This window comes from Castanea sativa, chromosome 10 (genome assembly GCF_040712315.1).
Source record: "Castanea sativa cultivar Marrone di Chiusa Pesio chromosome 10, ASM4071231v1".
NCBI lineage: Eukaryota > Viridiplantae > Streptophyta > Magnoliopsida > Fagales > Fagaceae > Castanea > Castanea sativa.
In genome coordinates, this window is record NC_134022.1 from 16,745,410 (window position 1) to 16,817,498 (window position 72,089).

General features: G+C 33.4%; 2 protein-coding genes, 1 long non-coding RNA gene and 1 pseudogene across 3 annotated transcripts; 3 read left to right on the plus strand and 1 right to left on the minus strand.

The window, feature by feature from the left end:
- Positions 1-19,342: 19,342 nt before the first annotated feature.
- On the plus strand, positions 19,343-20,773 carry LOC142613670 (transcription factor MYB78-like). The gene is made up of 3 exons (XM_075786117.1): positions 19,343-19,641; positions 19,901-20,030; positions 20,201-20,773. Exons 1-3 carry the CDS (start codon positions 19,479-19,481, stop codon positions 20,739-20,741), a joined length of 834 nt encoding a protein of 277 aa, XP_075642232.1. The 5' UTR covers positions 19,343-19,478; the 3' UTR covers positions 20,742-20,773.
- A 7,362-nt stretch (positions 20,774-28,135) lies between these two features.
- LOC142612115 (protein FAR1-RELATED SEQUENCE 5-like) lies at positions 28,136-32,514 on the plus strand (annotated as a pseudogene).
- Positions 32,515-33,634: 1,120 nt separating this feature from the next.
- Positions 33,635-35,605, minus strand: LOC142614280 (uncharacterized). Its single transcript, XR_012840393.1, has 2 exons — positions 35,327-35,605; positions 33,635-33,895 (listed from the first exon to the last, which is right to left on the minus strand). It is a non-coding gene; the product is annotated as an uncharacterized LOC142614280 (long non-coding RNA).
- A 13,332-nt stretch (positions 35,606-48,937) lies between these two features.
- Positions 48,938-52,611, plus strand: LOC142612547 (putative pectinesterase 53). The gene is made up of 5 exons (XM_075784630.1): positions 48,938-49,305; positions 49,507-49,696; positions 50,730-50,933; positions 51,904-52,139; positions 52,309-52,611. The coding sequence occupies exons 1-5, from the start codon at positions 48,938-48,940 to the stop codon at positions 52,460-52,462; spliced, it is 1,152 nt and encodes a 383-aa protein (XP_075640745.1). The 3' UTR covers positions 52,463-52,611.
- Positions 52,612-72,089: the final 19,478 nt, after the last annotated feature.

Sequence of the window (72,089 nt, forward strand, 5' to 3'; positions counted from 1 at the left end):
ACCACTTGTCCATCAAATTCCCGACTGAGCACGGAGTGGGCCAAGTACAAGGAGATCAATTGGCCGCCAGAGAGTGCTACTTAGCCATACTAGCGATGGATAAGCATATATAGGCAATAAGTATAGACGAGAGAAGGATCGCAGCAGAACCCACTGAGGTGTTAGAAGACGTCCCTTTGGACAATAACCATCCTAAGAAGTTCACTAGAATTAGAGCGAGCATGGAAGAAGAGGCAAAGCAAGCTTTGGTCCAGTTTTTGAAGAAAAGCCTCGATGTATTTGCATGGAGTCATGAAGACATGCCTGGTATTGATCCAAGTATTATTACTCACAGCCTGAACGTGTGTCCCTATTCCAAACCAGTGCGTTAGAAGAAGAGGGTTTTTGCTCCTGAGTGAGACAATGCCATCAAGGAAGAAGTCTAGAAGTTGGTTACCGCGGAGTTCATCCGAGAAGTTTATTATCCAGATTGGTTGGCGAACGTAGTTATGGTGAAGAAAGCTAACAGCAAGTGGCGAATGTGCGTGGACTTTACTGACTTAAACAAAACTTGCCCCAAGGATAGTTACCCATTACCACGCATTGACCAGCTGGTGGACTCAACGGCAGGTCACAGGGTGCTGAGCTTCATGGACGCCTTCTTAGGATATAACCAGATAAAGATGGACGAAGCAGATCAAGAAAGGACCCCATTCATTACAAGCCAAGGGTTGTATTGCTACAAAGTAATGCCCTTCGGTTTGAAGAACATAGGGGCGACTTACCAAAGACTAGTTAACCACATGTTCCGTCCTCAAATCGGGCGAAATGTGGAGGTTTATGTAGATGATATGCTGGTAAAGAGCCTGGACGAGGGTAATCATCTGGACGAACTTCAAGAGACTTTTAATACACTTTGGCGATATAACATGAAATTAAATCCAAGCAAGTGTGCTTTCGGAGTTTCGTTGGGGAAGTTTTTAGGGTTCATGGTTTCGCACAGAGGAATTGAAGCAAATCCAGACAAAATCTAGGCGATATTGAATATGGAACCACCGAAAAATATCAAGGAAGTCCAATCTCTTACCGGACGAGTTGCCGCCCTTAACAGGTTTCTGTCGAAAGCTACTGACAAGTGTTTGCCATTCTTTAAAGTCCTCAGGAAGGCATTTGAGTGGACAGACGAGTGTCAAAAGGCCTTCCAAGACTTGAAGACATATCTCATGACAGCGCCGTTGCTGAGTCCGTTTGTACCTGGAGAAGAGCTGTATTTGTACTTGGCGGTGTCCCCACACGCAGTAAGCTCAGTGTTGGTCAGAGGAGAAGGGAGAATCCAGAAACTAGTTTGTTACACAAACCGTGTGATGAGAGGAGCAGAAGGACGATACCCGATGATGGAGAAGCTAGCTTTTGCCTTGATTATGGCTTCCAGGAAGCTGAGGCATTATTTCCAAGCTCACATTATCAATGTCCTAACAGATCATCCCATAAAGAAGGCAATGAACAAGTTGGAAGCCGCTGGACGATTAATACAGTGGGCTGTGGAACTTAGCGAGTTTGACATCAGATACCTTCCAAGGAGCGTGATAAAGGCGCAGGCATTAGCAGATTTCATTGCAGAGTTCACCCCCAGCGAGGATGAGCTGGACAAAGACGAAGGAGTTGAAATGTGGGTTATTAATGTAGATGGATCGTCCACACTATATGCAGGAGGGATTGGAGTCATACCAAAGTCCCCAAAGAGTGACAAGCTAGAGTACGCGACCCATCTACAGTATCAAACCACCAACAACGAGGCTAAGTACGAAGCTCTACTCAAAGGATTGGAATTGGCTAAGTCTTTAGGGGCGGAGTCGATAATAGTTAAAGGAGATTCTCAGCTAGTCATCAACCAAGTAAATGGAATGTGTGATGCCAAGGAAGATCGGATGAAGAAATACCTTAGCAAAGTGAAACGACTTGCACGAAAGTTTTCAGCAGTAAGTTTTGTTCAACTCCCTAGGGAGGAAAATATGGAAGCAGATGCCTTGGTGAAAGCGGCTTTGTCAGGAGGAGTTACGGACGAGTACGACAATGTCCAATATATGCCAAGCATAGACTTTTCGGACATACAACAGATAGGAGGGGGAGAAAATTGGATGAGTCCAATAGTAATCTATCTTAAAGATGGAAGGTTTCTAGAAGACAAGGACGAAACTAGGAAGTTGAGGGTCAGGGCAGCCAAATACGTCCTCATAAACGAAGTGCTGTACAAGCGAGGTTTTTCCCAACCTTACCTAAGGTGCTTGGCTCCGGACGAGTCAAACTATGTTTTGAGGGAAGTTCATGAAGGAGCATGTGGAAATCATTCAAGAGCGAGATCACTAGTCCATAAGGTCGTCCGTGCAGGCTACTATTGGCTTACAATGTAGGCAGATGCTAAGGCCTATGTCAAGGTATGTGACCAGTGTCAGCGCTATAGTAATGTCCCTAGACAGCCGTCAGAGTACCAGACCCCAATGATGGTCTCATGGCCCTTTGCACAGTAGGGACTGGATATCCTAGGTCCCTTCTCCATGGGAACCAGATAAATAAAGTTTTTGGTAGTAGGGATCGATTACTTTACCAAGTGGGTGGAGGCTGAACCTCTTGCAACAATCACTCAGCAAAATTTTAAAAATTTTGTATGGAAGAATATTCTATGTAGGTTCGGAGTACCCAAGTTACTAGTATCGGATAACGGACGTCAGTTTGACAACGTACCCTTCAGGGACTTTTGCACACATTTTAGAATCAAGAATCACTATTTCTCACCCTCCTATCCACAAGCGAATGGACAAGCAGAAGTAGCGAACCGATCCCTGCTGAAAATCATCAAGACTCGGCTCGAGGGGGCAAAGGGGATATGGCCAGACGAGTTACCAGGTGTTCTTTGGGCCTATAGGACGACTGTATGAACTCCGACAGGAGAGACCCCCTTTAAGCTAGCCTATGGAAGTAAAGCCGTCATACCGGCAGAAGTTCATATGGCTAATCATCGAGTGATGAAGTATCAGGAGAGAGAGAATGGGGAACAACTTCGTCTTGACCTCGATCTTATTGACGAGGTAAGAATGGATGCGGAGCAAAGGACAGCAAGATACAAGAATCTTATGGCTAGGCAGCATGATGCCATGGTGAAACCCAGACGATTTAGTGTTGGGGGCCTTGTTCTCAAAAGAGTCTCCTTAGCCACTAGGAATTCGGCTCATGGAAAATTGGAACCCAATTGGGAAGGACCCTACAGGGTAATCAACTGCAAGAGGCAGGGGTCATACTACCTGGAGGCCCTGGACGGACGAAAGTTAGAGCACCCCTAGAATGTGGAACACCTGAGGAGGTACTATCAGTGATGAACTTGGACAAAATAATCCAGGGATGAGGTTGATACTATGGACAACTATAGCCATGATCTATGTGTTTACTTATACCTACTGTTGTGTTCTTATTACTACTATAGTGTGTACTAAGAATAAAAAGTGCACTAGTTCTTAAACTTTTGCACCGTCTACAGACCAGTTTGTAAAAGACGAGGTTATGTATTTTCTTAAGTATTTTAATAAGGCACCAGCTTCTAAGCATGCCATATTTGTGGACAATGTTCATGCAATAATATGGTTTGGATTTCTAATATATTTAATCTAGTTTCCATAATGATACCCACAAGGGGGGCAAAAGCCTAAGATGAATGAAAATCTCTGGACGCAGGGATGTAACGTTCATAAGCTTTCCTCGAAATGAGGATAAAAAAAGTTAAGGCATACTTGTCTAAGCTTTCCTTTAAATAAGGATAAAGTAAAAAGAAAAAGCTAAGGCATACCCGTCCAAGAAGTAGATAGACAAGAAAAAGGCATACGTTAAAGCATAAAGTTCCAAAGACGAGCATCTAGCCAAGACGCCTCAATGTCTTAGGACGAGTAAAACATTATAAGCATCTTGCAAGGAGACAAGTGATAATTGCCCAAAGGATGAGGTAAAAGACTGGCAAAGTCATCATTGTCGTCTTAAGACGAGTTACACTTGTAAAGATTTAACTGACTAACAAAGACGTCCATGCTTAGGTGGGTTGTCCATAAGAAAATCACATGGACGACCATTCAACACTTAGAACACACTGTTTAAAAGCCAATGACATTAATGGTGAAAATAGTGGATAAACTCGTCCATACAATAAATAATGGATAAAAGTAAATATTCGTTAGTCTAAAGAGGGTAGACGACCACCGTCCAAAAACCCTTATAAAATAAGCCTTAAAAGGCAATTGTTAATAAACTCGTCCAGAACACTCTGGATGAGATAATTGTACTCAAATACATCTTAATAAGGGTCCAAAAAACAATGGACCAAACTAAAAAAAAAGAAAAAAAAGCAGAACAACCTTAGCACTCTAATTTAAAAAAATTTTCTTCAAGAGGGAGGGGCATCAACATTGGGGTCGTCCTGAGATGGCTTTATGGTGGCATCATCCTCAATATTAACATCGTCTGAGCCTGTTTGGAGGAGAGAACTTGTAGCAGCACCAATGTTGAGTTTAATAGTGCTAAAGTCAACTTCAGGAAAGTTTTCTATAGCATCCATTCTAAAATCTTCAAACCCTGCTGCATAGTTCGTGTCCAACAGGTAGGTAAACTCCTTGGACGCTTTGAACTCCTCTACTGCGTCGTCTTTAGCCTTCTTAAGAAGGAGACTCAGCTCGTCGTTCTTCTTTTGAAGAAAGTCAAGACAATCGTCCTTCTTAGCAGCATCAGATTTCAGCTCCCCCACTAAAGCATTCAACCCCTTAACCTCGTCCTTGGCCTTATTCGCCACCTCGGCCCAAGTTCTGCAGTCGTTTTTAATCTCCTCTATTCTTTTTTCAAGAAGGATCCTCGTCTTGTCCATCTCCGTGGCTTGCCTGGATGCAGCTATGAACTTCGACATTGCCTACATAGAAGACAAGAAGGTTCAAGAGATAAAAATGACAATAGATAACATTGCTAAAGCAAGACGAGACAAAGGTGCTTACCTTAAAAAGATCGTGGACACCGGAATGCTCAAACTCCTTTAAAGACATATCGTAGCACGCAGTCACGTCCTCACCTGTTACAGCCTCTTGAAATCGTTCCCAGGCTAAATCCTCATTCTCCAGTAAGTTCATAGAAATCCTTTGAGGAGGCTTGGACGAAGCAGGAGCATGGGTTTTGGACGGAGTGACGCCAACGAGTATAGACGAGTCAACATCAACGACTGTGATGGACGGCAAGGAGGAAGGAGGGTCGGACTTAGCAGTTTCGAGCCTAGACGACCCATGCTTGGTCTTCTTCCCCCGACGACTGGGTAAGCTTCCCAAGTCCAAGTTTTTGGACAAGCTTTTCCTCTTGTCTTCAGCAGCAGGATGAGGCTGAGGTTGAACTTTAAGTCTGGTTGTCTCGTTAATCACTTCCTTCCCTTTGTTTTCTTTCATGGTTGCCATTCCTGAAAAACACATGTACATCTGTATATATATAAAATAAAAAATTTCAAAATTTCAAGTAAGAAAAGCATTCACGTCTACGGACAGTTTGCTCATGCGCAAGGGCTTCAGCAGATGGATTAGGGCCAAGTCCCCACTTGTGCAAGCGTCGAAAAGTCACCAACGAGTGAAAATTCCTCTCGGGGTGCAGACGAGCTCTGTGGACGTGGTCACGGTGAAACTTACTTAAGGAAGGGCGTCTAACAGCTGAAAAAAGAGAGGAAAATTAAGGTTAGACAACTGTCTAAAGATAAAATATAACAAAACAAATTTTGTTAAAAAAAGAATGAAGGAAAAACATAACATACCTTCTTGACGAAGGTTCCCTAATTCTCCAGTATAAGGGGCAAATGCATCTCTACCAACCTCGATAGGATGCCCCGCCCAAAAACCAGAGACAGAGAAAAATTCTGTCTTCCAATTTCTGTCAGACGAAGGCAATGACTTAATCAACCTACAGTCATTACCCCTAGTTGTGAATTGATAAAAACCTAAAGATTGACTTATCTCAGAGAGTTTATAACAGTACAGAAACTCGTCCACGGTGATAGGACGGTTCCCATCAAATACCTCCCTCCATAAGACTTGCATAAAGACAATAAGTCTCCATGCGTTAGGGTTAAACTGACAAACTCCCAAGCCTAGCCTGGTGAGTAATTCTCTAGCGAAGACATTTAAAGGTAATCTAAGCCCCCCTAGCAAATAAGCTTCGTAAATACCTATTCCAAAACGGGGTTGGCAACACCATTCCCCTCAGACGGCTAACCTAGGATTCAGATCGTCTGGGATTTGGAACCAACTCCTAAGAGCGTATAACCTCTTCTCGTCCGTCTTAGAAGGGATTTCTATAGCACAACTATACACAGTTTCTTCTTCGTCTAAAGGGGGGGACGACAGGATGCTTGTCGAGGTATCAGCTCCAGAGGCTGCCCTCGTCCTAAGACTTTCTTGTAAGGTTTCAGCGGGAATTCCAGGAACACCAAAGGTATATTCTTCCGTTGTGTGGCCACTACTACTACTACTATTGTCACTAGAAGTGCTATAGCTAGAAGAATCATGATACTCGTCTATGGCCTTGTCTACACTGTCGCTAGACGAATAGGTAGCCATTTCAGACGTCCTAAAGCTTAAAAAGGAAAGCCTGAGAGTGAGAGAAAGGGGAATACCTGGCTCTAGAAGAAAGATACTAAGGACGCTGAGAACACTCCTAGACGAGGCGACGGACGAGAAGTGTCAAAATAGAAAATCTGAAAAAATGAGAGGGGCACGAGAGGGAAACCACTATTTATAGGTAGAGAAGTCTCGGTATTCACAACGCCGAGACCAATGAGAAAGCGACATGTGGCATCACCTATGAAAGCATGACACGTGGTACGCTGTCTGAAAAACAAATAAAATAGAAAATAATGATAATAAATGTTCTTGGAAAACTCGTCTTGAAGTCTGGTGATGTGCTGCATGACCCCTGGACGAAGGGGCAACTGATGAGGAATGAAGAAAAATTTAAGTACTCCAGACCGTCCATGGTTTAAGTACTCCAGACCGTCCATGGTCATCCACACCAGCAGTCGTCCAAAAGAAAGCACTAGGACGAGACGAACGTCCATAGTCGTCTTTAGACGAAAACACACCCGCAGCACTCGTCCTGGGAAAGCTATCAACCCCGTCTTGAAGGGGTTCGTCCACAAGAGAACCCCTGGACGAGCCCTTTACACTTTGGAATTCCTAGGTACATGTCACCACTTCGTAACATACGCATAACTTCCGATGACCGTTATATGAGAAAATATAACTCCTAAACGGTTGTGGAAGTTATCTTTGAATCCTCGCACCTCCTCAAATCCAGGGGAGGTTACAAGCCAAATAACTGTTCTTAGGACACTATATAAACACCCATTCAAACCAGAAAAAGGTACGCTTTATTTTTCCCAAAAAGTTGGAACTCCGAAAATACAGAGAGAAGACTAACTTTGCCATTGGAGGGCTCTTGGCCGGCAACCCTGGTCACCTTTGATCGCTTTTCTTTCTTTTCCAAGCCATTGAAGGAGCAAGCAGTTCTGTCAAGTCCGAAGCATCCAGCCTACTGATTTTCTTCGCATCATCAAACTCAATTTCAGGAAAATCTAATTATTCTATGTCCTTTAGTAGACATACTAGGACACGTACCTTTTCATCTTCATGGCCAAAAACTCGTGCTGTGTGGATGAGAAAGGAGCCTAAGACTTAATTGTCGTTTCTATTTGTCCTCTACTTTAATTCTTTCTATCTAAAGTAGGATTTTCTGGCTTGATTTCTTATCTATTTTTGGAATCATGCTTTCATGCATTTGCATTTTGTTTTATTACTTTATAGTTGTTTGCTTGTTTTTGTTTATTTGTTTTCAGTTTTTGTTTTATTTTTTTTTTCAATTTTTTTTTTTGAAAAAAATTACAAAAAAAGTGCATGTTTGTGTATTTTGATACTTGTGTACCTTGGATGACCATTGAAACAAAATTTCTAAACTTTGTATGTCTCGTAGCTTAGATGAGCATCTCAATGCACAACTAAGCAAGTGAGCTTTGTGGCTCGTGTTGGTGATTAATACAATTAAGTAATCTTTTACACTTAATACTCATATCACTCTTTTTGACGGGAAGAACTAGAAAATCCTAAGAGAAATGCATAAATAACCATTTCACCATTAAAACCCGCCAATCATGTATAACATATGTGTACTTTAACATAGCAAAATTGTGATGTTTTGGCTTATATAATTAGGTATTTCTTTTCTCTCTTATATGCACATGCATGATATATTCAAAAAAAAAAAAATATACAAAGAAAAATAAAAGTAAAAAGAATCAAAATACTTTTAAATATGGTTGCAAGCGTGTTTTGAGGAGATGCAGGAGTTATATGATGTACCTCAAATGTGATAGTCTCCATCAAACAGTTATGATTATGTGTGATTGTATTAGATTCTCTCATATCTCAAATCATCATAATATGAGAAACTTGTGCACACTTGTTATGTTTTCGCACACAACATGCAAAAATTATTTGCTACTTTTGATACATGTGTAGATACAATGTGATTTGGCCATTACAAGGCATACATGTGTTAAAATATGCTCATTAAACTGTTTTAACTTGTTTTTGAAATATAAAATTGGTTAGATTTGTTTAATGTGTGTGTGTGTGTGTGTTTTTGGATCTATGAATGCTTTGCATTTTTGTTGAGAGATGTTTTGAGAGCTTTATATGTTGATTGGATCTTTGGTTGAGTTGCTTGCTTGTTGCATTCATCTTTATGTGTTTTTCCTTTGAAAACAAATTTTCTTCAAGCTCAATAGCTTCTCAACAGATTCTCTTCTATTGAACCCTTCTTTCTTCTTTTCTCAACAGATCTTGACGGAATCTCGATCCATCGAGGTCTCTGGGTTTCTTCTCGATAGATTCTTGATAGCTTTTCGATCCATTGAGGAAATTTTTTGAGTTCTCTATCTGCCCAAGAGATTCTAGACAGATTTTCGATCCATTGAGATTTCTGGGTTTTCTCTCAATAGCATCTCGACAGCTTCTCGATTTATCAAGACCCTTTTGCATGCATTGTTTTTCACATGTTTTGCATTTTTCTATTATCTTGACATCCATAGCATCTTATTTTATTACATTTATGAATTTTATATGGAATCCTTGTGTCCCCTTGATCATATTTGATCATCTTTATATTTCTCGGGTGAAGCTTTATAGCTTCTTGTACCCTTTGTTAATCATGACAAAAAGGGGGAGAAAATGTGATTTTTTTAAAGATTTTAAATGTTAGGGGGAGAAATATATGCCTTTGTAAGGGAGAGTTGTGTTTCATCTTGTTAAGGGGAGTGTTTATCTCCTCGTTGTTTTAGGAGTTTCTTTTAACTTCTTGTACATTAGTCTTGTGGCCATTTTTACATACATTGTACTTATCTTTGATATATATATTATGTATGTCTTCTTCACCTATCTTTACATGCATTTCTTCTTTCCTCTTTTTATACACATGTTTCTTTATGTACGCAACCTTTATTTCTGTTTCATACATGATACCTTGATGAGTTTTGTTTAAGTGTTTCAGAAAGACGGTGGTGAAATTCTATCATGCCGTTAACTCTTTTCTTACAAAGTTTTTCAAGAATTTGTAGTAAGGATAGATTTATTTTGTAATACAACAAGTGGTTATGAGTTGAGTAATTTAAGACTTCTCTCGTGATTATTTGTTTTGTTGTGGTTTTGTCATAGATTGCCAAATGGAGAGATTGTTAAGGTCATATTTTATGTAATTGGCTAATCTTTTGACAAAATGCACTTTACTTGTAATTGGATAGATCTAGGATGAGTTTAGTACTTCAAGAAACATATTGTTCAAGTCAAGTATAAAGTCATGAAGATTGGACCAAGAAACAAGTAAAGAAAAATTGTTCATTAAAACTCGATAGAAACAGTATCTATCAAGACTTAATGAAAAAAGCTCGATAAAAGCTCGACAGAAGCTGAATATGTTGAGATCTACGAAATCAAAATTTTCAGATTTGATTTTCAGCCCATTTTGAAATATTTGTGTAGAGTTTATTTTCTCATAACCCTAGACATATATAAAACTTATTTTAAAGGCCGTCACAGTGGGTATGCACATAGAGTACATGTAAAAAAGTGACCGAGTGCCTTATTCTCTTTGTAAGAAGTTACTGTGTCTTTGCACTTTAGGGTTTTGTAACCAAGTACTTCTTGATCTTCATTGTTGATAAAGTGAAGAACTTTGCAGCCAACAACATTTTCTTCAAGTTGCTGGAGTTAGTCACATATTGGAATTCATGCATCATTGGTTAGTCACGTATTGTGATTCGTGTAAAAGGCTAGTGTTCATATATTGAAGAGTTCAGAGATTCTGAAGCGGTAGAAGGTTTCTGTTGTAAGTTCATCTACGAGGATTGTAGAGTCTTGAAATAAAGGTTTTGTACTAAATCTGAAACTTCTCTTTATTATAGTGGATTGCTTTTCGGGAAGGTTTCCCCTCAGTATCTATCAAGACTTAATGAAAAAAGCTCGATAAAAGCTCGACAAAAGCTCGACAGAAGCTGAATATGTTGAGATCTACGAAATCAAAATTTTCAGATTTGATTTTCGGCTCATTTTGAAATATTTGTGTAGAGTTTATTTTCTCATAACCCTAGACATATATAAAACTTATTTTAAAGGCCGTCACAGTGGGTATGCACATAGAGTACATATAAAAAAGTGACCGAGTGCCTTATTCTCTTTGTAAGAAGTTACTGTGTCTTTGCACTTTAGGGTTTTGTAACCAAGTACTTCTTGATCTTTATTATTGATGAAGTGAAAAACTTTGCAGTCAACAACATTTTCTTCAAGTTGCTAGAGTTAGTCACATATTGGGCTTCATGCATCATTGGTTAGTCACGTATTGTGATTCGTGTAAAAGGCTAGTGTTTATATATTGAAGAGTTCAGAGGTTCTGAAGCGGTAGAAGGTTTCTGTTGTAAGTTCATTTACGAGGATTGTAGAGTCTAGGAATAAAGGTTTTGTACTAAATTTGAAACTTCTATTTATTATAGTGGATTGCTTTTCGGGAAGGTTTCCCCTCAGATTTTTTACTATGAAACTAATTTGTTTCATTGGTTTTTCTTGGTCATCATATCTTGTTTTATTTACTATTCCGTTATACATGATATTGATGTTTTTTTGTTTTAACAGGGTTTATTCATAATAAATCTAATTAACAACTTGGGTTTAAAACTTGTTAATTCTATCAATCGGAGTCTAAATTTCCTAACAATGTCAATGAAACTAGAATGTCAAGAAGAAATTTTTTTTAAAATAAATATTAAAATAAAGGAACAAGAAGAGATAATATGTAAATGTTGATGATGATGAAGAAATAAGTTTGCAAAATGATGAACACGATGATAGTATAGACTTAGATTGAGTTGATTAGGCAATATGATAAAAACAGATTATTATTTTGGGTCATTTGTAATGTATATCACTTTTGAGTTTCTTAATTTTTTTTAGAAACCAATTTATTAATCAATTTGAATGTGTATATTATAAACAAATGCTAGTTTTATTTATTTAGTTAGCTTGTTAAATATTATTACATAAATGATGAATTAGTTATTAGTTTCAAAATTTACAATAAATATATCTTTTATATATGTATATTTATAATTTTTTTATAAATTTTATTAAACGTTTGCATATCTTACGATATACGATACGATACACAATATTGAAAATTCCAAAAATCAATTCAAGATATAATTCATGTTTTGACAAATATGGATACAGTCTCTAGATGATCATTCATATTAAAGTAATTTCTAGTCTCTAGATGATCATTCATATTAAAGTAATTTCTTGTAGGCTTCTCAATAAAGTAAAAGTACCCGCATTCAACCATTGCTTTGGGATTCTATGGTTTAATATAAACACCACCAATTTTCTCTATGTTTTCCCTTTTTCTCTAAAGTGTCTCTCTTTGCATCCCACTCTCCTCGATGATGTGTCTTCCTCGATTTCTCATCTAACTTATCATCAACTACATTATCTTCTAAATTTTATATCTCCGTCCCCTCCCCAACCCTCCTCACCCCAAAACCAAAAAAGAATTCCTCTTAGAGAAAACCCCTATATGTTGTCTCTTGAATGTGTCTTACTGCTAAACAAAGAAGAAGAAGAAAAAAAAAAAACTCTTGATTTTTCTTTACTATCACACATACTGCTGCACTATTTAGATAGTTTTGATGATAGTAATCAAATATTTTCTTTAAATTATATATCATTTTTAATTAATTTTTCCATTGGCACGTTTAGAGTTAACATATAAAAATGGGCATTTTAATCCATAAAAAACAAAATTAATGGTCTGGCTTCGGCATTTATTGTATATCGTCTTTTACTAACTAAATTCATTTTGCTATGGAAACCCCCCAATGCCATGAACCTGAAACCCTACACTACTCTGCCTTTTGGACTATCCCTTTTGACCAAAAGTGACTAGTTTTTTTTGTGTGTGGATATATTCCTGCTTTTGATGCCCTCCATTCAATAATCTTTCTTAGGAACTTCGACCGTATCTTTAAAAGGATAATTACTATCGCACATTCTTAGATGTAGTGGTCACTTTATAAGTATAAGTGTTTGTGGAGGGTAGGAGGTAAGAGCAATTGTAGCAGTGGAGCTAAATAGCTATATAGCTATTTTAGCTCCACTCAAACACAAAAAATCCTCCTGCAGCAGTGGAGGAAAAGCAAAAAAATTTAGCTAAAGTGCTACAGTGCTCATGTATCTGAGAGCTATAAAAAAAAAAAAAAAAATTATTCACCTTTCCAATTAAATTGTGGTTGAATATTTTTTGGGTGGATATATTATTTTATTGTAGTAGATATATTATTTTATTGTGATGTTTATATTATTTTATTGTGTTGAAAGCTAAAATAGATCCACTGCTGCAGCATATTTTATAAAATGAGTAGGTAAAATAGATAAAGTAACTTTTTGTGGAGCTAAATTGCTAAAATTTTAGCTCCACTGCTGTGGATGCTCTAAGAGCCAGAGTTTAAGTTTTCAGGAAAGCGTTTCATACACATATACACTTATATTAAACTATAGTAAAAATTTTATCTTGTAAAAAATAAAATAAAATAAAAGATAACCAATCTTCTATTCACTTAAAAAGTTTTGACCGTTCTCCTTTTTGTTCCTCATTTACCATTTTGATTTTTGACTGCTCTCATTTTTGTTGTCATTTTAGGATTTCACTTATACGTAGCTTTATTTATTTATTTATATAATTTCACTTATGTGTAACTACATAATTATAAATCAGAAAAATAGGTTCATGCAAAAAAAACTTATTTTTATGTAAGGGCTACTAATCTGCTATTTAATCAGAGGGGGTTCTTGCTTTAGTTTTTTTGTTTTTTGTTTTTTTTTTTTTGGGGGGGGGGGGGGGGGGGGGGTGAGGACATGAGGTGAAGTCATAAAAACTCTGTACGAGGAACTTTCCATGATATATAATTGAAAGTATAATGCTAGCCTATGTTGAATTCTTTTTATGAAGAAAACTTCAAAAGCATATGTTGAATTTAAAAAATTGAAGGAATTTTTCTTTTGGGGTAGAAGTGGTGCTTGGAAATCAAGGAAAGATAATTAAGTGGGAGGTTGCGTACGTGTCCAAAGGATAGAATATGTGCTGTGCTAGTCTTTGTTGTTGGCCTTTCTTCCTTCTAGTCCCCTTCAAGGGAGTAATATGGAATCAACTTCATATATAGAATCATTCTTGATTAGACCTTATTATTATTTGACTATATATACATATAATTTTCTAAGCTTTCAAGAACAACTTCTTCTCGTTTGCTAATTAATGATCTTGGGTGTGAAGGACTGTCACTGTATAGGAAGGAAATTCATGAAATATGCGTGTCTAAACTACTTTAAATTGACTAGGAAAAATCCTCTTCGTACTTTTATTAGCCAAAACTAGAAATGGACCCCTTGTTGTTGTTTTTTTTTTTTTAATATTTATTTTTAGTTTTTGTTTTGGTAATAGAAGGTTCCCTCGTTTTACAAGGGTTAAATTAAATAAGATCGACCCTAGTCTCTAGTTTAACCAGGGTATTGGAGAATAAATGGACCACTATTTGCATACGTTGTTCCTTTGCGTCATTAGATGCTGAATTGGACTAACCAGAATATTAAGGCATATATATATATATATATATATATATATATATATATATATTGGACTAACCAGAATATTAAGGCATATATATATATATATATATATATATATATATATATATATATATATATTGCTCAAACTGAATATATAAAAATTGCTCAAACTGAGCCGCATATTTAACCAAAAAAAAAAATTGATAACATAATATTGGAAGATATCTGATGTAAGATAATTATTGAAAATATCATATTTTTATCTTTAAAACATGCAAAGCTTCTTTACACAAAACGAGCCACCAAAGACTTAAAAAAAAAAAAAAAGAGAGAGAGAGAGAGAGAGAGAGAGAGAGAGAGAAAGAAAAAAGAAAACACAAATTTTTTTTTTTCCCATTACTGTTTACATCTTTAACAATTCTAAGGATTAAGCAGAAATAATTGTCAATGACTCAATAGAAGTTACTTGTATAATTGCCACTAAACATGTTACACCAATCTGAAAACTGCCTTTTGGAATAACAATGACTTTCTATCCTGGAGACCTTTGCCAGCACACTACCAACAACAACATCAACAACAACAAGACTCTATATGAAAATTGTTGGTAACCGCTCTAGCATGCTGCTGCCACGTCGTTTACACATGTTCACGGCCTATGTTCATGTTCTAGCTCGATCGCCATTGGCCATGCAAACTTACCCTACAACTCAAGCACATGACCAGCAACACAACTTTGGTTCATGCACACCAAGTTCACGGTATGGCTTGTAACGATATAAGGGAAAGAGCTAACCATCTATATCATACCCCCCAAAAAATTTATTTTAGTCATAATTGAAATTCTTTATAGTTATTAACAAAACCTAAATTAACCTAATCTATATATCTATATATAATAATAATAAGTAAACCTGAGAGAAAATCCAATTAAATTTCAAATTGGAATTCAATTAGAATCTAATTTTGTGCCACGTGTCTCATCTAATCTAAATTTTAAATTTTTGTGCCAAGTGAGTTAATTCTATGTAAAAATTGAATTTCAATTAGAGTTTAATTTTGTTCCACGTGTTCCATCTAATCTAAATTTTTTTAATTTTTGTGCTAAATGAGTTAATTTAGTGTAAAAAACGAAGAATCCAATATAAATAAACCATAAAAAACATAATCTTATAATTAAAAACAATTCAAATTTATAAGTCATTTATGTACCATGACTATGTAATATATATATATATTAAAGTTTAGAGAAAATTCAATTAGAATCAAAATTGAATTTTGCTTTTGTTAGTTTTGCATACAAATTAAATTGTTTAGATTTTTGCTGTTTTTTTTTTTTTTTTTTACTGAATTAATGAGTATATTTTTTATACGGTTTTTATTCAGATATTTTGTATATGAAGATATTGAATGTAACAAACTATAATTGTACTAAACGATTCCATACACACATACCCTTTCAATTTAAGAGATATTATTTGACCAGTTTATTGTTTTATTTTGTGTTATATTTAGTTGAATTTCCCAGACAATAATTATGAATTGATATTGTGTATATATATATATATATATATATATATATATATATATATATATATATATATATATATATATATAATAGCTGAAGCTGAGATAAACTCAAATTAAAATTTCAAATTAGAGTTTCAATTTTGCATCACGTGTCCTAAATTATTTATTTTTAAAGAGTTTAATTTCTTAATTTAGAATCAAATGTGAGACCACGTTATAAATATTCATTCAAGTGAGTTATTAAGTACAAAAATCAAAGAATCTAGAATAAATGAATCATAAAAAAGAAGCGTTTTAAGTGTATTCATGTATATGCATGAGGTTACAAGCTATTATATGTCTAATGTTAGACTCAATATGCACCCACATAACACATTATTATATGTCTAATGTTAGACTCAATATGCACCCACATAACACATTTTTAATTAATATTCATTCAATTTGTTTCATCACATCATTCATGCAATGGTTGTTGGGTTCCGAAAATATTATCACCAAATTTACCAAGCTAACACATCAATCATATATAAGAATACAAAAATTTACGTAGAAAACCATTTTTCCATTAAGGGAAAAATCACGGGACAAACTTTGAATTTATCCAGTATTATAAAATCAATTACAATATTATCTCAAGTTTATATACTTGAGATCCACACCAATTACAGTAATATCTCTCTCTACGAATTTATGTAAACTCACCTAAGATCTTCAGTTACTTTGAATACAACAACTCCCCATGCTTGTAGTACCTGAAAACATCTCCTAGAGAAAACCCAAAATTTATCGTCCACACGCCACCTTTTTTTTCTTTTTCACGTGGTGACTCTCACATGTCCACTTTTTCTTCTCTTTTTCTTTTATCATTTGATTCTGTAAAATGAGAGAGAGAGAGAGAGACTATGAATATTATCTAACATGATCTTTGAAATGTAAAGGATTATGGATGGACCTAACAAACAAGTCAGGCCAATTGAGTTCGAATTATTTGATCTTCCTGAGTTTGGGTTAGAAATTGGTTGTCATAAACGAGTTGCAAAACCTATATCCCTTAACTAGTCTTCTTAAGGTTGGGTCAACCCGGCATTAATTACTCATATTTTTTCACATAAAAAAATTACAAATTAATAAAATAAACAGAATTTTGATAATATTGTCTTAATCTTTCCCATACAAACAAGAGAACAAATCAACAAAACACTCAAAAATAACATTTAAATAATATATAAATTATTAGGCTTACATAGTCTAAGGTTCACCAAAACCAAAAATTTTCGAGTCTCAATCTTGTTAAGAAAGAATGTATAAGTGTCTGTGAGAAGAAAAGTTGGAAAAGAAAAGCAATAAATAAAAAAGAGCAAGTGAAAGTGTGAAATATGTTTAAACCAGGGAAGTCTGTTTCGTACTGTACCGGCCGGTACGGCCGGTATTTACCGCTCCGGCACCTTGGCCGGTACAGAAACAAAGTTGTTTCGTACCGGAAAATATACCGGCCATACCAGGTCATTTCGGCCATACCGGAGGAAAATTTCAGAATCCGGCCGGTAAATGCATACCGGACCGAAAAAAGAACTATGTTTTTTTGTCACTCTCACCTTCCACCGGCGAGGCGGTGACGATCTCGACATTCTTGACCTCAGGTAGGGGTCGTGGACTGATTTGGCTGCTGCTGCTCCTTCATCTTCATCTTCATCTTCTTCTTCTTCTTCTTCTCCTCTCTCTTTCTCTGGTGTCTCTTTCTCTCTCTCTTTCTCAGTTTTCTTTTTGTTTTTTCAAACTTTTCTTTTTTCAAACCTGCCGGTCTGCCTAAGAAAAGACTTCATAGCATTGATATTTTCAAAGCATCAGATGGTAGGTTGGCATTTATTGAGTGGGTGAGTTTTGAGGTTTTTTTTTGGCTTCTCACTTTTCATATTAATGATGATAACTCAAAAATATATATATATATATATATATATATATATATATATATATATATATATATATAAAATTGTCAAAGTAATATATTGAGTTATTAGAAATATAATTTTGTATATTATATAAAATAATAAAAAATAGCGGTAAATCCGAAACGGTATTGACCGGTATTTGAAATATATCGTACCGTAGATCAAACCGTACAACCTCCGGTACGGTATTGCTTTCCTTGGTTTAAACATAGTTAGAAAGCCAAAACAAGAAGAAGAAAAAAAATAACAAAACAAAAAATACATAAAGAAAAAATCAGGTCAATCTGGCCCAACCCGCCAATTCATCGGGTTCAAGTCGCCCCTTTTTCGGGTACAAAAATTCCGTACTTGTATCCATTTTTTTTTTTTTCTGGGTTCGGTTGGGTTATCAAGTCTGAATCCAATTTTTGCAAGTCAAGATATGGTTAGAAATCCTTGTATGCAATGAACAATACAACACATTTGCAACATGAGGTAATTCTCAAATGAATTAGTTCTAGAGTGAATATTTTATAAAACCCAAGATCCGTCCGATGATATGATATTTTTAAACTAACAAGCTCTATTTTTAATCCCAAGATCCCTATTTGGGTTTATTCAATGACTCTCATCACGTCAGCCAAAATTTGTGAATTCGATGACGATTCTTTTCGCCACCAATGTAATGAAGAAACTGAGTCAACGCTTACTCTATTTTAGTCCTCCATTATAATCACTCACTCATTTTAATCAGAAGTCATAGACACACCAAGTTGGTTTATGGTTAATTTCCTCACCTAACTCATGCATGTAAGGAATTGTTATACATTAAGAACAGCTTAAGTACTTTTGAATAAATTTGATACAAGAATCGTATCAAAATCTTTTCAAAGAAATGCATTGTGAGAAATTTCTAAGAGCCAAGCGACATGGGTGAGGAAATTACGATGGCTATACATGGTGAGCTAGCCTAGCCAGATTAAAATATTAGCTTAGACCACCAGAGACTCAGTACGTAGTGGTCGGTCGCTAATTATATAATCCTCATAGAAACCGTGGTCTCCCATCAACTTCACATGTTAGAAAACATAGTAAGACGATAACATATACTATAAAAAAATATATATATAAAAAAAAAACAAATGTTAAAACAATAAATTAAGAAAGAAAAAGTTAACAAATACCCTATAAGAAATAGCGTGTTTTAGAAATTTTTTATGAAAAAAGAAAAAATAATCAACTTTTTTTTTCAAATTTTTATATTTTTCATTAAAATAGTATTGAAACTTTTTAAAAATGGTATGTTAACAAATGTCCTTAACAGGGCTCAATTAAAAAAGCCAAAAAAAAAAAAAAGACCACTCGGAATTCAAGTTAGTAGCCTGTAGTAAGTACACAAGTTGCACTAGTTTCTGCGCGTGTGTGAGGGACAAATGAAAAAAATTCTGAGGGTCCGTCAAACCTATGCTTAATGCTTAATTATTATAAAATTAACTAGTATATTTATTCTTAATTTTTGGCGTGTGATATCACGTATGTGTACCACTTTTTCCTTCTTTATTAATAAGTGTTGTTAAATATTCTAAGTGATATGGTCTTTCTTTTATTTTCATTTGATATATAAAATATGGCTTTCCAAATCCCATCTTATCTCTATATATAATCCCTTTCTTATCCCTAAATTTAATCCAACGAAACCCATCTTCTTTATTCTCTTCTGACTAATCCATTTCCAAACCCCCAAGAGCTCTCTCTCTCTCTCTAACAGACTCAAACAGATACACAACACAGAGTCTTAGTAAAGTTCAGTGAGGAATCAATGGATTTCCACGTGAGAGCTTGTGGGTCTGCAAAACTTGTTGTAGGTGAAGAGGATATGGACATTAGAAGAGGTCCATGGACAGCTGAAGAGGACACCTTGCTCATGAATCATATCACCCTCCATGGTGAAGGTCGCTGGAACTCTGTTGCTCGCTGTGCAGGTATTAATTAAACACAAAACTCACAACAATTTTCCTTTTTGCATCAATATATACATACATATATATATATTCTTGGTTATGTATGTTTGAGTTTGATGAACTGTAAGGATATATATGGCAAACACAACGAAAATAGCTATCAGAAACTTTCCTTTTTTGGGGTAAAATAGCGAAGTACAGTACTTTGTTTTGAGTTTACAATTAGAACAGAACTAAAATTTCCAGTTGTATTTGTTTTTCCAAATCAATAATAATTCAGGTTTGAAGCGAACTGGCAAAAGCTGCAGATTAAGATGGTTAAACTATTTGAGGCCTGATGTTAGACGTGGAAATATCACTCTGAAAGAGCAGCTATTGATTCTTGAGCTCCATTCTCAGTGGGGCAATAGGTAAGGTTTTTTTTTTTTTTTTTTTTCTCGATCTTTACATTGTTATCATATTGTTTTGTTTATGTCTATGTATTTAAAATTTGATTAATTGTGTTGGGTTTTATTCGTTTTTGAAACATCATAATTATAATTATAATGAATTTTATATATATATATATATATATATATAGGTGGTCCAAGATAGCGCAATACCTGCCTGGTAGGACAGACAATGAGATCAAGAACTATTGGAGAACAAGGGTACAAAAGCAAGCTAAGCAACTCAAATGTGACGTCAATAGCAAACAATTTAGAGACGCCATGCGTTACGTATGGATTCCTCGCTTGATGGAGCGGATCCGGGCCACATCCGAATCCCACTCGGATCAACCCACTACTGACTGCGGCGACCCAAGTCAACAAGTCCATGCGTCTGGGTCCGACCCAATTGACCCGTATTTGATGCCCGCTGTATCGGGCACTCCATCGGATTCATCCGAGCAGGCTCAAATCTCAGACCTAACCGAATGTTACGATTTCTCGGGTAGTAATTACCCGAACGAATCAACAAATGGGTCAGGTTTTTGCCCACAGCTGGGAGTGGATATCCAGCAAGCTTTTGAGCATGGGGGCAATGGATGGTTTGGTGGTGGGGACACATTGGATAGTTTGTGGAATGAAGAGAATTTGTCGTTTTTGCAACAACAGCTTTGTGATTGTGATGAGATCTGAAAATTAATAATAGAATTCCTTTACGTGACGCATCAAGGTATTCAAACATTATGTAATGAATCGTATCGTATCATGTATATGTATTTGAGAGACAAAAGTAGCATTAATGCTAACGTTGCTAATATGACAACTACTTTTAAGATACTAAAGCAATCTTATATAAATTAACTTTCGTCGATCTCGTGCTTGCTATTCCCTTCGTCTTTCAACCAAAAAGGTCCATATCTTCCACAATTTTTTTATTTTTTTTATTTTTATTTTTATAAATTTTGATAGCTAGCTAGTGCTCCTCCCATTATCATTGGGGTTATTGGGTATTTGGCTTTTGCTTGCACGTAATTATTCACATCCTTTTCGTTTGATCTGATTGGAGAATAAACTCACTAATGGAGGAGGAGTACTAAGGAAATATACATATATATATATATATATACATATATTATAGGATAGGGCCAAGTTACAAGCATCATGTATAACTTTAAACAATGTTACACAATTTAATATATTTTTATTGGAAGCTAATTTAAATAAATGCATAGTTTCATGTATTTTCAATGCTTGCAAATTTTTAAGGTAATCAAAAGTCAATAACTATGTTATCAATTAAATGCTTAAATGTAGATCAAGTTTTTATAATTTAAAATTATATATCAAAGATGAGCTATGGACCAGATTGACACGAACAAGATGAGATAACTGCGATCATGTGTATCTTTTTGTCTCCATACTGGCACGAGTATACGGTAGAATATAAAAAGTAATTCATCCGTGTTGACCGTAGTGTTAAACGCTAGTTCCACATTGTTTTTTTGTGTTGTTAGCTAAAAGTTCTCTAGAAGCCTTTATGTGTATAGTTGATTTAGAGCTTTAAAAAAACCTTAAACGTGATGGGTAAAAGGTACGCAGCTATATAATCTGTACTATATTAACGATTCAACGGGTTCCCTATTGGAAGCACTAATTGCCGAAATCCTTGAAATACATCTTGAAAGTCTTAGTCAGTCACCTTAATTATAACAATTTTGGATCGTATAAAATTGGTTGTAATTCAAATTCATGATGCGGCAAGTTAAACTATTTTGATATAGATTTGGAAAAGATAGCTTTAAACACGTTTGGAGCCACAAACATTTTCTCATCTGAAAATATATAACGTACCATTAGATTCATTTAATTTATACATAGAATCTAGCATAGAAAACTTTTTTTCCTTGATGAAAACAATCAAAATCTGCACTTCCATATCTTAATTGAAAACTTTTTGTTTTCTTAAACGTTGTAGCTTCTTTTCAATTGAAATCTTTTCATTTTTAAAATTTTAGTCAAATGTGAGATAGGTGATATTTTCAAAAATAAAAAATAAAAGAAATCCAATGGTTTTAATACCTTACATAAATCACATAAATCAAAAACATGTTTCGACTCTTATATCCGACTAATAATTGGAGGAAATTGAAGGATTTAAATAAGATGCATCTTTCTTTAAATTATAATTTGATTAGAGATCCAACCATGAAAATGTCATAATTAAATAATTAATTAAAATTAAAGTTATAAAATTTGTAAAAATTATAAAATTTACTACAAAAATATATCTACAAATGTTTAAATAACTTTCAAATGTATTTCCACAATTTTTATAAGGCTACTAGAAAATAATAAAGTATAAAAAACTGTTGTGTTTATTTATTCTTTAAGTAGAGATTATTTTAATCTAATCCATGACCATTTTTAAAATAAATTCAGAAACAACATATTCACATGCAAAGGCACAACTCCTGAACCATAAATAATTTCCATAAAAATACAAATTTAATAGTATTAATACATTGAGAGAGATGCTAACCATTTTGTAAAATACATAATAATTAAATATTAATATTCTCACATTCAAATAAATATAATATTTCTTCATTAATGGATACAAGGAAAGTATAGGACTTCATGGTTGACATGTATGACAATCAATTAGAGGTATATTTGTGTTGGGAACTTATACGAATTCTCATATTTGTGAGAGATGAAAAATAGACTATAAAATAACACACACAAAGCCAATCATACGACATAATGAATTACATGGTTTGGTAATTTGTCTACATTCAATAGGTTGTAGTGATTTTACTATTTTTAAGAAAATTATATAAAATATGGCAATATAGTTTTTGTCTCTAAAACAATATATCAAACCCTAATAAGAAAATCTCTTATTAAAAACTGTAATCCTTCATTATCGAATTTGGTCATAATCCGAATCAAATACAAATTCAGCTCCACATAACCCAATAATTTGAGTATAAACAATTCAAAACTTGGCCAATTTGCCCGATAGTTTTGATAGTTGTCTCACTCTAGTTGGCTCAACCATTTGTTCTTATTCTTCTTTTTTATTTTATATACTATGATAATTAAAAGGGGGTGGGAGGTATTTGCACTCTGGATGTTGTCATTAATTAGAAACATCCAAAGTGCCGATCGAGTTATCCAGCATTCTGATTGTTCTCTCACATGGAATAAATGAATACAAACGTCATCTAGAAACCAGCAAACAAAAAGTTAGGAGCTGTGCACTTCGTACGCGGCACTGATGAAGTTGTGATTTAAAAGAAAAAAAAGAAAGAAGTAAAATCCGGGTGTGAAAACGGTACCAAATGTAGGGAAAAGAGATGGTATAAGGCGGTAGGCGGATGAAGATATTGACATTAATTTGACTCTTTCCACATTTTTTTTTTATTTTTTTATATGTAATATAAGTGTAACTGTGAGTAGTGAGTGGGAGGGACATAAAGTTGAAATTTAAGATCAGAAAATTTTAGCAGCCACACGACCTTGCCTCTGACTCTTTGAAACACTGAATTTGAAGCTGCAGCAGCGGAGACAAAGTTGAAATATTTGGTTACAAATTGGGACTTTTCTAAATCTTATTGCAATCATGCTAAGAAGCTAACATAAAAAATAAAAATAAATATTGATTGAGAGAAGACTTTAATTAATTACTAGTGTAGAATGAGTTAAACAAGTCGAAGAAAATGAGGATACTCATAATAAGACATATGTATATATATTTTAAGAATTTTTCATTTTCGGGACTACGTACAGAAATGTAAAGCATATCTTCTTTTAGGTGTACTGTAACTGTAAGTTGACTTGCAACTTGCCTCAGTTGTATTTTGTTGAACAAGGTCGTACGCTTCAATAGCTGTTAATTAATTAGTGAGAAACCATGGATTAGTCCCTTTCATTAAATATCAAATGAAATTATTAGTTAATTATCAACTTATCTCAAAACGTTTACGTTCGGTTCTACTATATATATTTCAACGTGTACCAAATCATGAAGTAAGAAAATATAAAAGCAATAACACATAATTTGGTTACAATTAATGTAAAAAACTGACAAAGCAACTCTTTAAAGGAAAATTCACTCTAGGTATACAAATTAAGACAATCACATAGAAAATTTACTACGAAGAAATGGTTATAAATAGTTAATTAATAGAACGTACATTAAACCTTAATTTGGTAGACAAATTTGTGTTAATAAGAGTCTCATATATATGAAAAGAGAAATGATATGTCCACAACATTTTTACAACATTTTTACAACAAATCCTAAGTGGCAGGATGTTACTGGTTGTTATTGTTGGGGCAGAAAAGTAATCTTAGTGTTAGGTTCAAATTTGAACCAATAACAACTAACCACCTATGATTTGTTGTAAAAATGTTGTAGACGTAGCACCTCTCATATGAAAATGGTGTTAAACAAAATACAAATTAATTATCACCTTTGTAAATTGTGAAAAAAACTATGTGTAAGTGACAAAGCTCATATCCTAATTAAGGCAGTGTATGTGTATGTGGAGATGTTGGGCTAGACTCTTTTAGCAGGCATCTACTTCCTTAATTTCTCTGACTAATGTCTCTGTTTTGTTGCTCTTTTCGTCTCTCGTGTCCATTAGCATATATTGTCATTCTATATTATTGATCAATTGTCATTATATATCCTAAAAGTCTAAGTTAATAGGAAATCCAAAATATCTTAAATTCATGCAAAATGGTGAATTCGCATTGATTTACTTATTCAATATTTTAGTAATTATTAACCAAGGAAAACAAAGATAACGTACGTTAACGTGAAGTCTAGGTCCCAACTCAAGACTATTTGCTATATGAGAGGTGCTACGTCCACAATATTTTTACAACAATTTTACAATAAATCATAGGTGGTTAGTTGTTATAGGTTCAAATTTGAATCTAACACTAATATTACTTTTTTGTCCCAACAATAACAACCAGTAACAACTTGCCACTTAAGATTTGTTGTAAAAATGTTGTGGACATATCATTTCTCTTTGCTATATATAGTATCACAAATCACAATGAACTACCAATTATTCTATTCTAATCCCAACACTGATGGATTTTTCAATGATTTTTTAAGTTGTGAAGGAAAATTAAGGCCGGGGAAGATGGAATTGTCAAAAATATAATATTAAATAGTAAATTCCACCCTCCACCCAGGGCCCGTTTCACATGCTTTGAATTGGCCAATGACAATTTAATCACTTAATCAATTTTTATATAATAATTGACCAAAGAAAAGTAGCGTACAAAAGGACGAAGTGGACGAAGGAATTGTTGAAATAATAAAATTTATAAAAATATTAGTGATGATTATATGAGGTACCAGAATCTGGAATTACCAGGATTACAAAAGTTGGTAAGAATTCAGAAACCTTTGAAAATTACATGGGCTGGCCTTGAATCTAGTTTGGTCAGAAACCATTGAAAATTTTCTATGTTCTAATGAGGCTATGATCGAGAAGGATCTTTTCTTTGATCTAGAATAGGCCCATTTGGACTAGTGGCCGCCCAAAAGGCAAATGGCCCATTGTTTGGTTATAAAGAACAACTCCATCCGGCTAGTTATATTTTTGTTAGATTATAATGAACATGTTTTACAAGTCAATTGAATTTTAACATGAGAGAAAGTCTATAAACTTCAAAATTTGGACAAATTTTTTTACTTTGGTTGATGCTCATATTATTAGTGATAAGTAAAAAGGTAATGTTAGTGGTGGGCCTAAGTAAAGACTAGTAAGAATTTGTCAACTCAACTATTATGAATTTTTTTGTGTATATAGCATTACTATTAACATAAATTCAGTTTTTTGTTTGGGTGTACAGTGGTGGCATGGTCCATAGTCCCTAATGAAATGGGGCAGAAGAGAAGGGACGCAAGCTTTGTATTACTTTGACCCCAAAAGTATATATAGAGTTTGTTTGGAAACAACTTATTTAGCTAAAATTAAAAACTTTTTTACTAAAAGTACTGTACATAAAACTAAAAGGTAATTGAAATAATATAGCAGGACCCATAAATAGTACCAAAAAAATATAATGGGACCTATGAATGGTAGAAAAAATAAACTAAATAGTAACAAAAATAAGTTTTAAATAATAAAAAAAAGTTATCTTTTTTAAGCTAATATTACTATTTATGTGTGTTTTAAGAAGTATTACTGTTTACTAACGCTCTGTTTGTTTCAATAATGATGTTTTCTAGAAAATGAGTCATTTTCTAAAAAGCATTTTCTATAAAACTATCTCATTTTTCAATGTTTGGTAGCAACTTTAAATAAGTTGAAAAACAATTTCTTAACTTCCCTTATTTAGCTTGCTGTAAGATAGAGTTGTTTTCCAAAAAAATTTAATGGAAAACAATCTCTAAACATAAGCCATACTTTTTAGATTGATCAAAAATAGTTTTCCTTTGACTCATATTTTTTTATGCTACCAAACATTGGAAAATAAGGAAAACTATCTTTACACAAGGTTTTCCATTGAAACAAACGGAGCGTAAAAAAAAAAAAAACAAGAGATGTTTATCCTACATTGGTTGTGTGTATCTAGTGTTCGTTGTTTATAGCCCTAATCTACAATTACAAAAGTTAGGCTCTTTTATAGTTGTACTCTAATTAAATAATGTATTATAAATCCAGTTTAAAACACTAATATTACTATTTTTGTGTTTGTTCTAATAAGTATTAATTAGAGTTTACTCAAAAAAAAAAAAAAAATGCAATTATAGTTGCACTTGACTTTGAGTGGTTCCTACTTCCTAGTTGTTGTTGACAGAGTTGCTATGTCATTTAAGCCCTACCAACTTCAAATGGAAAATGGAATACAGCGATGTCCTTTCCAATTTCCACCATAAAATGGGACAGGATTAGGTTGAGGCCCGTAAGTCCACATCAAAATTGAGAGTTAGGGGTCCCCATTGAATCCTCTAGATCGCTTTCTCTCAAATGTTTCTACGAATTCGATCTATATATGTGGCTTCCTAGATGTACCCAAAAACCTTTGTTACCATCCATTATCACCAAACATTGAATATATATATCTGGATTTCACTTTTTCCACACAAGTACAGAGGGAACTAAATTGCATGATTAACATTTTTCGCAAAAATTGACCTGATGAACATTGTAATGTGCATGAGTTGTGCAATGTGCTCAAACTGTCAATTTGCTATGACGAAACCATCTTTGCATTTTTATTGAATGCAAAGTCATATGCTTTCTTTCCCCGAAACAGTTGAATATAGACATTTTTTTTTTCTTTTACAGGGATAAATATAAAGCACTCCAATCAAACTAGGAGCATCAGTTTCCTAAAAGAAAGGCTCTATCAATTAGGAGGCCGCCTTAAATAAAGGAATGGACAAAAAAGAGAAGAATGAAAAAGCTTAAGGTTAAGTTTAAGATTTTGTTAAACTTAACCTTAAACAATGAATAAGTTAAAGATTAAGTTTAGCTTTATCTATAATATAACATATTAAGTTTAGCAATGAATTTTCAATCTCTCATTATTCCTTATTATGTCATATTGTTTGTGAAAGGGAAAAGAATTGAATGGAAAAAGAAAATAGCCAAAAGGAGAGAGGGAAAAAATAAAAATGGAAAGCGGAGCAGGTTGGAGAGAGTGAGAGGGAGGTGGAATCCGAACGATCAACATCTAGATTCAATCCATGTTCTCTTTAGAGGAGAAGAAAAGTGAAATTTGAATAAACGTCTAAATTCGCTTTAGAAGGAAAAAAAAAAAATGGAATCCAAATCTTAAGGAACCAAACTTCATGCAATTTGGTTCTTCAACTTCAGCTCAAATTCAATATTAATCTCTTTCAAACTCAAATTCAAATCTTCTAGAGTTCCTAGGGTACTCTACCAAGTAAATTTCTTTAAATCCTCACCTCTCATTTAAAATTAATGGTTTAAGATGCTGTCACATCATTAATCCACTAACTTACTCTTAAAAAAAAAAATAAAAAAAAGGAGAAAAGCTCAGGAAGCAGCCGTGATCTTTAACGTTAGCAAATGGATCTAAGCTTTTTTTTTTTGGATGGAACAAATCTCAAACTTGGGAAATTCATCGACCCAAAAAGTACTCTTGTCATTTTTCCCATCTGAATCCAAAAGACACTCTTGGGCAAGAAGAAAACCGAACTTTCTTTTACAACTCTCCTACATCCTTGAAATTTTCAATACTTTCAATCACAAATGATGGATCCACCCAGCTCAATCCCTTCAAACCGTCCATGAATGACCATTGAAAGCCCAATGGAGGCCAGGTATGTTAGCTATCTTACTCTCTCTCTAGCCTTTGTTCTTTGTCTATTGTCTATTGACTATTAGTTTCTTCCTTTCCTTCTTTTTTTTTTTTTTTTTTTTTTCATTTCTTTATTTCATACCTATGGTTGATATTAGATTTTTGTTTTTTTGCAATTTCACTACTACAAAACTGTTTAATGATTGCTCAAGAAGGACTATGTTTTTTTGGGGCTATATCCTCTGCCTACAAGGTGTTTGATAAATGTTCAAGATAAGAAATAGAGCAGACAAAGAAGATAGTTGTAGTAGTTTGTTACTTTTAGTATAATCTTAGACAAAGAGCAAGGCCACCATAATCAGAGAGAAGAAAAGAATGATTCAAGTTGAAGATATATACATAGGCCTAAATTATTAATTAATTAAGATGAAGATACTTAGGGCCATTATAATAATTAATTAATTAATTATTATAATTAATAATTAATTATATATATTTATATATTCGGAGTGGCGCCATCCCCTTCATCAAGAATGAATTCCTATCTCCTTGAAACACACAATGAGTTCACAATGCATTTGGATTGGTCCCTTCCATCTATGCTCATACTCATGCTTTGGCTCCTGGAGCACCTCATGCACCTACTACCGGCCTGAGTTTTGCACCCTTAGCTGGGTAGATGAATTTTACTCTTAGAGAGACTGCTTCATTTGGACAGATCTCTACCCCATCCTTCGGTTAATTGAGCACATTTAATGTACCTATGTCATCAATTGAATATGTAAATTATCTTATAAATGTACAAATCTTGTTCACAAGCACAACATTACTGCATTATTTGAGCAATGTTGGCTACTTGGCTTATTTTGGCCAGACAAATTAATGTTAGTCCTAAAACTCAAAGAAGCTCTATATATTTTTAGATGTCACATGTCTTTCAATCCTGTTTTTTACTTTTTATTTACATAATGCTAATCCTCATCCGCTCTTTAGATATCCTGTCCTTCAGTTTTAGTCTTTATGTTCTTGGTTTTAGTATCTAACTGAAGGTTTATTATATGTCATTTTATCTTTGCAGCCCTTTTTTTGCACTCTTCTTCGGCTTGTAAGCAATGTTGCGTGTGGACCATAGGAAACTTGAACTCCATTCATTTTTATCTAACTTTTTGTTGTTTTTATTGTCTTTTAGAAGCCAATATATATGTACTGGTGTAATCAATTTGCTTTTTGTTTTTGCTAATTTTTCTAATGATTTGCAAGATGTTGGATTTGGAAATTTGCTTTGGTGCTTTTCTTTTCATGTTATTGGGTTTTGCTATTGCGATGATTTTTTTCAAACTTGTCTATTTAGTTTGAGTATATTAGTAATGGGACCTTGGTATATTAGTAATATTTGAAATATTCAGTTTCAGTTAATTGGAATTGAGTTTTATTTTTTATTTTTTGTTGTTGTATTTTTATAGGATGATGGAAAATTCTTGTCAAAACAAGGGTACCATGAATGATTGTACACCAAAGGTTGGTATGGAGTTTGATACGTTAGAGGCAACTTGGATGTTTTGGAAAAATTATGGAAAACAAATGGGGTTTAGTGTTCAAAAGCATTATGCAAATAAAAGTAAGATGGATGGAGAAATAACATTGAGAAGATTTTTGTGTTCTAAAGAGGGTACTCGTAAGCCTGATAAACGAGATCATCTAACCAGTCAACCTTGATAGGAAACAAGGACTAATTGTCTAGTACGATTGGGTGTTTCATTAGTTCGTGAGACCGGAAAGTACAAGGTATACGATTTTGTATCTGAGCACAACCATGTTCTTCATCTTGCAGCAACTACTTTCATGATGCTGTCAAAATGAAAGATGTCTGATGTCCAAGCTTTTGCTATTGATTTAGTTTATGCTTCTGGAATTAAGCCTAAGGAGATACATGATATAATGAGTAGAGAGGCTGGTGGAAGGGCTAATCTTGGCTACATTGGAACTGATCAAAAAAACTATCTTCGAACTAGACAACAACGAAGCTTGATATATGGTGAAGCCGGTAGTTTATTAAGGTATTTTCAACAACAATTGGTTCATAATCCATCGTTCCATTATACTGTATAGTTGGATATCAAGGAGCTAATAACTAATATATTTTGGGCTGATACTAAAATGATAATTGATTGTGCCTATTTTGGTGATGTTTTTAGTTTTGACACCACATTTGGCACAAACAAAGAATTTAGACCTTTAGCTGTGTTTATTGGTTTCAATCACCATAGAGAGATGGTGATTTTTGGGGCTGCACTTTTATACGATGAGACAGTTGAATCATTCAAATGGCTTTTGAGAGTTTTTAAAATGCACATGGTGGTAGAAAGCTTAAATCTATCTTTACTGATCTTGATTTTGCTATTGCAAAGGCATCAACTGAGGTGATGCCAAAGACGTGGCATGGATTATGTACTTGGCACATAATGCAAAATGGAATCAAGAAATTGGGAAATTTGATGAAGGATGACTCATTGTTCCTCCAAAACTTTAAAGATTGCATGTATAAGTATGAGAATGAGAGTGAATTTGAAGAATCTTGGAATAAAATGATTTAGACCTATACAATTAAGGATCTTAGTTGGTTAAATGGTATATACAAATTAAAGGAAAAATGGGCTAACTGTTACATGAAGAGGGTAGTTACTTTGGGAATGCAAAGTACTCAGCTTAGTGAAAGTTTGAATGAGGATTTGAAAGATTACTTGAAATTAGATTTGAATACGGATGATTTTTTTGAGCATTTTGAGATGGTAGGGCAAAAGCGGGATAAAGAGTTAGAGCTTGAGTATAATGCTAGGGAAAAATTGCCTCCTTTGTGCTTGAAGAATTCACCTTTATTAAAGCAAGCATCACAGGTGTATACCCCTACAATATTTAAAGTGTTCCAAAATGAGTATGGCTATGCATCTGCTGCAATAATAAAAGATCGGAATTGTAGCCAGCCAGTGCATGAATATACTGTTGTGCTTCTTGATAAAGTTGGAGAATAAAAAGCATTGTGTAGTCCTATTAGTAGGACAATCTCATGTAGTTGTAGGAAGTTTAAAACATTTGGGATTTTGTGTTGTCATGCTTTGAAGGTTTTCAATATACTTGATGTAAAGATAATTATGGATGCTTACAATTTGAAGAGATGGACAAGAGAAGCAAAAAATGGGTATGTCATAGATAGTATTGGGAAGGATGTCCATGGGGATGTTAACTTAAAAGTTACACAATGGTATAGAAGATTATGTCCCAGGTTAGTTAGATTAGCCTCACGAGCTGCTAAAATCGAAGAAGCATATGCTTTGGTAGAGAGTGTTACAAAGGAATTAGAAAAGCAGGTTGAAGATATTGCCATGAAATTTTCAAGTGTGAGTCTTGATAATTCTAAAGATCAAATGTCATTGAGTGGTAGTGAAATTGTGGGTCATGGAGAACCTATAAAGAATTTAGTTGAAAAGGTTAAAGGCCTCAAAAAGAAAGAAGGTCGTAAGGGTCAAAAAAGATGTAAAAGTTGGGTTGAACAACAATCAAGGAGAAAGAAAAAAACTTCAATGAAAGATACTATTAGACTACAATTGTCCAAGGTATGCTCTTGATGCAAAAAATATTGACAAATTTACATGCACTGTGTACAAACAGTTTATTTTTTTATTCTTGGTTAAACTAACTGCTTATATTTTACCATACAGGAAAACAATAACTCTTCTCTCATAAACTACAATAACTCTATCTCACTTGTGCAATGTTATTCACATAAGGTGAGCAATCTTGTGAGTTTGTAGCTAAGCAGTTTTAAAGAATTTTTACTGCTAAAAATCTGAAAGTTTTAACAAGAACTATTTGTGATTTGTGATGTAGGAAACATATCAGGCACCTAATTCAATGGCATGGATGACATATGAATGTCTCCAGGGAAATAGATGTCAAAACAGTTTCAATGAATCTTTAACGGTGAACTTGTTCATTCAGCTTTTTTAAGCTATTAATAAGTGGCATGTTCTTTTACGCAATGACATAGATGACACCAAATCATTATAATTTCTTGTAGGGAATGGATTTTGGGTTTGACCAAGCACAAATTCCATTGGGTGACAAAACAAATAATTATAATGCTCACATGAATTTTTTTGGTAAATGATTAACAAATGATGGAAATTTTTTTTTTTTGCCTTTACTAAGTTATCAAAAGATAACCTTGGGTTTTTGAAAGATGTACATGTATGTGATTTTGATGCTGCCAATGCTATGGACGTTGTAAAAAGAGAAGAGGAGATAGGCCTTTGTTAATGCTGCCAATGTTACATTTTTCTTTTATTAAGATTGTCCTGATATAATATTTGTGCAAAAATTATAGCATCAATTGAAGATCTTTTGTTAACTTGTAACTCAAGCTAATGTTGCAAACTTTTCAACCACTTCCTTATTCTTTCAGGACATTATTTTGACAGGAGAAATTTAAGGAACATTTAAATGTGTAACAATCCAAAGATTGTTCATGATAGCTCATGCAAATTGCTGAAAGATGAGACTGATGATTTTACCATCTAGGGCTCTTAAATGACAAGAAAAGCCTTTGTAAACTTTAACTTGAATGAGACCATAAATTTCATGTCCAAATTCGATAAATGCATTCAAAGAACTACTTTCTAAGGAAATGATTGAGAATCTATTGACCTTCAGTATCCCAGGGTATAGGGTATAGCCATATACAGTTGAAATTACTCATCAATATTTCAATTATCTTTATAAATATGAAGGAATTAATCCATTATGGTTCCCAATATTTACCATAAAAGAAATGAATTAAACTTTTGATTCTGCTCCAAACAATAGTAGCTTCTCACCAACATCACCAATAACCATTAAAATTACTTCATGATTGGTCAATGCTACATAGACAGAATACAACCACAACAGAGGAAAGTGTAGATCACACAGACGTTGACAATCATGACATATTAACAATAGAATATGTGGATTTAATGTTGTGTTTTGTAAGTCAACTATTACAATTTGGATAGAACCTTAGTATGAAGTAACATAGCTTGGAAAGACAACAAGGTTTTCCTACTTACAATTATCAAACATATTGATTCAACATGTTCAACCCATAACTAATCCTCCAAGATTGGATGACGCTCAATCTCAGTTAGAAGTTCAATCAAATGGGTTGTTGTGCTATTGACAACCTCACTTCCATAATTACATTATATTACATGTATAGCTTACACGCATCTATGAAATAACAAAGTAAGATAAGAGTGATAAAACTGATATTATTGCCAATAACTATTCTTTACATATCTATAACTATCGAAACATTGGCAATACATGAAGCATTTTAGCCAATATTAATACATATTTTTCTTAAATATTGTGATCTCTACTACTATCTTTTTTTCAAAGAACTAAAGCCTAAAAGCCACTGTGGATGCTACTCAATGATAGCCACCTGCATAAATACTGTGCAATCATAGATCATCAACATCCAAGCTTTCAAGTGAACCTGAAATTAGAAGCTGAAAAAAAAAAAAGTGTCAAAGTGGGACCGTAAAGATCAATATGATACATTAAAATAAGTGTCAAAGTGTCAAAGAAGACTCAAAATTATCATTTGAGTGAAAATAAAGGGTAATAAGAACTTATAAAAAAAAAAGGTAATAAGACTTAGTAACCAGGCATTGGCCTTTTAATTATAAACATAGTGGAGCAAACACAAAGTAAAGACTAAGAATTTTAAAAATCAACTATGGATACCACATAACCTACTACAAGTGCCTTACCAACTATGACATTGGTTTGATAATTGTTCAAGATAAGAAACTAGTACAATTATCTTCAAATTGAATCATTCTTTTCTTCTCTCTGATTATGGTGGCCTTGCTCTTTGCCTAAGATTATACTAAAGGTAACAAACTAGTACAACTAAAGAGCAGATGAATTATAAGATATCTAAAGAGCAAATGAGGATTAGCATTATGTAAATAAAAAGTAAAAAGCAGCATTGAAGACACGTGACAACTAAAAATATATAGAGCAGAGCTTCTTTGAGTTTCAGGACTAACATTAATTTGTCTGGCCAAAACAAGCCAAGTAGCCAACATTGCTTGGATAATGCAATAATGTTGTGCTTGTGAATAAGATCTGCACGTTAATCAGATAATCTACATATTCAATTGATGACATAGGTACACTAAATGTGCTCAATTAACCGAAGGATAAGGTAGAGATCTGTCCAATTGAAGCAGTCTCTCTAAGAGTAGAATTCATCTGCCCAGCTAAGGGTGCAAAACTCAGGCCAGTAGAAGGTGCATGAGGTGCTCCAGGAGCCAAAGCATAAGCATGGACACGAGCATAGATGGAAGGGACCAAACCAAATGCACTGTGAACTCATTGTGTGTTACAAGGAGATAGGAATTGATTCTTGATGCAGGGGATGGTGCCACTCCGAATATATGTATGTGTGTGTATATATATATATATAATTATTAATTATAATAATTAATTAATTATTATATTGGTCCTACGTATCTTCATCTTAATTAATTAATTAATTAATAATTTAGGCCTATGTTTATATCTTCAACTTGAATCATTCTTTTATTCTCTCCGATTATGGTGGCCTTGCTCTTTGTCTAAAATTATACTAAAGGTAACAAACTAGTACAACTATTTTTTTTGTCTGCTCTATTTCTTATCTTGAATATTTATCAAACACCTTGCAAGCAGAGGATATAGCCCCAAAAAAAAAAAAAAACAGCCCTCCTTGAGCAATCATTAAACAGTTTTGCAGTAGTGAAATTACAAAACAACAAAAATCTAATATCAACCATAGGTATGAAATAAAGAAACGAAAAAAAGGGAAAAAAAAAAGGAAAGGAAGAAACTAATAGTAAGTAGACAATAGACAAAGAACAAAGGCTAGAAAGAGAGTAAGATAGCTAATATACCTGGCCTCCATTGGGCTTTCAATGGTCATCTATGGAGGGGTTGAAGGAATTGAGCTGGGTGGATCCATAATTTGTGATTGAAAGTATTGAAAATTTCAAGGATGTAGAAGAGTTGTAAAAGAAAGTCCAGTTTCTTCTTGCCTTGGAGTGTCTTTGGATTCAAATGGGAAAAATGGCAGGTGAGATTTGTGGGTTGATGAATTTCCCAAGTTTGAAATTTGTTCCATCAAAAAAAAAAAAAATGCTTAGATCCATTTGCTAACGTTAAGGATCACGACTGCTTCCTAACCTTATCCCCCTTTTTGTGTTTTTAAAAGAGTAAGTTAGTGGATTGATGATGTGATAGCATCTTAAACTATTAATGTTAAATGAGAGGTGAGGATTTAAAGAAATTTACCTAGTTGAGTACCCTAGGAACTCTAGAATATCTGAATCCTTTAGACTTAAATTTTTTTTTTTTTTAGAATACTAAATATTTTTTAACACACACACGGGGAGAGAGGATAAAGTTTTTTTTAAAGAAACTTACAGTGGTGTATATCTAAAAGGGTCTACTCTAAAACTTAATTTATTTTGCAGTTATCAATTATTTATAAACTAGCTTGTAACCCAACGTATATGCATGGATATAGTTAAAAAACATACATTAAGATGTATAATTCTTACATATAATTTATATTTTATAGTATAATTCTTACATATATAATTTATGTTAGGTTCTAAGACCTTTAGGTTTAAATATATTAGAACTCTAATTTGTAATGTTGGCAAACCATGATCAAAACGATTTTAGTCTTGTTTAGACTGTTCAAAGTATGTGTCTTATATGTAAAGTTGGAATCGAGTTGCTGTAGAATTTCCTGTGCAATTCTGTCTGGCTCGATCGATCGAGAATTAGACTCAACCAATCGAAACTCGTGCAGATTGTTTTTCTGCAAAATTTTCCAACTCAACCCAAGCCCATTAAGGATTAGGGTTTCTGATCTACTTCTTTCACTATATAAAGGAAACTCTAAGCACGTTTTTAAAAACTTTTTAGAGAGAGAAGAGTGTGCCTCTTTTTGTGTCTAGGGTTTGTACCCAAAAGCTCTCTAGAGTCTTTTTGTTTATGCTGTATGTGTGAATCTCTTATGAGATCTAGAGGTGTTTGCCTTCATATATACTTAGGGTTATCAAGAATCAATACTATGTCAAGAACTTGATGATCGTTTCAATTGCAGATTCAAGAGCTTAAAGATATACAAGCGGAAGTACTTGTGCTTGCTGGGAATCCAAGAAAGAAGTAGTCAGTGGACTCGGAGCTGTCACATGGTCATGGTAGTAAATTTCCTACTCGAGGTAGTAATAGGATGTTAGTGGTCTAAGTCGCTATTGTGTAAACCTCAATTCTTTCATAGTGGATTCAGTTTTACCTTGAGAATAGCTAGGCTAAATCCTCCCCAGGTTTTTTACCGTGTGGTTTTTCTAGGTCATCATATCATTGTGTTCTTTATTTTTCAGCTGCTTTGCATGATATGATTGTTTTGTGTTAACTTAGATCTTCATAATTTACCTAAGTATTCACTTGGCTAAATAACTAGGTTAATCTGATTGTGTTTTAAAAGGTCTAAAAACGTACAAGTGGTATCAAAGCGGGTTAGCTCTAGTGTTTAGATCTTTTGATCTAAGAGTTGATCCTTGATCCCTATTATCATGGATAATTTGAAGTGTCTTTCTACTTATGTTTTTAATGATTTGAATAAAAAGGACACTGTTGTTTCTGTTGATTTTATTGATGCCTGTGAAACTCTTCGTAAGGAATTATTGAAATCTATGAAAATTGCTAAGAAATTCAAGGAAGAATTAAAATTGGCTAATCTTGGAAAAGAGGAATTCGTTGTTAGATTAGATGAATCTAATAAAAAGAATGAATTTTTGAGAAATCAAATTTCCTCTCAAGATGAGAAGATGAAAAGCTTGGAACAAGAGTTAGTTGAATCTAAAGTTAAAATTGAAAATGTGACTAGTACCAAGCCTGCTGTTGATAACAGAAGTGTTTTTATTTCTCTTAAGCCTAAAATCGAGAAAGTTTATATCCCTACTTTCAAGAGGAATAAAGAAAAGGCTTATTTTGCTAGGTTAGACAAAGGTAAAAGTTCTGATGTAGACGCTAAAATTTCTAAACCTATGTCTAAGCCTACTGTTAGAGAGCATAAGAAATCTGTTTTTATGCCTACTTGTCACCTTTGTGGTGGTGTTGGTCATATTAGACCAAATTGCTCTTTGTTGAGGTAAAAACCAAAATCTGAGACTAGATTTGTTGTTAGAAATACTGATGTTCCTAAATTTGTTCATGTTTGTCACTTTGTGGTGTCTCCGGTCACATTCGTCCTAATTGTCATAAATTGAAATTTAAACATTCTGTATTTGAATCTAAGATATGTGATGATATTTCTCCTGTCATAAGTCCATACAAATTGTTTCATATTCTTTTGAAAAATTTAAGCTTGTTGGCTTGTGAAAGGAATTTGTAATTTTTTAGTCTTTCTCAGAAGATTAGTGTAATCCCTTAAATATACTCTGCTTCTCATGGATTTTCACCTACAAAGCTGAAGACTCGTGCCATATGGGTGAAAAAAGATTCTCTAAGGTGAGTGTTGTTCACTTGTCCTTGATTTAATTCTTTTAATTAATTGTGGACATGTTTTCTTTTAGTTTTTGGTTGTTTTATTTTCTTATGTTGTTTTGATTTTTCAAAAATCCAAAAGCATTGAAAAATTTACAAAAAGACAAAATTTTTTTATTTTGAGTCTTGTGTCATTTTTCTTGAGGACTACATGAATTATAATATCTCTCTTGATTTAGAACATGCTTGACATTGTGGAGAAACTTGAATAGTATGTGTTATATATGTGCTAAGCTATTTCTGATTTTGTGTGAGTATGTACTAGTTTGTGCGTGTACTCATAGGTTAATTAAGAAATTGATATTTCTTGTTTGTGTACCCTCTATAGCTAAGTTAAGCACTGTCATGCATTGCATTTACATTTTTAATCGTTTAGCATAATGTGTGCCTTTTGTTTTTGGTCATAATTTTTTTTAAACCAAAAAGATTTTTATTTCTTCTATATTACACATCATGGATATGTAATTGAGGTTGACCATATTATATTTACATAACTTGTTTATATACTTTGTTTAGCTTGGATGAGCTTATTTTATTGCACTTCACTAGTTTGAGCTTTGTAGTGCATGTTGTATGAGAGATGCTTATAGTTTTTGATCACTTGATCTTAATCTTGAAGCCACATGTTTTTGATTGTTGGACTTGAACTTAATGAGAAAGGCATAAATAATCATCTCATCCCTGTTTACTAGCCAATTATGAACACTTTAGTGTATATCGTAAGATTTTGTGCTCGAGAAAGTGTAGCACATGCACAAAAAGAACATAAGGTGTAGTCTTGGTTTAATTGCTAAAATTGGTGTGTACATTATTAGACTATAATTAAATCAATCAAATAAAATTGGTGTGTACATTATCTCGGCTATTTTTTTAATAAGTTTCTAATGAAATAAAATTGGTGTGTACATTATGAGGCAAATCAAGAAACTTACATGATTGCAAGCTTTTATTCTAGGAGATGTGAAAGTTATATGATGTAACTCTTTAAGGGATAGTCTCTTTTAAATGTATGTGATTGATTTTTTAGAAATTGTGCTTGATTTCTATTCACATATCACCTCACATGTATCTCAAGCTTTTGCTAGTTACACACACTACACAAGTTATTGCTAAACTTGGTACATATTATTGTGTGTGATCTTGGTGTGGCCATCCAAGATTATGTTTTCTATAGTACTTGATGCAAAATATGTTTTTGATGATTGAAAACTTTGTTTTGAAATTCTAGGTTGAAAACTCATGTTTTTGAAAAACTTTTAATCTCATACTTATGCATTTCATTCGTGAAACACTATGCTTTGAGGAGTTTCTGCATTAAACTACTCTATTTTTCAAAAAATTTGATTTTCCAGATTTTCGATCGATCGAATCTATCTCTCGACTGATCGAAAATGCGTTAAAATTTTTGGTTAGGTTCTGCCTGACTCGATTGGTATTCAATCGATGCTCGATCGATCGAAACTGAAAAATTTCAGTTTTTAAATTTTTGACCAAAATGTTTTTTTTCATGCATCATTTATGTTTAAGATTCACATACATTGCATTGATTTTTGTATCCATCTTGCAGTTTTGTAGTCACATCTCTCATTGTTTTCACACATAACATGTATACACTTTGCTAAATTGGGTACTCAACTTGATTTAAAAATTGATTGATTAATTTTTGAGTCCTTTGTACTTTCTAGTATATGCTATTTTTATGTGTGAACTATAGAAAATATTTTCCTTAAGAGATATGATGGATAATCAATGTACAAATATTTTCTCTACTCATGCAACTGTTTATGGGTCACATAGTGTCAAGTTTGCATTTATTGAAAGAGAGAATATTTTTCTTCATGTGTATCCTCAACTTAATTTTTAAGTTTGGTTTGTGTCTTTTTATTTTTCCCCACCTCCTATATTTTCCCCAAAATTGTTTTTCCTAAAACTTGTTTTGTTTTTCCTATTTTTATAGGGGGAGAAGCTTGTTTTTAACCTTTGTTGTTCATAGGGGGAGTTGTTGCTCTTCATGGGAGGAGTTGTCTCTATTTTCTATAGAGTTGAATTGTTATGTGTTCCCTTAATTCTCTATTTCCTCTTATCCTTTGTTGCGTATGTTGTCTGTTTACTCTTTGTTTGAGTTGTATTTGTCAATACGTGACAAAAATGGGGATAAATAGATGAAATGCTTTTGGGAATCCTGTTTGTTTGTTTGTTTTGTTTAGGGGGAGTTGAATTTGTTTTTGAAAATGAGAGAATATAAATTTTTTTTGATGTATCTAACTTAGGGGGAGAGTTAGTTTACTTTTGTTTTTATGTTGTGTTTCATATTGGTTTACTTGTATTTTCCACACATGTGTTTATACGTTTGTTGAGTGTTTCAGGAATATACAGGTTGATTCAGTCGTGCTTTTGTCTACACTTGCAATTGATGGATAGTAGTTAGGTTGGATTTGTTATGTTGGGCTATGTTTTTGTAATGGGCTATTTATATGTAAACTTTGAGCATTTTCTTATGTTTGTGTTTTGTCACAGATTGCTAAAGGGGGAGTTTGTTAGGTTCTAAGATCTTTAGGTTTAAACGTATTAGAACTCTAATTTATAATGTTGGCAAACCATGATCAAAACGTTTTTAGTCTTGTTTAAACTGCTCAAAGTATGTGTCTTATATGTAAAGTTGGAATCAAGTTGCTGCAGAATTTATTGTGCAATTCTGCTTGGCTCGATGGATTGAGAATTAGACTCGATCGATCGAAGCTCGTGCAGATTGTTTTTCTGTAGAATTTTCCAACTCAGCCCAAGCCCATTAAGGATTAGGATTTCTGATCTACTTCTCCCACTATATTAAGAAAATTCTAAGCACGTTTTTAAAGGCTTTTTGGAGAGAGAAGAGTGTGCCTCTTTTTGTATCTAGGGTTTGTACCCAAAAGCTCTCTAGAGTCTTTTTGTTTATGTTGTATGTGTGAATCTCTTGTGAGATCTAGAGGTGTTTGCCTTCACATATACTTAGGGTTATCAAGAATCAAGACTATGTCAATAACTTGATGATCGTTTCAATTGCATATTCAAGAGCTTAAAGATATACAAGCAAGAGTGCTTGTGCTTGCTGGGAATCCAAGAAAGAAGTAGTCTGTAGACTCAGAACTGTCATGTGATCGTGGTAGTAAGTTTCCTACTCGAGGTAGCAATAGGATGTTAGTGGTCTAAGTCGCTATTGTGTAAACTTCAATTCTTTCATAGAGGATTCAGTTTTACCTTGAGGATAGCTAGGTTAAATCCTCCACAGGTTTTTTACCATGTGGTTTTCCTTGGTCATCATATCATTGTGTTCTTTATTTTTTCGCTGCTTTGCATGATATGATTGTTTTGTGTTAACCTAGATCTGCATAATTTACCTAGGTTAATCTGGTTGTGTTTTAAGGGATCTAAAAACGTACAATTTATATTTATATTTATATTTATATTTTTTAACTTTTTAAAAAGTCTTGTAAGAATATTATTACCTAGGTTAATCTGGTTGTGTTTTAAGGGATCTAAAAACGTACAATTTATATTTATATTTATATTTTTTAACTTTTTAAAAAGTCTTGTAAGAATATTATTAGGTAGAAAATATAAATTTTCCATTTTTTTAATGTTTATCAATTGTAGACTTTTTGGTTTTTGTACACAATAACTCACTTGAATGGATATTTATGATGTGGTCTCACATTTGACTCTAAAATTAAAAAATAAAACTTTCTGTAAAAATAAACAATTTAGGACACATGGTGCAAAACTGAACTTCAATGGTAGAATCTCTCTCTCTCTCTCTCTCTCTCTCTCTCTCTCTCTCTCTCTCTCTCTCTCTCTCTCTCTCTCTCTCTCTCTCTCTCTCTCTGTGATGTCTAAAAAGCCAAGAATTTGAAAACTATGTATAAGAGATTAGAAGGGGAAAAAAACTCAACTTTAACTCCCTTGTAAATTTATATTTCAATGTTGGAGAGATGAACTCGCAAACTACCTTTAATAAAAGGCTAGAGATGGTATGACCTTATATTATATGTAGGCAATGGAATTGATGGACCAATATAACAAAAATTCATACTCAAATTATTTTCTACCAAAAAAAAAAAACTTCTTAAAAGAAGGCTAAATTTAGGTCGTGTTTGGATGGAAACATTTGGATTTGGATTTGGATTTGAAATCCATTGATTTAGAATGCCTTGATTTTGAAATTCTTTGTTTGGATATTTTTAAACAATGAAGGATTTGAAATTCATCATTTGAAATTTCATTGTTTGGATACCTAAATTTGGATTTGGATTTAAGATCAATAAAATATATTTTTTTAATTATTATTTTTCTTAATCATTCTACATTTTAATTTTAAATACATGAGGCAATGTTGATAATCCAATTAACTGAAACTTAAACATGCATGCTAAACAAAAATCATAAATTGAGTTGACATGAAAACTTAAACGCTACAAGAGAAAGCTTACATGGGTTCTGGCTCTGATCTGAGATACAAGTGAATGAATAACTCATGAAAACACAACTAGTATAAGGTCATCCTCAATCCAATTTAATGACCCCTGGAAATAAATATCACCAATACCTATGATATATATATATATATATCACTAGTGCCAATTTACGACTGCTGTTTTGCATAGATTCATGCTTAAACATTTCTAAAATGCTTAACTAGACTAGGTCCTGTGTGATACAGCTAAGCAAGATAGCATCCCCAAGAAGCAATTTCACATGAATTTTCATATTTTAAAGAGCTTGAGTATCAAATAATTATAGAGACAATAGAATCACAATTTAATGAATCTTTTGGGTTCTCAACTGACTAAAGCACCATCTCAGTGTTGGATCACACTTGTGAGTGAAGTCCCACATAAAATAATGATGAAAAGAATGAGTAGTTTTTTTTTTTTTTTTTTTGAGGAAACTGTCAGCTAATCTTTATTCATCTTACTGGAAAATTAGCTAGTAAAATAGTGGAAATGTATGGAGGAACGTTCTCCATCCAAACTTCAAATGAATCACAAAGTCTAGCTCTCCTAGCTAAGACATGTGCCATAGCATTGCCTTGCCTATACGTATGAGAGAATGATCATACCAGAAGGGGGTTTACAAATGATAAAATATCTTTTACTATGTGACCTATACCAGAATTTAGCATATCAACTCTTTTTAAGGCTAGAACAACAGATTGAGAATCACCCTCAAAAATAGACTTTGCTATCCCCATTTCTTGCACAAATCTAACTGCACGTCGAGCAACAAGCATCTCCACAGCTTCAATCGTTGCAGGGAGCAGGATTTTTTCAGATAAGGAAGCCATTACCTCTACTGTTGAGTTTCGAATTACCATCCCTATGCCTGCCTCCCCTGAGTCTTCAAACTCCACGCCATCGAAATTAGTTTTAAACATACCAGATGGTGGAGGGCTCCATTTTATTTTTCCCCGTGGTGTCTTTCTCCTTTCTTTGCTGTGCCCATTTCTCCTTTCTTTATCTCCCCAATACTCAGTTGAACAACCTCACTGAAAAAATTCAACAAATAGCTAACAAGAACTGTTTACACACACACAATGAGTCTTGAAAAAAATGAACCAAAAGCTTTTATCTCACAAGAAACAAAGGCAATTCTATTTTAGTTAAACCATGATTCTGTCATCAATTTAAATGATCCCAAACTTTTTGGTTCTCAAATAATTAAAGAAAAATTCTTAGTTGAACAGCCTCACTGAAAATACTAGACAACTAATCCAAAATAAATAATGGCAATTCTATTCAGAAATAATTATAACAAGAATCACTGTACTAATCACGTCATGATTCTGTCCTCGGTGAAAGTTATTTCAAGCTGATCACTGATTTATTTGGATAACATAAAATATGTTGCAATATAGTCATATAATAATTCAGATGCTCTATTTATGTATATCTACAGTTCATGGAAGCATTTAATTAAGCACATAATTTGCATTACAAACCCATAAACCAAAATAGAAATAGAAAATAAAGATAAACCCAAAACAAATCATTGAAAATACTATGAAATAAAAAGCACAAGCAAATCAAACAAAACCCACACAAAAATTAAAAACTAAAGTTGTTCTTAATTTTGAAATTAGCTATTATTTAATATTGCTAATTACAGAAAAGGTGATGAAGGTGCTATAGCAAATATACTATCACTTTAGAAGTCTATGGAATACACATCCAATGATATATGCATGCCTAAAGAAAATAATTATGAAAAAATTATTTTAAAAATCGGAATTTCATTGTCCTTGACAGCTCGCGAAGAGATAGAGATGTAGTCTTCAGCCTTATATCTTTCCGTTCCATCAATTGTTGCTAAGCATGCAAGTAGGTCAAAATAGCTTATAATTTATTATAAGATTGGGCGAGGAAGAGAGCGTGACAGAGTTGAGAGAGACAAATCTTGCTGCGTAAAAGAGAGAGAAGAAAAACTTGGGCGAGGAAGAGAGAGCGTGACAGAGTTTCTAGATCCGATGAAGAATTAAGAAGACAGAGCTAACATGAGGGCGAGAAATTTCTAAATTCTTGGGTTTGTGAGAGGATTTCAAATCCATGAATTTGGACCCTAAAATCCAAGATGGATTTGGGCCAAATCTAAATCCATTTTTTTACCTTACCCAAACAAAGGATTTGAATTTAGGCCCCCTCAAATCCAAATCCGTACTATCCAAATCCGTACTATCCAAAGAAACCATTAATTCATCTATAGCTCTTTTGTCTAGTTTCATCCAATCTCCCCTTTAATTTTTTTTTTTTTTCAAAACTATATTGTTTTTGGTGTGAAACTGTGGGAATAATGAATAGAAATGGAAGGATTGAAATAAAAGCAACCTTCATGTTGTAGTTTATTCCTAGAACCATCCATGCCATCAAAACCAAAGGAACATAAGGATATGCAAGTAATTTGCATCAACAAAATTGATGTATGGTTCTAAAATGCTCCGTTTTGGTTAAACGGAACCTTCTAAACATAAAGATATATAACTCATATAGATGTAGACTGATTTTGTCATAAATAAAACTCCTGTCTTTTCATCAAAAGATGATGTATAAAAAAACTAATGTAATGTTTAGCATAATGGAAATTAAAATGCTTATGTGCATACTAATTATATATTATATGAATTCATCACATTGAATATGATACAAAAGAATTAGGCTTGAATTAATAATTCAAACACCAAAAAAAATTTTTGCATTAAATTTGGATTTCTACCAGTATCACCTATACCTCTCTAGCTACCTTTCTTTAATTTGGTTTTTTTTTTTTTTTTTTTTTTTTGGGAGGAAAAGGTAAATGAGCTTTATTAATGGAAAAACAAACTAAACTACATCATTCAAATCCTGTGGAAGTAATTTTATCCACACATCAGTATCTGCAGATAAAACTGCTCTTCTAACAAGGGCATGAGCTAACTTATTACCTTTCCTATTAACGTGCAAAAAACTACAATTGACTTTAGAAGACAAAAATCTAATCTCATCAATAATATGCCCATACAAAGTCTGAACCGGCCTAGTATCAATAATAGCCCGAATAACTCGCAACGAATCCCCTTCAATCACCAAATGATGAAGGCTTAGTTCCTTGGCAAAGCAAATGGCCCTACGGGCTGCCAAAGCCTCCGCCACATCAACCGAACCTGGGAGCCTCACTCTCTGACTTTGACTTAAAGCAGCTATAATAAGCCCAGCCGAGTCCCTAACAACCACCCCTAAGCCTGCACACCTCTGATCAAAAAATAAAGCACCATCAAATTTACTTTAATAAAACCAGAATCAGGCGGCTTCCAACGCAAGTCCGTGCTTTGAACAATCATCCGAGGAGTCAATAGCTGCACATACCGATACGCCTGCAGCAGCTCTGAAGCCCGAAGCAACACAACCTTAGTACCCCAAGTCTTCTGGCCCTCTCTCAACCTATTTCTCCTCTCCCAAAAACCCCACGCAACCATAGCATACAAAGCAATCAAAGTAGACAATCCACGCAAGCATAAGAACTGGAGCAAATCACCAAAATTAGAAAATTGATGAGCACGAAGAAAGGAAAACCGAGCATTTGACATCCAAATAGGCTTCACGGCATCACAGAACCACAAATGAATTCCATCCTCGGCACAATCACCACAAGCCTCACAAATTCCAGAATTCAGAACTTGACACCTTTGCAAATTAACTTTAGTGGGCAGAAACTCACGGACAGCACGCCAAAGGAATTGTCGCACCTTATTAAAAGTAATAATAAAAGGACAAAAAAAAAAAAAAAAAACTCCAAAAGCCCACACATTTGTTAGAATTCTTCACCAATAAAAATGTAATTCCTCACGTAACATTTTTTTAAAAAGCAACAAATTCAGTCTTTAATATAGTTATTTAAAGATGGCGGAAATCATTATTTAGTCCCTACATTTTTAGGCTATTCTCATTTTAGTCCCTACATTTTATTTTTACTACTTTTAGTCCCTGTCTTGAAAAATGCTTTCCGTTTTGGTCCCTGCCGTTATATCAGAAACGAAAAAAGCTGATATGGCAAACGGCAGAAATAAATAATACTATATTAATGTCCACATGGCCTAAATTAATAATAAAAAATGTTTTTTGGCATTTAAGAATGTCACGTTAGCATCTAAATTAAAAAAAAATTAATTTATTAATTTTAACTAAATAAAAAATATTAAAAACTAAAAATCATATGAATTGAGATCTAAGTGTGTCTTGAACAAGAACATCAATATACAAACCCAGATCCAAGAACACAAACCCAGAAATTTAAAAAAAAAAAAAAAAAAAAAAACCCAAACTCAAAATTCTGAACAAATCAAAGCAAAACCTTCGCTTTCCAAGTCAATGAACTGCGAAATCCTCACCACCTTGTAGTCGTCGTGCGCAGAATCGTATCCGAACCCGTACGCACGCGCGCCGCACATGCTCATGCCGTAGTCGCAGGGCCGATCGACAGGCAGAAACGGCAACACCTTGTGCTTCTTGATCGAAGGGTTCCAGAAAGCGATGTCTTCGGCGATGTTCGTGATGCAGAGCAAGCCGTTGGCCAAGCCGAGGATGCGAATCCGGTTGCTGTAGCACATGAGAGGGTGGGCGAACTTGACGGCGGCATCTAGGGACTCAAGGCTTACGGAGAAGAGCTCCGACTCCTTGCGGAGGTTGACGGTGACGTTCGAGGAGGTGGCGATGGAGTAGCGGAGGTGGAGGTGGATGAAGTATGGCTGTGCTTTGACTGAAATAAGAGAATTTAAGTTTGATTTGTTCAGAATTTTGAGTTTGGATTTTTTTTTTTTTTAATTTCTGGGTTTGGTTCTTGGATATGGGTTTGTGTCTTGTTGATTCATGGCTGTGCTTTGACTGAAATTAGAGAATTTAAGTTTGATTTGTTCAGAATTTTGAGTTTGGTTTTTTTTATTTATTATTATTTTTTTTTTATTTAAATTTTGGGTTTGTGTTCTTGGATCTGATTTGGTTATTGATGTTCTTGGTCAAAACACACTTAGATCTCAATACATATGATTTTTAGTTTTTAATTCTGTTTTTAATATTTTTTATTTAGTTAAAATTAATAAATTAATTTTTTTAATTTAGATGCTGAAGTAACATTTTTAAATGCCAAAAAACATTTTTTATTATTAATTTAGGCCACGTGGACATTAATTTAGTATTATTTATTTTTGTCGTTTGCCACATCAGTTTTTTTCATTTCTGATGTAACGGTAGGAACCAAAATGGGAAGCGTTTTTCAAAATAAGAACTAAAAACGGTAAAAATAAAATGTAGGGACTAAAATGAGAATAACCTGAAAATGTAGGGATTAAAATATAATTTCCGCCTTTAAAGAAATGATTTTACTTAAAATTTTGATTCTCTTGGTAACCTTAGATTATTTATTGGTTAGGAATGCACATCCAATAGGTATTTCCAATGTATTAATGTCAAGTAAGGTTGTTAACTATGAATTAATGGATATATATATATATATATATATATATATATATATATATATATATATATATATATTAATGATGTCAAAAATTGTCAGTAAGCTGAATGACTCTCACGTGTCCTGGACAAAACCTACGAAATAAAGAAGAAGAAGACCTTATAGAGAATACTAGTGTAGAACCGGATAAATACTCTCCAAAGGTTAAGTTAGAAAACTTTTACAACTCTAGAGTGTCAAAGTTAGAGTAAATTATGAGTACTTTGATTTGTGAGGGCTTTGGGGTTTTTATAGTAATGTGGAGTCAACCTTAATTTCTTGGTGGGGAGGGTATTTCCTTATAGGGAAGATCCTCATTAATGCTCGTATTTCGTGGGATCCTTTCCTTGTAGGGATTCCTCTGATTACGATTTGGGCGTAGAATGCAAGACATTTCCATATTAGTTTCCTTGGATAATACTCAGGTCACATGGGTGCCACGTAGCTTTATCACCCGTCTCCGTCGAGTCCGTCCACATTAAAGAGCTCATCCCCATTAAAGAGTCCGTCTACTTTAAAGGGTCTGCCCGTCCATCTCTCTGCCTTTCATTCAAGACGAGACTCAGTCTACTAGGTCTTTGACTGTCAGGCTATCTAGATCGTCTCTTTAAGTGTTACCATCGCTTTATTATTAGCTTAGCAAATTGGATCCGTCTGCTATGAGATTTATACAAAAAAATGAGGCGTAAAGTTTAGACAAAGTTTACACAAGGTTTCTTCTTTTCAAGATTCATATCTTATATATCTTATGTTAGTTGTGTTACTATTAATATGGTGTATAACAAAACCAGACATGAGTTGTGGAGAGCATATCTGAAGGTCATTATGGTAATTACGCATTTAGAGAATGCAACTTTAATAATTCCACCTCCAAATGTATACTATAAATAATGCATCCATTTGTGTTTTATATTCTTAGCACTATCATTCTCATGGCTTTCTTATCCCATCATCTCCAACTCACTCTCTTGTTTCTCTTTCTATTCAATGTCACTTTGGCCTACTCTTCTTGGTGTTTTGAGAAAAATGTGGGCTACAACAATTGGATATCATGGAATATCAAAAATTACCAGCACAAAACCACTTTGAAAGAAAAATCCATTGTTCAGGCACCAGGGGCTGCTGCTGCAGGCAGGAAAGCTCTAGATATGAAGCTAAGGAAGGCTGAGATAAAGGAAGTGACAATAAGTGTAAGTCAAAATGGGACTGGTGATTTCAAGACTATTAGAGAAGCTCTTAATAGTATCCCATTATATAACACCAGGAGACTAATATTGGTGATCAAACCAGGTGTTTATAGGTATGTTATTCAGTAATCACTGAAGTTTAATTCATTTTTCATTTACAAAATATATACATATATATATATATATATATATATATATATATATATATATATATATATATATTCTAGCCTTTTTTTTTTTCCCCATGTACCTTGCAAGCAAGATTTATAACATTATGGTATGATCATATTTAAAATGCTAACTTGGGATTGTAGGGAAAAGATTACCATCCCCAGAACTTTGCCCTTCGTCACATTTTTAGGGGATGCTAATGACCCACCAACTATTACTGGGAATGACAAAGCATCGGTGGCTAGAAGAGATGGGAGCCCAATAGGGACATTTCAGAGTGCAACAGTTTCTGTAGATGCTAATTACTTTGTGGCGATCAACATGAAATTTGAGGTACACCAATAAGTAATAAAATTAACCTCATCGCATGTGCTATGTGCATGTGATGAGACTTTTTTTTTTTTTTTTGGTTTAGTGTCATACTTTTTTTAATATCAATTTGAGGTTTATACATTTGTCCATTAATATCATGTATATTCGAACTACTGATACAGTTAAAACTTAAAAGTGTTCTATGGTTAACTCCAAAAAATAAACAAATTTACATAGGAACATATAATGTTGATGTCGTTTTAGTGTTTATTATTTTGGAGTTAACCTGATGATACCTTTGAATATATCAATATCTTGAAATCGATGAAAAGCATTTTGTTAGGCACATTCTCTAGGCAAGTCACCAATAGTTCAAAACATTATTCTGTCTTGAAAACACCACTATTACTCACTTTTGAATTCTTTACCACTAAGCAACTCAGAGCCATATGTATGTTTTCAACACCAAAATTCACAAATAAGGAATGTGCACTGTGGTTCGAATTTTGAAGCTACATTTCTTTAATCCCAGTGCTTTTTTAATTGAGATTTTAAATTATTTGCAAGAATGAATTATAGAAGTTTATAGCTCATATTAATTATAGGTATATTGTCAACTGCTACTGTATCTTATAATTGTTTAAGAGTACCTCGCACGTATAACAAGGTAGACAAAGATTCTATTCTGCGTGAAACATTCCAAACTCCAAAAGAAAATGCCACCCATGTTCAGAAATCAGAACATTCAAAATTAAAAGCATTAGGCAACAATTTAAATTTAAGATTCCATGCAAAAAGTGGAATGTGTAATAAATTACCAGTTCTTCCAAAAGTTTAAACGGTTGAAAAATTATGAGTTTAATCATTTAACCATACTTATAACAATATAAAGTAAAATATCTTCCCAACTATATACTCACCCTTGTCAAAGGCCAATCACCATTTTCTATATTTTTTATTATGTTTTCATTCAGGGAAAACCAATCACTATGAAGTAAAAATTAGTATATCATACAAAAGTTTAATTTGTTCACTAAAATTTCTGTAAATGTAGAACACAGCTCCACATGAGATTGGATCCATTGGAGAGCAAGGTGTGGCTATTCGCATTTCTGGAACAAAGGCAGCATTCTACAACTGTAGTTTTTATGGGTCTCAAGACACAGGGTATGATCACAAGGGCCTTCACTACTTCAATAATTGCTTTATCCAGGGCTCAGTGGACTTCATTTTCGGCTATGGCAGATCCCTTTATGAGGTCAGTCAATCACTAACATAAGGTCCCCATATGGATTGGGCGTGTTGCTAGCCAGCCCAAGACTAGTGGCTTCGAATGCATTATATAGGTAGTTATCCCTTGTAATCAGATCAGTGCAGCATCTCCAATACATGAGCTAAAACCAAAATTATAAGCAAAATAGAGAATGAAGTCTTGAAAATCAAGTACAACAATATCTGCAAAATAGGCAATTATATTTGGCTCATCTACAATCACTCTCTTTGTGTGGAGAGTACTGTAGATGAGCAAAACAATCTATTGGCTTAAAAAAATTTTAAGATGAACTAAACAGTATATAGGCAAAATAATATTTAAATGTGATAGAAAAAGAATAGAGTGTTTGTTGAAAGGTGTATTTAGTAAAATAGGTAAGAAAAAGGCAAAAGGAACTTTTTATTCTCCGAATAGCACCAAAATATGACTAAGTTGCTGGAGATGCTCGAGTCAGAGGATTGAACTTTAAAGATCAAACTCAAATAGGTGTCAACTATATACTAAAGTCTTTAGTACTAAAGTGAAGGAAAAATGAGTACCTCTCATTTTGTAGTGTAGAAATGGACAAAACTTAGGTACAATTCCTGCATTGTTGTATATTATGTTCCTTAAATTAAATTCAATCATGTGATTATATTGGCCAAAAAACCACATATATAGTTCAATTATTTGTAGAAAGATAACATATTTTATGTTGCATTGGTTAATACATCCATATGATTAAAATTAGTTGAAATAAATAAAAGGTACATCACATAAAGAACTGTACCTAAATTTTGGTCCTGCCTAAATCTAGTAAGTCTCTCATACAAATAACAACAACAACAACAACAACAATAATAATAATAAAATCATACTCTAAAAGGCCATGCCAATAGCCAAGTTAAAAATTTAGCATTTGGAAGAGGTTGGGTCAAGACTATAAAGATTACTAATCAATTTCCTATATGGGCAGAACTGCAATTTAAATTCCATAGCCAAGAAGGTGGCCTCCCTCACTGCCCAAAAGCGCACCAATTCGTCATTGGAAAGTGGGTTTTCCTTCAAAGATTGTGTGGTAACAGGGAGTGGCCAGGTTTACCTTGGTAGAGCATGGGGTGATTATTCCAGGGTTGTTTTCTCATACACATTCTTGGACAAGACTGTTCTTCCCCAAGGGTGGAGTGATTGGGGCAATCAAAAACGCGATTTGTAAGTTCAATTCAGTACTTTCAATAAGCATTTTAGTGCTTCTTTGTCCCAAAGTTCTTGGTGGCTAATTAAGTATACATAGCACTGCAAAAAATAAATAATGACTTAGTAAATTAATCAAGTCCTTGCTATAGTGTAACTAGGTCTGCTTTTCTTTGGGTTCTTGCAGTAGTTTATATTATGGAGAATACAAGTGCAGTGGACCAGGAGCCAACTTGACAGGAAGAGTGCCTTGGGCGCGCATGCTGACTGATGAAGAGGCTAAGCCTTTTATTGGGACTTACTATGTTGAAGGGGATTCATGGCTTATAACACCTCATTAGAATTTGATTTCTTTTTTGCTTCAACCATTACCATGTATACATTAGTTGCTTTGCAAAAACAAATATATATATGCCTGGTCAACCAATAAGGTACTCGAAGTTGAAATTCTTGACAATTAATGTATGTAGTGCACATTTGCCAAAAATAAATAAGTAGGATATGAACTTTTACAATTATTCTTGATATAATTATTGTTTTTTAAATGTGAATTATTTATGATAGAATCATGGCCATGGAAGCTATGAGGAATTATCTCCAAATATAATTGTAGTTGTTGAAATTAAAGAGAAATAGGAAAAAAAAAGTTAGATGTAGAAGCAAGAGTTGATAAAAATCATAGAAATATTGATAATTTGGCCTAACGGCTTACGTCCATGGAGAAAGCCATTAACTATTACAATTTTACTATATACTAGCTTAAGTGTTTTGTACAACAAACCAAAGCTATGTTTGCGTGTGTTTTTTTTTTATTTTTTTTTTATTTTTTATATCTTTTGTAGGATGAGAGGACAAAGATTTTCTTCAAGAAATACAGCTTCAAAAAAGTGATTGCCTAGGCTTTTACTTGGATCTAGGGTTTGTATTTTATAACTACAGCACACAGACAACAACCCACGATTCATTGTAAAAGAATTCAGCCATTGTATTGAGCAAATAGTATTTTAGAAACACTCATCATGAAAATATTTTTTGAAAAATAATTTTTTATAAAAATATTTTCTAAAAGATTATTTGATTTCTATATTTTGATTTGCAACCCAAAAAATGTTTTTTTTTTAAAAAAATCTATAATTTGACTTGCATTAAGGTGCTCATTTATGAGTTGGACTCAGGTTGGGGTCTAACCACTTGACATAATAATATGACTCATAGTAATATGGCTCACTTCTCTTGTTTGTTACCTTACCCTTATGCTCAAAATTATGGGTGTGTATGGGTCGGGTTGAGGAATTTTTTCAACCCAACCCATCATAGTGGGTTAAAAAAAATTCAATTCAATTCAATCCAACCCAACCCACGTGAGTTGGGTTGGACCCATGGGTTCAATAGTTTTTTTTTTTAATTATTATTATTATTATTATTATTATTATTATTATTATTATTATTATTATTATTATTATCAAATTGAGTATTAGAACAATACCACTACAAATAAGAGTAAATTCATAACCAAATAATCATGAGCATAACACCAAACAAACACAAACTATATGAGAAGAATTTACGATTTGGGTTTTATTTAGGAAGAGGTGCAAAAAATTAAATAACAAAATTATATAATATTTTTTTAATTTTGAAAATATATTAAATATATGTGAGTCTGGTCAAATTAGGCGAATTTGTAAACCTCATAACCTGAACCCAACCCGACCCATTGTAAAATATATTTCATGACCCAACCCAACCAAACCCAACCCACCAACTCTTAAAAACTAACCCAACCCAATGGATTGAGTTGGTTCAGGTCAGTTTTGACGGGTTGGCAGTTCACTACACACCCCTACTCAAAATCATCTCAAACCGCCAAGGCCAAGTTTGTTGAGATCAATCTGTTAAATGCTCCAAACTTGAATATAAAATTATTGATATTTTTTTTTGTAATTTCAAATGAAATAAAGTCCAAATTCGAAATCAATGCCAAAAATTAAGGAAGAAAATTGAGTTGAGAAGAAATGTTATTTCGATAATAATAATAATAATAATAATAGGTCAATGTTGGTTAATAACTTGTCAATAGTAGAGAGAGAGAGAGAGAGAGAGAGAGAGAGAGAGAGAGATATTACCATTAGCAAAAATAATTTGTGTTAAGAAGTTTTTTGTGATGGTCGTAGTCCATTGAAAATGTAATATTTTAAAAGTGGAATTTTTTTTTTTTTTGTTGGGCTTATTTTCCATTAACTACATAAAACTTTTGTGATAGTCGTAGTCCATTAAATATGTGATGTTCTTAAAAATGTATTTTAATATTTAAAAGTGGAAATTTTTTGTTGGGCTTATTTTCCATTAAGGCTGCGTTTGTTTCACTAGTAAATCAGTTTTAAAAAATATTTTACACATTTGCATGTGTTTGGCAGCAACTGAAAATTTGGTCAACTGAAAGTCACTTACACTTTGACCGTAAAATACCCCTTCCCACCCATAAAACTATTTTCGTTTCTATTTTGCCTTCAAAGCATTTCCGGAATTTTTTCACTCCACACGGTCCAACTCGCCAAGTTCTTCAGCTCCACCCCACGCACCAACGACACCAGTCCGAGGTCCACCCACACTCTGACGAGCAGCATCGTCGTTTTCCCCTCCGCGCCGGTGATTTTTCTCCCTTTTCTTGTCTTCTCTCACTCAACCTCACTTCCGCCCACTTCAAGCTCCAAATGTACCCGATCCACCAAGGCAAAACTCTCCCTCAAGTCAGCGAAGCCTATCTCACCTCCAACATCTCCAATCCGTCGCTCCCACGTCGCCGGCGAAACACTTCTCTCAAACCCATCTCCCTTTTCTTTTCTTCTCTCACTCAACCTCACCTCCGAAATCACGCCGAGATCATGCCGCTGAGATTGCACCCAACACCGCCGAAATTGCGCCGCCGAGGTCATCACCCATGGAAGATCGTCGCCGAGATCACTCTCTCTTCCTCCCTCTCTCAGTTTGACCGAATTGTTTGAGTTTGGTTTTGTTGTGATTTTTGTTTTTTTAAGTTTATATATTGAAATTTTCTATTATAAAATTTGTTTGAAAGCTAAGAAAATGTGAGAAACTAGTAGAAAAATAGCATTTTTAGAATGCAAACAAACACATAAAAACATTTTCTAGAACAATTTTTATAATGCAGCATAGCACTTGAAAATATTTTTCTTTCCTAAAAATATTTTCACTTGAAAATATTTTCACCTGAAAAATATTTTACACTAAAACAAACGCAGCCTAACTACGTAAAACTTAAATGACAAATGCCTAAATACTCCTAGGTATGACCCAGGTAAGCACTGTAATGTCCAACTAGTAGGATATATATATATATATAAGGGAAGGACGACAGCGCAGAAGGCAGAAGCACAACAGATAACAGAAATATAGAATAATTCAAAGTAAATGATAATTGAAAGTAAGGCGGTAGAACCAGCCAAGCAGTTGTATATCAAAATAATTCAAAGTATTGAAAATAGAAGTGTTTATTGAATGTACTTCAAAACACTTACAGTAGTAGTAGTAACAAGATTACAGTGATCAACAGGGATCAGTGGGATAAACAGTACAAGGCTTGAAAACTAGTCCTGGTTCTAGTAACAAGCTTTGTGTATTAGTGAGATATCTTGATCTAAGGAAGTCCTAGAGAGAGTTCTATGGAAAATCCTAGAAAAGATTCTGGTTTAACAATAAGGGACAACCCCCCCTTTTATAGGTAAATAAAGCAGTGAATAGTACAAAGTGAATAGTGACATTTTACTATTCATATCAAGACCCGTGAGAGGCATCAGAAGCATAATATCCGGAAGATATCAAGTCGGCTTTTTGAGACCGAAAGTAGTTTGGCATGTTGTGCCCAAAATATCAGCAATTATGAAGGTAACAGGTAAATAGCTTTAACCTTGGGGAAAAATCCTTATCTTGGAAAGTCAATAAAAGAGGAAAGGTGCAGCAATGTTGGAACGTAGTGGTGGTGCCAAAATGGGTTGGCATAAGGAATCAGTAAGTGGTCAACAAGGAATCAATGTTATCAAGAAAGCATCTTCGGCAAATAGTAACAGTGAATATTGTAGCATCATCTGGCTAGACAAATAAGAAAGTCTTGTTCTGGGATCATTATGCTTCTAGGTAGAGGCTGCGTCAGACGCGTAACCAGCATAAGGGTCCCATGGGGGATCATCATTGCATTCATGTTCATGATAAGTTGAATATTGGTTATAGAAACCACAATACATTAATGGTTCATAAACAGGATCTCTTGTGAGAAATATTCTTGAGTCATCATGTTCTGCCCACTGTAAATGTCGGACTGCAGAAGCATAATATTTATTAAGGAAAACAGAGATTCTATCTGTACAACCAAAGAAATGGTAGTCTTTCCATAATTCTTCAGAGACATCTAGAATTCGATTATTGAAATAACTTCTCCAACATTCAGCAAGAGCATAGGGATGCTTATGTGAAACATAAGCATTTCCTTCATACCACTGACCTTGGTAAGTATATCCATTAATAAGAACAGGATGCTTGGAAGGTTGAACATTCATCCAATTATTCTTTTCCCATTTGGGCAAAGTACTCCAACATCGGATGGAAACATAGGTGCTTTCAACATTTGTGACAGCTTTTCGAATAATATCAGGAAATTGGTTAATTTGATCATGACTCGTTAATTTGATGTGTCTAATAAAACCAAATTCAAACATTTGAGAAAGCCAGAAGGGACCATTATCAGAACCATCTTCATAATTAATCAAAAGGCCAGAGAAATGATGGGTTTTTTCATGTACTCTAAGACTGCTCCCAAAGTATTTCCCCCATTTCTTTTTCATGTAGCCTTTATTGGGGCCTTCCGGTTCAACAATGGTAGGAGCAATAGAAACAAGGGTTTTGAAATGTTTAAGCCAAAGATCAAGATCTTTGGTCATAGCCTTGCTTTCGGAAATACAAGATTTTACTTCTGGAGGCAAGTTAGCAACAACACTTTTAAGTAAAGATTGGTTTTTTAGACTTAATCTAGCAAAATCAGTACCCATTATAGTCTTTCTATCCATTGAATGGATTTCCTCTTTGCCAAAGAGTTGGCTAATCAGGTTTGATTCATCATGATAGTTAACAAGGCAATTAAAAAGTTGATCGGAAAAGATTCCATTTTCAGTAGTAGGGTCAACAATTTGGGTAGTAAGGTTAACAAGGTGAATTTCAAGTGCTCTCATGGTTTTGTCGAATAATTTATGGTGGTTTGAAGAATGGGAAGCTTAAAGGTTGTCAAGAATGAATTTAATGGAATCTGGTAATTCACTATAGACTCCATTATGGAATTGCAATTCTTTGTTCAATACTTCTTGTAAGGTTAATATAATATCACCACTGGAATATGTCACCTTTGCCGGGACAAATTCCTAAAGGGATGTTGTATTACTGGATTTTACTCCAGAAGATGCGCCTTCATGCATTACAAAAGGATGTCCCGCTGGGAACCTTTCATCTTGAGGAAAGTCCTGTGCAGGTGCTTTTCCCTTGTTCCTCTTCTCTGCCGAAGAAGTCATAATATTCCACTTAGTAGTGGTAGTATTAAATCTTACTTTCTCCTGCCAAGTAAGTGGGAAGATGTTAAGGCAGTTGGCTCAATAGTTCAATGATAAAATGTTCTTGAGGAAAATGAGAGTAAATATTACTAGTAAAATCGTTTTGAAAAATATGTTTCAAAAGCCAGAGTATAGTAGTAATATATCTTAGTTGTACAAGATAATAAGTTTTAGGATGACAATGATCATTTGTGGGAATATTGGGGTAGGAAGAAGACTTGTTCCAGACAAGTTTGAACCATGCGAAGGATTTGTTCAAAAGTCTAGTGCTAAGGACTTTTTTTTGAATTGTAGTATCTGTAGGACATTCTTTGGTGAAGATATTCCTTTTGCTAAAGTTTTTGTCATTATGTAAGTCAACATCAATATTGTTGGGGTGACTATCATTCATCAAAACTTTGTGACAATTAGCAATTATTGTTGGCAACAAATTATCAGAGAGTTGTCCATCAGTTCTCTTAGAGCTATCACTTTGTTTAATGGGGTTAAGATGTTTAAAAGCATTATCAATATGAGTTTCACAGTTTGACCAAAAATCAAATTTTACTTTTTGTCCAAAAGGGTCAGTAGTAATTCCATCATTTTCAATAAGGAAAGGGTACAAAGAGTTAATAAAAGGTAGACCAAGAATCACTTTATTAGTCATGTTTTCAACAAGCACAGAGGGAATTTTAAAGCAAACATTATCATGGCAAACATGAGTATTATTTAATTCATATTTGATTTTCATTTTAGTTACATTGGCAGAAACTAATCTTTCAGTGGATTTTTCAAAATATTTAGAAGGAATCAATCCTTCTTGAATACAATTAACATCAGCACCAGAATCAATCATAGCAACAACATCAAAAGCATAATCATGAGTAACAACAATTTTGACTTTAGTGTACCATTTGGGCAGCATATGTTTAACAAGAGACAAATGATTATCAATCAAATTAATCAAGACACGATTAGAAACATTACTAGAAAGAGAAGCTTGTTGATCGGATTCATCTCCGTCTTTTTGCTCATCATCATCAAATTGGTGTTTATCTATATTTTTCTCAATCTTTAGAATTAACAATTCTTGTTTAAGATGATCATTATCCTGTTTAATAGTTTTAACATCATTTTTAATTGAATTATTTCTTGTTTAACAGTTTTTATTTCATGTTGAAGATCATTAATAGTTACCACTTTTGATTTATTTTTATTAAATCTTTTTAGAGTTTCTTCAAAACTTATCGTAGAATTAGGTCTTTTAACCTTATCTTCTTTTGTTAAGTTTTTCAAAAACTTGTCAAGATAATCTTTTGGTAAATTAGGGTCTTCAATTTTACTTATCATTGTTAATAGCAGATCATCATTCTCTTTACTTTTGGTTAACATTTTAACAGATTTAATCACATTACAACAAGAATCTCTACAACCAAGTTTAATATTAGGAGATTTAGAAACATCACTACGGGAGTGATAATCAGAATCAGATGAAGAGGAAAAATCCTCTTCAAAGGAATCAGTTGAAGCAGCAGATTCAAGAATCTGAAATAGTTCATTTTGATCATTATTATTAATGTTTAACATGTTCAACTTGTATTTTAGTTTACCAGGCTTTTGGTTACAGTCTTTACTGAAATGGCCAAATTTGCCACAGTTAAAGCATTTACCTTTACCTGATCTTTGTTTATCATGTTTTCGAAAAGCAGATTTGTTTTTAGCATAAAAATCATTGGGTTTAACAAAGTGGGTTTTGTATCTTTTATGCTTTTTATGGGAATAACTTTTGTAAACCTTATTATGTTTACTTTTTCCTTTTTGCCTGGAAGGGGCAATAGGAGGTAAACCATATTATTCACAGAAATTACACATTTCATATTTAGCTTTCTTTTTATCTTTTAACTGTTGTTTTAACCATTTTTCATCATTGCACATATTAATTCCAAGTTTTTTAATAGTGCTGAAAATATCACCATAAGTTAAATTATCAAAATCAATAGAATCATTTTTACCAATTAATTCATTTTTTACCTTATGAGCAAAGATAGGAGGTAGACCGTTAATAAACATTTCTTTCCAATAAGGCTTCGTAGAGTCTTTTCTGAGCATGACTCTAGAAGTAAACACATCTTGGTACCATCTGTAATCAGACATAGTAGGACATCTCAAATTATTCAAATAATCAGAAATTCGAGACGAAATATTAGATGGAGTACGAACAAAATGTTTAAGAATGGTGTAAACCAAAGTATTGACACCATTAGGAACACCACGATTAATATTTTCATCAAAAATGGGCATACCATTAGTATATCTTTTAACAACATGTTTAATAGACTCTCTGGATTCTTCTGTGAGATGTGAATCCCACTAACCTCAAAGAGAACCAGTAAAACCAGATGCAAGCAAATCAACAATATCAGGATGATCAAGATTGTCATGGTTATTCATGTATGCAATACCAACCATAGACATGTGGGCCATTTTGTTAATAATTTCTTATTCAGACAAATCATCAATATTCCATTCATAAAGTTTATCAGCGGAAACAGAAAATCGATTTTGAGAAGATCTTTCTTCAAACTGTAAATCAGGAGGAGTGGGTTTAGAATACCAATTTTTTGTAAAAGACGTGGGATTGGGTTTTCCAACAAATCTTTTAATTTCAGGTAAACTTAAACCATCATCAAAAGCATTTTTTAAAGAATCAGAAGATAATGAGCCAGAATTTGTGTCGTCATCAGAAACAATTTCTTTCTCATTTCTTGAAATAGCGCAAGTAGCGCTTCTAGAAGTAGAAGTTTGCTCATTTTTAACTTTTAAATCAGCAAGCATTTTTTCAATTTTTTCAACAGTTGATCCTTGAGAGGTAACTGAATCAAAAGTCTTACTCTGAGAAGTTTTAAAGTCAATATTTTTTCTTTGACTGGGTAAGTCAATCAAAGGTTTCTCAGGTTTTGAAACAGCAGTTTTTTCAACAATTTTTTCTTCAATACGGTCAAGCTGTTGACCAATAATATGCAAAGATTCATTAGCAAAATTGTTTTGTTCAATAATGGCAAAAACAAGAGTTTTATCATCAGCAATTTTGAAAGGGGAGGCTTTCACCTTAGTGATTTCTTTATCATTTTTGCAAGTAATCAAAACAGTTTCAAGGGGTGGATGACTGGATTTAACAATGTTTTTATCAGGTTTAACAAAAGCAGATTTTTTTATTACGTTCAAGTAATTGGTATGAACCTCATTTCTTGAAACATAATAATTCTCAAGATAATCAAAAAACAAAATATGTTGTTTTAACAAATTCATTTTTTCTCTCCATTTCCTTTTGATTCTGTCTTTTTCAGACTGAGCAAAAGTACTTTGGTAATACTTTCTTTTATCACGGTTTGCTTTAGAAAAGAATTCATATCTTAAAGCAACCATATCAATTTGAAAAGTAGGTATTTCAAAATCCATATCCATCAAGTTTATCACACGCAAATGATTGTAGTAAATAGGAGGAGTTTCAATAGGTGGAAAATCAAATCCAGGAGGAGCATCAGATTTGGCATCTTCTTCTTCTTCTTGATCATTTTTTGAAGGAAATTCAGGTTTAGTTGAATAATAAGTATTGCTAATCTGGGAATTGTTGCTAGCAACTCCTTTTAGCTTTAAATCACGTGGTTCAAAATTCTTTTTCAAAAATTCATCAACATCAGAATTTCTTTTAACAAAACTTTCAGATCCAGCAAAGGACTTTCTTCCTTCATTGATTCTTAAAGGTTTGTTAGTAGGAAAATATTTGGTATCATCAAAAAATATTTTAACAGTTCCATCAGTGTATTGTGCAATTTTAGTAAGATCAAGTTCATCAAAAATAGGTTTAACAGGTGGTGCTACTTGTTCCAAAGTCCATTCTCTGCAAAGAGTAATATCTTACCATTGAATCATTTTAGTGACTTGGATCTTAGTATCAGGGGTAGAACATTGAATCAACATGGTTTTTCCAGCAGGATCATGTCCTCTAGATCGAGGAGTTAGCTGGGAATCAAGCAATCTATAAAAAATTCGGTAAATAAGAGTAAAAGGTCTACTACCATCATCCATATCATAACTAGAAGTCAATATATTCAAAGTTAAAGCTTTAATAATATTAGGATCATCAAGAGCAAGAGCAAAAGCAAGATCAGGATAACAATCAAAGTAAACAAGACCATCATACAAAGAAGCAGTAATTATGCCAAGAATGCTATCATTAAATTTCTTAAATCTAGCATCACGTAAACACATAAGAACAGAAGCATCAATTCCTTTTCTTGTTAAAGGTTTAACAGCAACTTGGACCAAACCAATGTGTAAATATTTAAGATTTTTCTTAGACAAAAACTCATTAATATTTTTCTTGGAAAATAAACAAGATTTTTCATGATTTTAGAAATAGAAAAGGTTTGTTCAAGAGTTCTAGCTCTATATTCAAAGAAAATACTTTTTTCAGTCCACTTAAGATCATAAACAGATTTAGTAGAAATCTTTGGAATATTCCATTTTCTAAAATCTGGGTACTCACTTTCTCCAACAGTGAGGTCTTCTTCATTCACAATATCAGGAGGACAACCAGTCCTAGAACTAACAGAGGAGTCGGATCTCCACATTCTATCAATATCTATCTTAGTTATAACACTCAATTATCATGTTTTTCTCACAACCGTTGCATTTCGTAACACATACCGTTCATGAACCATATTCCTCACAAGCCCTCACGCTCTCCTGGCTTCACGGGCCTTACTGTTCGGATCTGAGACTTTTTACAATGGCGGTGGTGCCAACGATGGTAAGAACGACACAACAATGAAGTATCACAAGGTCAGGCAAACACAGACAGAATATGAAAGACACAACAACACTATCGGCCAAGGAAAGAATGGCTTTGATACCATAACTTATGACAACACAAATTCTGGCTCATTATCTTCTGATTCTTTAAAAAATGCTTTTGATGATGGTTTAAGTTTACCTGAAATTAAAAGATTTGTTCGAAAACCCAATCCCACGTCTTTTACAAAAAATTGGTATTCTAAACCCACTCCTCCTGATTTACAGTTTGAAGAAAGATCTTCTCAAAGTCAATTTTTTGTTTCCGCTGATAAACTTTATGAATGGAATATTGATGGTTTGTCTGAACAAGAAATTATTAACAAAATGGCCCACATGTCTATGGTTGGTATTGCATACATGAATAACCATGACAATCTTGATCATCCTGATATTGTTGATTTGCTTGCATCTGGTTTTACTGGTTCTCTTCGAGGTTGGTGGGATTCACATCTCACAGAAGAATCTAGAGAGTCTATTAGACATGTTGTTAAAAGAGATACTGATGGTATGCCCATTTTTTATGAAAATATTAATCGTGGTGTTCCTGATGGTGTCAATACTTTGGTTTACACCATTCTTAAACATTTTGTTGGTACTTCATCTAATATTTCGTCTCGAATTTCTGATTATTTGAATAATTTTAGATGTCCTACTATGTCTGATTACAGATGGTACCAAGATGTGTTTACTTCCAGAGTCATGCTCAGAAAAGACTCTACGAAGCCTTATTGGAAAGAAATGTTTATTGACGGTCTACCTCCTATCTTTGCTCATAAGGTTAAAAAATGAATTAATTGGTAAAAATGATTCTATTGATTTTGATAATTTAACTTATGGTGATATTTTCAACACTATTAAAAAACTTGGAATTAATATGTGCAATGATGAAAAATGGTTAAAACAACAGTTAAAAGATAAAAAGAAAGCTAAATATGAAATGGGTAATTTCTGTGAACAATATGGTTTATCTCCTATTTCCCATTCTAGGCAAAAAGGAAAAAGTAAACATGATAAGGTTTACAAAAGTTATTCCCATAAAAAGCATAAAAGATACAGAACCCACTTTGTTAAACCCAATGATTTTTATGCTAAAAACAAATCTGCTTTTCGAAAACATGATAAACAAAGATCAGGTAAAGGTAAATGCTTTAACTGTGGCAAATTTGGCCATTTCAGTAAAGACTGTAACCAAAAGCCTGGTAAACTGAAAAACAAGTTGAACATGTTAAACATTAATAATAATGATCAAAATGAACTATTTCAGATTCTTGAATCTGCTGCTTCAACTTATTCCTTTAAAGAGGATTTTTCCTCCTCATCTGATTCTGATTATCACTCCCGTAGTGATGTCTCTAAATCTCCTAATATTAAACTTGGTTGTAGAGATTCTTGTTGTAATGTGATTAAATCTGTTAAAATGTTAACCAAAAGTAAAGAGAATGATGATATGCTATTAACAATGATAAGTAAAATTGAAGACCCTAATTTACAGAAAGATTATCTTGACAAGTTTTTGAAAAACTTAACAAAAGAAGATAAGGTTAAAAGACCTAATTCTACGATAAGTTTTGAAGAAACACTGAAAAGATTTAATAAAAATAAATCAAAAGAGGTAACTGTTAATGATCTTCAACATGAAATAAAAACTGTTAAACAAGAAATAATTTAGTTAAAAAATAATGTTAAAACTATTAAACATGATAATGATCATCTTAAACAAGAATTGTTAATTCTAAAGATTGATAAAAATATAGATAAACACCAATCTGATGATAATGAGCAAAAAGACGGAGATGAATCCGATCAACAAGCTTCTCCTTCTGGTAATGTTTCTAATCGTGTCTTGATTAATTTGATTGATAATCATTTGTCTCTTGTTAAACATATGCTGCCCAAATGGTACACTAAAGTCAAAATTGTTGTTACTCATGATTATGCTTTTGATGTTGTTGCTATGATTGATTCTGGTGCTGATGTTAATTGTATTCAAGAAGGATTGATTCCTTCTAAATATTTTGAAAAAGCCACTGAAAAATTAGTTTCTGCCAATGGAACAAAAATGAAAATCAAATATGAATTAAATAATGCTCATGTTTGCCATGATAATGTTGGCTTTAAAATTCCCTCTGTGCTTGTTGAAAACATGATTGATAAAGTGATTCTTGGTTTGCCTTTTAATAATTCTTTGTATCCTTTCCTTACTGAAGATGATGGAATTACTACTGATCCTTTTGGACAGAAAGTAAAATTCAAATTTTGTTCAAAGCATGAAACTCATGATGCTTTTAATCTGATCCATGCTAAAGTCAAACACCTTAACTTCCTTCAACAAGAAGTTAGGTACAAGAAAATTGTTGAACAACTTTCTAATAAACTTCTTCAATCCAAAATTGTTAATTTCCAGAAAATATTAATGAGTGATGTTTGTTCTGAAATTCCTAATGCTTTTTGGCACAAAAAGAAACATATTGTTAACCTTCCTTATGCTAAAGATTTTAATGAAAAGAATATTCCTACTAAAGCTTGTCCAATTCAAATGAATGCTGAAACTGTTGAATTTTGTAAAAGTGAGATCAATGATTTGCTAAAGAAAAAACTTATTAGAAACAGCAAGTCTCCTTGGTCTTGTGCTGCTTTCTATGCTCAGAAAAATGCTGAGCTTGAGAGAGGTACCCCTTGCCTTGTGATTGACTACAAACCTTTGAACAAAGTCTTAGAGTGGATTAGGTACCCTATCCCCAATAAGAATGATCTTGTTCATAGGCTAAGTGATGCTGTAATATTCTCCAAATTTGATATGAAATCTGGATTTTGGCAAGTTCAGATTAGCAAGAAGGATAGGTATAAAATTGCTTTTACCACACCTTTTGGTCACTATGAGTGGAATGTTATGCCTTTTGGTCTAAAAAATGCTCCTAGTGAATTCCAAAACATTATGAATGATATCTTCAATTCTTTCAGTCATTTCACTATTGTCTACTTTGATGATGTTTTGATCTTCTCCAAATCCATTAGTGAGCACTGGAAACATTTGTACTCGTTTATGGACACTATCAAAAGAAATGGTTTTGTTGTCTCTGCTAAGAAAATCAAACTGTTTCAAACCAAAGTTAGATTTCTCGGTTATGATATTTTCGAAGGACAGATCCGTCCTATTGATAGAGCCATTCAATTTGCTGATAAATTTCCTGATGAAATTATTGATAAAACTCAACTTCAAAGATTTCTTGGTTCCTTAAATTATGTTACTGATTTTTACAGAAATCTGAGAAAACAATGTAAACCACTTTTTGATCGGTTACAAAGTAATCCTCCTCCTTGGACTGATATTCATACTTCTCTTGTTAAACAGATCAAATCCCATGTTAAAACTTTGCCTTGTCTTGGTATCCCAACTGTTAATGCCTTCAAAATTATTGAAACTGACACTTCTGACATTGGTTATGGGGGCATTCTAAAACAAAGAGTTTCACCTAATTTTTCTGAGCAAACTGTTCGCTTCTACTCTGATGTCTAAAATGCAGCACAATTAAACTATAGCACTATAAAAAAAGAAATTTTATCTATAGTACTATGCATTTCAAAATTTCAAAGTGATTTGTTAAAGCAAAAATTCTTATTAAGAATTGATTGTAAAAGTGCTAAATACGTTATTGAAAAGGATGTTGAGAATATTGCTTCCAAAAATATTTTTGCTAGATGGCAAGCTATTTTAAGTGTTTTTTATTTTGATATTGATATCTTCCCCAAACCTCTTGTTGACTGTTTCAATTTTTGGAAGCAAGGTTTTAAGGTAAATGCTCATAATGCCAAATTTCCTGCCCTTCTCCACTTTGTTAAACGTTTCAGAGTCCCCTGGATTCTAAAGTGGCAATATGAGAAATAAGGTGATATTCTTACTAGACATTGGTATGTTAAATGGTGGGACAAGTTTGGATACGTTCCACAAATATTGGATAATGTTTACCGGAGACCACCTCCCAAGCATCTAATCTCTAGTGCCCAGTCTACTTCCAAGGCTCCCTCTACTTCACAGGCCTCGGATATTGATAATTTGAGTAAAGATGATTTATAGGCCCTTCTCAAGAAAAAGATTGAAGAAGAGAAGGAGGCTGAGAACAGAAATTCTGAAGAAGAAGGATCTGTTGCCGAAAGCCCTTATTACCCTTACCCCCAACCTTATCCAAAAGATTGGTTTGGGCATGATGAAGAATATGATGAAAATACTCCTAACCTAGGAGCCTGTTAATTCCCATATTTGTCTGGCCTGCACAAAGGCTACTAATGTTACAATATTCACTCATGGGTAAAAGTATTTACTACTGCTACCATGATTATATTGTTGACCACTTTTGGCACTACCAGCCAAACTACTTTCGGTCTCAAAAGCCGACTTGATTCCTTCCGGATATTGCGCTCCTAATGCCCCTCACGGGTCCTGATATGAATAGTAAAATGTCACTATTCACTTTGTACTATTCACTGCTTTATTCACTTATATAAGGGGGTTGTCCCTTATTGTTAAACTTAGAATCTTTTCTAGGATTTCCCTTAGAATTCTCTCTAGGACTTCCTTAGATCAAGATATATCACTGATACACAAAGCTTGTTACTAGAACCAAGACTAACTTTTAAGCCTTGTACTGTTTATCCCACTAATCCCTGTTGATCACTGTAATCTTGTTGCTACTACTACTGTAAGTATTTTGAAGTACATTCAATAAACACTTCTGTTTTCAATACTTGAATTATTTTGATATACAACTGCTTGGCTGGTTCTACCGCCTTACTTTCAATTATCATTTACTTAGAATTATTCTATATTTCTGTTATCTGTTGTGCTTCCGCCTTCTGCGCTGTCGTCCTTCCCCCTTTATATCTCACTGATACACAAAGCTTGTAACTAGAACCAGGACTAGCTTTCAAGCCTTGTACTGTTTATTCCACTGATCCCTGTTGATCACTGTAATCTTGTTGCTACTACCACTGTAAGTGTTTTGAAGTACATTCAATAAACACTTCTGTTTTCAATACTTTGAATTATTTTGATATACAACTACTTGGCTGGTTCTACCGCCTTACTTTCAATTATCATTTACTTTGAATTATTCTATATATCTGCTATCTGTTATGCTTCCGCCTTCTGCGCTGTCGTCCTTCCCCCTTTATGGTATCAGAGCCATTCTTTCCTTGGCCGATAGTGTTGTTGTGTCTTTCATATTCTGTCTGTGTCTGCCTGACCTTGTGATACTTCGTTGTTGTGTTGATCTTACCATCATTGGCGCCAACGCCGTCGTAAAAAGTTCCAGATCCGAACAGTAAGGCCCATGAAGCCAGGAGAGCGTGAGGGCGTGAGAGGAATAGGGTTGATGAACGGTATGTGTTACGAAATGCAACGGTTGTGAGAAAAACATGATAATTGAGTGTTATAACTAAGATAGATATTAATAGGATGTGGAGATCTGACTCCTCTGTTAGCTCTAGGACTGGTTATCCTCCTGATATTGTGAATGAAGAATACCTCGCTGTTGGAGAAAGTGAGTACCCAGATTTTAAAAAATGGAATATCCCAAAGATTTCTACTAATTGTTTATGATCTTAATTGGACTGAAAAAAGTATTTTCTCTGAATATAGAGCCAGAACTGTTGAACATACCTTTTCTATTTCTAAAACTCATGAAAAATGTTGTTTATTTTCCAAGAAAAATATTAATGAGTTTTTGTCCAAGAAAAATCTTAAATATTTACACATTGGTTTGGTTCAAGTTGCTGTTAAACCTTTAACAATAAAAGGAATTGATGCTTCTGTGCTTATGTGTTTACGTGATGCTAGATTTAAAAAATTTAATGATAGCATTCTTGGCATGATTACTGCTTCTTTGTATGATGGTCCTGTTTACTTTGATTGTTATCCTGATCTTGCTCTTGCTCTTGCTCTTGCTCTTGATGATCCTAATATTATTAAAGCTTTAACTTTGAATATATTGACTTCTGGTTATGATATGGATGATGGTAGTAGACATTTTACTCTTATTTACCGAATTTTTTATAGATTGCTTGATTCCCAGCTAACTCCTCGGTCTAGAGGACATGATCCTGCTGGAAAAACCATGTTGATTCAATGTTCTACCCCTGATGCTAAGATCCAAGTCCCTAAAATGATTCAATGGCAAGATATTACTCTTCCCAAAGAATGGACTTTGGAACAAGTAGCACCACCTGTTAAACCTATTTTTGATGAACTTGATCTTACTAAAATTGCACAATACAATGATGGAACTGTTAAAATATTTTTTGATGATACCAAATGTTTTCCTATTAACAAACCTTTAAGAATCAATGAAGGAAGAAAGTCCTTTGCTAGATCTGAAAGTTTTGTTAAAAGAAATTTTGATGTTGATGAATTTTTGAAAAAGAATTTTGAACCACGTGATTTAAAGCTAAAAGGAGTAGCTAGCAACAATTCCCAGGTTAGCAATACTTATTATTCAACTAAACCTGAATTTCCTTCAAAAAATGATCAAGAAGAAGAAGAAGATGCCAAATCTGATGCTACTTCTGGATCTGATTTTCCACCTATTGAAACTCCTCCTATTTACTACAATCATTTGCATGTGATAAACTTGATGGATATGGATTTTGAAATACCTGCTTTTCAAATTGATATGATTGTTTTAAGTAATGAATTATTTTCTAAAGCAAACCGTGATAAAAGAAAGTATTACCAAAGTACTTTTGCTCAGTCTGAAAAAGACAGAATCAAAAGGAAATGGAGAGAAAAAATGAATTTGTTAAAACAACATATTTTGTTTTTTGATTATCTTGAGAATTATTATGTTTCAAGAAATGAGGTTCATACCAATTACTTGAACGTAATAAAAAAATCTGATTTTGTTAAACCTGATAAAATCATTGTTAAATCCAGTCATCCACCCCTTGAAACTGTTTTGATCACTTGAAAAAATGATAAAGAAAGCACTGAGGTGAAAGCCTCCCCTTTCAAAATTACTGATGATAAAACTCATGTTTTTGCCATTATTGAACAAAAAAAATTTGCTAATGAATCTTTGTATATTATTGGTCAACAGCTTGACCGTATTGAAGAAAAAATTGTTGAAAAAACTGTTGTTTCAAAACCTGAGAAACCTTTGATTGACTTACCCAGTCAAAGAAAAAATATTGACTTTAAAACTTCTCAGAGTAAGACTTTTGATTTAGTTACCTCTCAAGGATCAACTGTTGAAAAGATTGAAAAAATGCTTGCTGGAAAATGCTTTTGATGATGGTTTAAGTTTACCTGAAATTAAAAGATTTGTTGGAAAATCCAATCCCACGTCTTTTACAAAAAATTGGTATTCTAAACCCACTCCTCCTGATTTACAGTTTGAAGAAAGATCTTCTCAAACTCAATTTTCTGTTTCCGCTAATAAACTTTATGAATGGAATATTGATGGTTTGTCTGAACAAGAAATTATTAACAAAATGACCCACATGTCTATGGTTGATATTGCATACATGAATAACCATGCCAATCTTGATCATCCTGATATTGTTGATTTGCTTGCATCTGGTTTTACTGGTTCTCTTCGAGGTTGGTGGGATTCACATCTCACAGAAGAGTCCAGAGAATCTATTAAACATGCTGTTAAAAGAGATACTGATGGTATGCCCATTTTTTATGAAAATATTAATCGTGGTGTTCCTGATGGTGTCAATACTTTGGTTTACACCATTCTTAAACATTTTGTTGGTACTCCATCAAATATTTCGTCTCGAATTTCTGATTATTTGAATAATTTTAGATGTCCTACTATGTCTGATTACAGGTGGTACCAAGATGTGTTTACTTCCAGAGTCATGCTCAGAAAAGACTCTACGAAGCCTTATTGGAAAGAAAGGTTTATTGACGGTCTTCCTCCTATCTTTGCTCATAAGGTAAAAAATGAATTAATTGGAAAAAATGATTCTATTGATTTTGATAATTTAATTTATGGTGATATTTTCAGCACTATTAAAAAACTTGGAATTAATATGTGCAATGATGAAAAATGGTTAAAACAACAGTTACAAGATAAAAAGAAAGCTAAATATGAAATGGGTAATTTCTGTGAACAATATGGTTTACCTCCTATTGCCCCTTCCAGGCAAAAAGGAAAAAGTAAACATGATAAGGTTTACAAAAGTTATTCCCATAAAAAACATAAAAGATACATAACCCACTTTGTTAAACCCAATGATTTTTATGCTAAAAACAAATCTGCTTTTCAAAAACATGATAAACAAAGATCAGGTAAAGGTAAATGCTTTAACTGTGGCAAATTTGGCCATTTTAGTAAAGATTGTAACCAAAAGCCTGGTAAGTTGAAAAATAAGTTGAACATGTTAAACATTAATAATAATGATCAAAATGAACTATTTCAGATTCTTGAATCTGCTGCTTCAACTGATTTCTTTGAAGATGACTTTTCCTCCTCATCTGATTTTGATTATCACTCCCGTAATGATGTTTCTAAATCTCCTAATATTAAACTTGGTTGTAGAGATTCTTATTGTAATGTGATTAAATCTGTTAAAATGTTAACCAAAAGTAAAGAGAATGATGATTTGCTATTAACAATGATAAGTAAAATTGAAGACCCTAATTTACAGAAAGATTATCTTGACAAGTTTTTGAAAAACTTAACAAAAGAAGATAAGCTTAAAAGACCTAATTCTACGATAAGTTTTGAAGAAACACTGAAAAGATTTAATAAAAATAAATCAAAAGAGGTAACTGTTAATGATCTTCAACATGAAATAAAAACTGTTAAACAAGAAATAATTCAGTTAAAAAATGATGTTAAAACTATTAAACATGATAATGATTATCTTAAACAAGAATTGTTAATTCTAAAGATTGATAAAAATATGGATAAACACCAATCTGATGATAATGAGCAAAAAGACGGAGATGAATCCGATCAACAAGCTTCTCCTACTGGTAATGTTTCTGATCGTGTCTTGATTAATTTGATTGATAATCATTTGTCTCTTGTTAAAAATATGCTGCCCAAATGGTACACTAAAGTCAAAATTGTTGTTGCTCATGATTATGCCTTTGATGTTGTTGCTATGATTGATTCTGGTGTTGATGTTAATTGAATTCAAGAAGAATTGATTCCTTCTAAATATTTTGAAAAATCCACTGAAAGATTAGTTTCTGCCAATGGAACTAAAATGAAAATCAAATATGAATTAAATAATGCTCATGTTTGCCATGATAATGTTTGCTTTAAAATTCCCTCTGTGCTTGTTGAAAACATGACTGATAAAGTGATTCTTGGTCTGCCTTTTATTAACTCTTTGTACTATTTACTTACTGAAAATGATGGAATTACTACTGACCCTTTTGGAAAAAAAGTAAATTTTGATTTTTGCTCAAACTGTGAAACTCATATTGATAATGCTTTTAAACATCTTAACCCCATTAAACAAAGAGATAGCTCTAAGAGAACTGATGGACAACTCTCTGATAATT

Bases quoted from the DNA above. Each gene is read 5' to 3' on its own strand.
- LOC142613670 (XM_075786117.1), top strand. From the start codon at position 19,479: ATGGATTTCCACGTGAGAGCTTGTGGGTCTGCAAAACTTGTTGTAGGT. The intron at 19,642-19,900 runs GTATTAATTAAA...ATAATAATTCAG, and splicing joins CTCTGTTGCTCGCTGTGCAG to GTTTGAAGCGAACTGGCAAA. The intron at 20,031-20,200 runs GTAAGGTTTTTT...ATATATATATAG, and splicing joins CATTCTCAGTGGGGCAATAG to GTGGTCCAAGATAGCGCAAT.
- LOC142612547 (XM_075784630.1), top strand. From the start codon at position 48,938: ATGGCTTTCTTATCCCATCATCTCCAACTCACTCTCTTGTTTCTCTTT. The intron at 50,934-51,903 runs GTCAGTCAATCA...CTATATGGGCAG, and splicing joins ATGGCAGATCCCTTTATGAG to AACTGCAATTTAAATTCCAT. The intron at 52,140-52,308 runs GTAAGTTCAATT...GGGTTCTTGCAG, and splicing joins GGCAATCAAAAACGCGATTT to TAGTTTATATTATGGAGAAT.